Source organism: Spinacia oleracea, chromosome 3, assembly GCF_020520425.1.
Source record: "Spinacia oleracea cultivar Varoflay chromosome 3, BTI_SOV_V1, whole genome shotgun sequence".
NCBI classification, from domain to species: Eukaryota; Viridiplantae; Streptophyta; class Magnoliopsida; order Caryophyllales; family Amaranthaceae; genus Spinacia; species Spinacia oleracea.
Window position 1 is genome coordinate 132,328,238 of NC_079489.1, and position 72,089 is coordinate 132,400,326.

Below are 72,089 nucleotides of genomic sequence, written 5' to 3' on the forward strand. Positions count from 1 at the left end.
AATGAGCACATATCGAAAAATAATAAAGGGCACGTACCCTTGCCAGAAGGAACACTCACACTCCTAGGCACTTAGCCAAGACTCAAAAGATCGCTTTGCCTCAATTGAATAGGGGGCTAGCGCAAGCGTCCATGACCTCTAAAATACTCGACTTGACCCTCCCTAAAGCGAACTAACTCACCTAAAGACTTTCTTTCACCACTAGACACAGTCATAATCGCCAACAAGTAGTAAAGGCAGTAAGTTTGCAATAAAGAGAATTGTTCTACGGCATTTCCCCATCGTTCCTTCGAACTCAGGGCACCCGTTCATGGTAATTCAAATGCTTGCGAATCCCCTTTGAAAAAAAAACAGACATTGTCAATAGGACTTGGCACTTAACCAAGGCTCACCCTACTCAGACATATGACACGGGCATCTAAAATCGAAATTTGAAAGCATCATTAATGGGAAGACATAACAGCAACTGGGGGCTAAAAAGTGAAATGAAAGAGCTAGGGAAAGAACTAAATATACCTTGGCCTTTTGTACAGACATACACCAAGTAAATCTAAGTCAATTTGAAAACGGTTTATATTCCCGCAATTCTGGAAAAGATGGCCCTTAAAAGCCTAAAGCGTATGCCAAACGGGCACAAGTATATCTTGACGCCCGCACCCTGGCTTCCAGCAAATCCTTAGACAGCATTCCAAAAATCGTAACAGTATTTTGATTCATTCATGTAATCCTGTATGAACCCTTCTATAAGTCAACTTACTTAGGACACCTCGGATTGTACACAGTAGGACTCGGACTTCAAATAATTTTCAAAGACTTCTTCGAACATGATAAAGTGTCGTTGGTTTAAGCTAAGTATGCGTTTATCTCAATATTGCAAGTGAGTCAAGAGATTTCTGAATATGATTATGGGTAAAGAAAGGCACCTAGCTTTTAGTCAAGGCACACTTCAACATGTGACTACCTTGACCATGGCAATGTGGCACAATACGACATTTACAAGAGAAGTAGCAAATCACTACTCGAACATACCCCGCACTAAACGAGTCTGGTTCAAACTATTCATGATCCGTGTCACCATGAATGCATAAAAACGTATGCAAAGCATTATAGCACCAAGCCAATCCCGTAGCTACAATTGGGGGCTTGAGAAAAACACTCTAAAAATGCTCGAAATGACGATTTAATCGCAAATTCTCGACGCTAATGCTATACATATGTCATAGGGGCTCAATCCTAAGCTTTAATCGTGCAAAACGAACCTTAGAATGGCTACAACCCCTCCCAAATTCTAAAGCACTACTTAGAATATATAAAGTCACCCCACTATCAAGGGTAACTGAAAATCGCGAGTCACCGAAACTCCGATCAAACCACTGCACATAACGCTCGCCCTATAAAGCGCCCGTTACACAGTCTACATCGTTCCAAAGCAAAAGCGAAAGAAAAAAAAATCAAGGATAAGAACTGTCAAAATATACTCAGAAATCATTTTTAACGCCCAGAGCTGGGCGCCGATATCTTTAAACGCCCCAGCCTGTGCGCTTAATCTTTCTGCTAGCCAAGTTTTGCCCAAAAAAAAGGGGGGGAAGAAACACCTATGAATCTTCGCATCGAACGAAGTAATAAGCCGTGCAAACCCATGCAGAAAATGCCACACTTGTTCGAACACCTGAACGAGGCATGATGAAATACTCCAATGCAAAAAATAATGATATCCCAACACCTGGAGAAATGTTCTAATACAGGTTGTTAGGCCACACAAGCTTACGTCGCACCATAAGTTCAACCATCCCATGGTACAAGTCTAAAAGAGAGAGAGTAAGGCATATTGCACTAACACGGGCACGACCAAGAGCACGTGTAAAAGAGGCAAAGACTACTTATCGCCCAAATTCAAAATGTAAGCCACACGACTTCTACATTAAGGATTAAAGGTAGCAAAATATTACCTACCACGAAAGGGATAGCTCGCACCTACACGAGCGGAACCCCAAGGCATCTTTCTCGAAAGAACCTACAAAATCGTACGCCAAAAGGAAGCATCCCAACATGCATACTTGGGGGCTCTAAGCTACGAAACAACCATGGAAAAATAAAAAATCTCGAAGAAAATGTTTGAACAGTTGAAAGGGCACGACGTTTGAGTCCACTTCATGAATGGACCTGACCCCTATCAAGCTTCTAAGCAAACTATTCAAAACCAGTCATTGCTCAAAAAAAAAATGATTCAAGCAAACTGATTAATGGACCGCACACAACGGCCATTCTATGAACGCTCGTTCGCACATACATATCATCATTCACGAACACGTTCAAAAAATATAAGAGCGATCAAATTCTTACACCTCAAGGTATGTTCCTCGGGCCATATAGACTCGCCCGACTATTGCAATAACTGTACACCTTAAGAGCAACAGTTCCTTAAAATAATCGCCCCAAAGCGACAAGCACCGTAGTCCACCAATCGGCTACGGCTTCTCAAGAAAATCATCACGTTCTAAAAACAAAGAAAAAAACAAAAGAAAAGAGAATACATAGAACTTCCAAGTGAAATAAACGAATGAACAAGAGGCCAACTGTGTCATCAAAAGAGCAGCCTGAACAACACTTTCAACGCCCCACCTGGGCGTGAATTATTTTAACGCCCAGGCCTGGGCGCCGAAAATGAACCCAGGCTTAAAAGGCCCTAACTTCTATTGGGCCCTGCCACATCCATTCGGCTCGAAAATTGCCAATTTCCTTACTGAAAGTTGCACCTCACGACTTTGTCGAGAGTAGCACACCACTACGAAGATCGCTCGCACTTACGAGCATGACCCCAAACATGATTACAAGATGCAAAAAACAACCGACGAGCCCCAACGCTTGGGGGCTCGCAAAAAAATGGACTCCAACAAGGAGCGCGCAATCAAAATCACATTTCCAAACTGCGCCACACACCATATCATGTTTAGATATCTCAAAAAAAAAATATTGTTAAACAAAAATATACACAGTGTGGGCCCACTTATAGGACACATCTAATCAGGAAATATTACGACCCACCAACAGGTTGTAATCACAAAAGCCCTTCTACATAGACAAAAAAGAAATTCAAAATGGGCCCGCCCACCCTCAGCGGACGGGGTCTGCGTCACTAAGCCGCGCAGGTCCTCAGTTTTCGAAAAATAAAGTCTTCAAATTTAAAATAGGCTCGCCATCTTCAGCCGGCGGGGTCTACGGCGCAAACCACGTAGGTCCTTATTTAAAAAAAAAAAACAAAATAAAATTTCAAAACAGATTCGTCCACTTCTATCGGACAGGGAGTCCACCCTCAGCGGACAAGTTCGCCATCTTCAGCCGACGGGGTCTACGTCACAAACCGCGTAGGTCCTTATTTTCAAAAAACATCAAAACAGATTCGTCCACTTCTATCGGACGGGGGGTCCACCCTCAGCGGACAGGCTCGCCCACCTTCTGCGGGCGGGGTCTGCGTCACTAACAACGCAGGTCCTTAGTCGCTGCAGCGTTAACTTTTATCGGTTTTCCCTTTTTCCGAAAATCAAAGGATCGGTTTTCCCTTTTTCCGAAAATCAAAGGATCGGTTTTCCCTTTTTCCGAAAATCAAAGGATCGGTTTTCCCTTTTTCCGAAAATCAAAGGATCGGTTTTCCCTTTTTCCGAAAATTAAAGGATCGGTTTTACCTTTTTCCGAAAATCAAAGGATAGGTTTTCCCTTTTTCCGAAAATTAAAGGATCGGTTTTCCCTTTTTTCCGAAAATTAAAGGATTGGTTTTCCCTTTTTCCAAAAATTAAAGGATTGGTTTTCCCTTTTATCCAAAAATTAAAGGATTGGTTTTCCGTTTTTCCAAAAAAGAGCGATGGGTTGGATTTTCCTTCGTTTTACGTCCTATAAAAACAAGGGGGTTTTCTCGTTTAGCTAGCCCTGAAAATGAGAATCTTTAAAAACGTTTTACCTCGTGATTGGGCTTGGCCAGGCCCAATTACACTTTACAGCTTTAATTTCGAAAACATCTGTAGTTACTCCCAATGACAAAGTGAGGGAGTTTCTACGCACCTTTAGATCCTTCCAATGACAAAGTGAGGAAGTTTCTATACTATCAGTTGACAAATCCCAATGACACGTGAGGGATATGTCGACACTTCAAGTGATGACCCTTAAGTCAAATGTTATCACTCGGGGGCTCGTGAGACCCTCGCAAAACAGGTCACATACACCATGGCTTGTGTGACGCACTCCGTCTAATACTTTGACCATCGTCTTACTCCAAGACTCAGTCAAAGTGGGGGCAAACTGTAGACACCTACTTTTGTCCCCGTTCCCGCAAGGGAAAGGTTCGATGATGAAAGCATAAAAACTCCACTTGACAACGCATCTCCTATAAAATAAACGAATCTCAATTCCCCTTTTCATTTCACCCGAAACCAGCTATTTATGGAAACCTGCTAAAAATAGTAACTGCCGTAAAAAGTAGCTTCTAAAAGTGGCAAAATCATAAAAGATAGAAACCTGTCAGAATTAGGTGTTGCATTCCAACATAAATCCTAAATGAGATAGAAAACTGCGAGAATCCTATTCCTAATATGATTCGGAAATAAGAGTTACGTATTAATTGAAATCCTAACGAGCCTAGAGTTCGTAACGGGCCCAGACGCATTCCGTCACAAAATTAATACGCGCTAAAAGACTCGAATTAATCTCAAACTCTACGGATTTCAGGAATCCGAATCTGACAAAGAATTCGGCCCAGACATCACTTTCAACGCCCAGAGCTGGGCGCCGAAATCTTTGACGCCCAGAGCTGGGCGCCGAAATTACCTGGGACGTGTTTTTTCCTAATTCCTTGCGGATTAGAACTCTCCAATTCTATCTTTCCACGAACTCTTCCCTATAAATAGGCCCCTAGTTTCGACGTGAAACAACACACAACAACACATAATATATTCTGAGTATTGATTCTAAACCCCTTAGCCTAAGCCTCTCGCTGCGAAACTGTTCACGCGTTCTGTCAAAGTGGTTAGTTTTCTGAGAACCGTGACGCACCTCTCAAGGGTGCGTCGTAATGTGTCCCTTTTCGATGATTTAACTGCTTTCCTCGCCCTTTTGTGAACTGTTAAACTAACCTAATATGATTGTTCTATCACGCCTAACAAATATAATATTTTTGGGAAATCGGATTATCATGCTAGGTCCCTTAATGTTATTTAAATCAGATAATCACGATCGAATTAGTATTATATGTTGGATATTGCTAAAATCAACTCAGATTAGTTTAATAGTTAACGCATGTCCCTTCAATTATTTATGCTGAGCTAGTAAGGATATCCTGCCTCTGGAGTTATCGACGAGCGAATTACTCCTCTCGGTAGTTACAGTCCCCCGAACCCTCAATCTCTACCTTGCGGGTGTATATTGAGAGATCCCCACACCAGGGATCACAAGGGAACCTACGGCCGTCGTGGTCAAACATAATTGCACTCCCTTTATGTCACGATAACCGGGTTTTGTCAGTTTTTCTCATTGTCGTTAAAAACTGAATGGCGACTCCTATATTGCTAGTCAATTGGGTGTATACTCACAGGAAATCCAATTACACTTGATTGAATAAAAAGAATCGTCACACCCACGAGGGACAAGGTCACGCATAAGCCTCGCGCTTTTTCGACCCCCTCACAGCAACCACCATGAGCATCATGGAGTACCGAATCTCCATCAAGCTGACAATTGGCATCAGTCTTTGGTCTCCAAACATAATGTCATTGTTATGAAATAGGTAGCAGTTTAGCAGGCAAAAGCACAAGGCCCTAATACTACGTTTCTGCTAAGTTACATTGACAGTAGAGACCCTAAAATAACTAATGAGCACAAACACGTCAATAGTATCCCCGAACAGCATCTCATTGACCTTACTCTCAGACAAACCCAGGAACTCTCCCATCATCTTTTCCCCCTCATCGGCAGTACTATGGGTTGTAGAAAGTGCGGTGATAGGATGGCGTAAGATAGCAGCAAATTCCTCAGGCAGAGGAACAGTTTCATTATTACGGAAAAAAATACTTGGGCATCCGATTCCCAGAAACCCAGGGCAGCATATATGAAACTAAAATTAATTTTATTTGTTGTAACCCTAGCAAAGCATCTAAAGCATATTCTTTTAGCAACATCTTATCAGTAGGGCAAAGCGAACGAAGCCATTTGCTTACAACTAGTTTCAAAGACACGGGGGAAATAAGGGTCAACATGGCAGAAACACAAAAAAGGGAAAAGAGCAGACAATTGGATTCAAAAACTTAAGCAGTTAGACAATCCATGCAAGGGTAAAAGAATCATGAACGTCGCAATCCCTATTTATGGCCACGCCAAAGCAAGTGTTCAAGTTTAATTGAAACGGATATACGAATTCGTAATTCCACAGATAAAGAAACCAATTGTGGAAATTTCCAGTGCTCAAAATCAAGCGCTGGAATATTTCAGCGCTGCCAAATTAAGCGCTGGAAAATTCCAGCGCTGGCATCTCAGCTCCGCATAAACTCCATCAGCCACACAGATTTCGATTTTCAAGCTTAATTAGGTTCCTAATCTCGTGTAAACTATGTTATAGGACCACCTATTCTAGGACAGCCGGGATAGATCTATTTTCATAAAAAAAAAAAATTGTACTCGAGCTCGTTTCCAAATAAGAACTTTACTTTGACTAAGATTCTGATAAGCATTGTTGACCCTAAAACTTAAATCGCGTCATTTCTTGTTATGTGTTTTCCATTTTCTTTTCTATTTAGGTGAGTCGGTATACCTGAAAAGGCAATACCTCCTAACTAAGGCAAAATACTAAAAAATACTGAAAAATGGCCCATTTTCGCAAAAATCGATGCACACACAGACAAACAAAATAAACTGAAGTATGAAATGCAACAAATACAAGTCTGTAACATGATACGAAAAATGATACGTGTCCAAGTCAGAAATACATGTACACGGCCTACTGAGGCTCATCCACATCACCATGAGCACCGCCACTCGTGCCAGCACCCTGTAAACCCTGCGGACCACCAAACAAGGTCTCGAACTGCGAAGAGCCCCAACGTTGTGTCTGCGCCGCATGCACCCACTCGGCACGCAAAGGTGGCTGAAACGGCTGAGGTTGCCAACCGGTCTGAAACGAATGGAACGAAGGGTCGTGCCAACCCATCTAAGACTGAGGCACCCCGAACGGCCCACCATAGCCCATCCTAGGCCCATTCGGTGGTCGCATGGGCCTCTGACCCAAACTAACGTCTGAAAAACGCGGCCTAGCATGCGATCCGGAGGCACCACGATCACCCTCGAAAGAATGACGATGCCTCCGTGGAGTCCGCATCGGCTCTGGAAAACGGACCTGCGAAGCACCAGTCTGCAAAATCAAGATACAAGTCAGCATATACATAACCAGACTGACAAAATAAAGAAAAGTTACCAGGAACAATACCTGAGTCGAGTTCGGGTTGCTACAAGAAAGAGCCGCCCGAGCAGAGGACAACGCGGCACCAAGAAAGTCTGGGTTGATTACGCGCACCACCTGGTTAACCATCCTAGCAGGCACCTGAACAATAAAAAGCGTTAGCAGTTCTACCTGAAAATAGACAATAAGTGTGGCGACTAAACGAATGAATAACATACCAGGCGAACATCCGTATGAACCAACAGATGGCGCCCCTCCTCATCAGGAATCACAGTCACTTCCACTATGATCCTGGATCCGCCTGCCGTAGTATAGCGGATCGTGCAATCAGGCGGCACCCAACCGCCAAGATCAGTGGGCGCAGGCTGCAACACAGACAAATGATAAGTCAAAACACGGCCGAACAATAAGAGAAAGAACTTACGTGCATATCAATAAAGTCACATGAATACAGGTACCTCGACGACATGCGAAAGCAAAATTCGGAGCTGCACAAACTCAGGATAGTTGTGGTCAAGTAGCACGAAGTAGCCCGCAGGCATACCCTGCCGCTGTAGGGCAATATAGTTAAACATAATAACATGTGCGGAAACAATCCCCAAAGCCAGGAAACATGTATAGAGCACAGATTAAACATACGTACGTTTGAAACGTGTATTCCTCAGTAATCTGTCAACGAACACGAACTTAGAACTCCACTTGTCGTTCCTCTACTTGGTTCACCGACACGATCAGATCCGTCTTGATAATCGTAGCTTAGACAATCAATCAAGAGTGTTTGCTTTTGGGAAAAACTCACTTTGGAGGCACAGAGAGAATTAGGGTTCTCTGAGTCTCTAGGGTTTGAGTATTATTAAATTGTATTAGGAAAACTTGGGTTAGTAGGTTATTAGAATAACCTTACTAACCGGCCAAGCCAACAAGGCTACGATCGGCCAGCAAGCCCATGCGACACACACACACAATGTAAGGTCGTATCGTATAATACGTTTTCCAAAACTAATTTTCAAAAAGCTATTAAATGAATTTCCAATTCATTTAATCCGGTGATCTGTTACATGTCATTCGTGTGACCTTGTAGGTTCAGTGAAGAGTAAGTTGTGAGCTTAATATTGATTAGAACTCACTGATCAGAAGCATTGCTCCAGCTAGCTGTTCCGATCACTTGATCTCACTGAATTAATTGTTCGCAATTAATCTGAACCTTGGCATTAGACTTAATGCACCTTGGGCGAAGGACATATTTCCTTCAGCCGCAACACCGCCCAACGGCTAACAAGGATACCCGTGGGGCGCAGCATGCTAGAAGACGACGATCGGGCCACCCAGATAAGCTCCGAAGTCTGCCGGAGTACCCGCTCCCCCAAGAACCAGGCAGGACTCCTAGGACCCTGGTATATGATCAGACACTGAGACTGAAATCGGGCCTCCCTCAACTCATCAGTCTCCTTTAGTCCGGCCCAGCAGGACCAACCCACCTGTTTGCAAAACCAAAAAACGACAAGTCGAGTAACTCGCATAAATGGAGATAAAAGTAAGTAAGGGAAAACTGAGAATACTTACCAAGTCAGGGCGCCCAGCTGCAATCGTGTCCCTAAAAATCTTTATAGCAGGGCGTCTCTTCAGCTTCCCAGTCGTACCCTACCACAAAGCCGGAGGGAAACCCCCGGCCACTCTGCTGGACCTCGGGGCAAAGAACGGTAGGCGCTCAAAAGCCCACAGCTGCAAGAAAACAGTAAAGTGATAAGTAAAGCACACGACTTGTTTAGCCTTCCTAAACGATAATATCAAACGCATACCTCAAGGACTCGCGAAACGGCACACAGAGAAATGGGCCTCATGGGCCTGTCTGGTCCGTCCAAGACCCGCACAGCCACACCCATATGGCTAATCAGGTTTGCAAAGGTTGCCCTGCCCCAACAGTGAGAACCTAACTAAGACAAGTCGCTGACCAACGGAATCAGCCAAGGGTCCACCCTCTTAGAACGGTTCGACAAGATCGTCGAACTCAAGAATAACAAGTAAAACACGTGAGCATACATCCTCCCAGAAGCACCAGAAGGGCGGCCCTCCGCCAAAAAGTCCACCAACAAGGAGTAAGGCATCCCCTTCCCTTTGTACTTAGCCACCTCTACGGCCAAGTCATCCCCAATGCACTCTCTAACCGTCCTCTGCGACGGCATGACTTTCTCCCTAGCAATGAAACCGATCTACCTGTCAAGGACAGAGCTGTAAGAGTAGTGTACTCCTCAGGGGTGATGGTCATCTCCCCCCAAGGAAGTAAAAAGTGTTAGTGGTATCCCACCACCACTCCAGAAGCAGGCGTACGAATCGCCTAGACACGTTAGGGCCCACGACCTCCCTAAAGACGCATACCTTCGGGTATAAAGGACATATCCTATCAAATATAGGAGGAAAATCCATTCTTGCCATCTATCAACACTCACTTTGATCATAGTACGCCCAATAACTGCTTTTATAGCCTCCTTTTACGGTACGACGTTTAGCTAGCATCAAAGCGAACTAATTCTCAAACGAGCAGATATAATCGCTCATGTTCTGAGGAATGGTTTCTAATCACCATTAATGAGAACTACCTATGACATGACTTTAATCTCTTAAAGTGTTCTCATGGTCAATCCGATACAAGATCCAATAAGTATCTATGCAAAAGAATCTGACATCCAGTCACTCTAGTTCAAGAAACAGAACTAAGTAATCTACTTGCAATCTAATCTTCATTAGTCATTGGTCGTCCACCTGTCAATGACCTGGATTAGGGATCCTTTGTGACTTCAATATTCAAGTTCACTTATGGGTGTTTCTTTGTCGAAGAATCCATCTTGACATCCCATCCGAATGATTTGAATCACATGGACTTATCATTTAATACTAAACCAAAATTAATTGAATATGAAATAATAAATTTCATAAATATGAAATGGTGAAACCAATTGTTTTAAACATAGATCTAACAGATGTTCTAAAACAATACTTAAAAAATCAAAGCCAATCTCCAACATGCTTGAATCCCATGGTTGCTACATGTGCTTTGTGTTTCACTTGTGGCAACGGTTTAGTCAATGGATCTGCGACGTTGTCGTCAGTTCCAACCTTGCAAATCTCGATTTCTTTTCTTTCAACGATCTCTCGAAGTGTATGAAATCGCCGCAGTACGTGCTTGGACTTCTGGTGGCTCCTAGGCTCCTTTGCCTGGGCAATGGCTCCGTTATTGTCACAATACAAAGCCACTGGTCCTTTAATGGAGGGGACAACCCTAGTTCTCCGATGAACTTCCGAATCCATACAGCTTCCTTTGCTGCTTCTGAGGCAGCAATGTACTCGACTTCAATTGTAGAATCCACAATAGTGCTTTGCTTAGCACTTTTCCAGCTTACTGCTCCGCCGTTGAGGCAGAACACAAACCCAGACTGTGATCTGAAATCATCTATGTCGGTTTGAAAGCTTGCGTCTGTATAGCCCTTAACAATCAACTCATCTGTACCACCATAAACCAGAAACTGATCCTTAGTCCTTTTCAGGTACTTTAGGATATTCTTGGCAGCAGTCCAATGTGCCTCACCTGGTTCTGACTAGTACCTGCTCGTTGCACTGAGTGCGAAGAAAACATCCAGCCTTGTACAAATCATAGCATACATGATGGATCCAATAGCCGAAGAATATGGAATTCCACTCATCTTTCTACACTCATCAGATGTTCCAGGACACTGATTCTTGCTTAGATATGTGCCATGTGACATGGGTAGATGGCCTCTCTTGGCTTCCATCATATTGAACCTGGCTAGCACTTTGTCAATGTAAGTGCTCTAGCTTAGTCCAATCATCCTCTTAGATCTATCCCTATAGATCTTGATGCCCAATATGTACTGTGCCTCTCCTAAGTCCTTCATTGAGAAACACTTTCCAAGCAAAGTCTTTACAGACTCCAACATAGGAATGTCGTTTCCAATAAGTAGTATGTCATCAACATACAAGACCAGGAATGCAATTTTGCTCCCACTGACCTTCTTGTATACACAAGATTCGTCCTGATTCTTGATGAAGCCAAACTTATAGACTGCTTCATCAAATCGTTTATTCCAACTCCTTGATGCCTGCTTTAGTCCGTTGATGGACTTCTTAAGCTTGCATACCTTTTCTTGGTTCTTTTGATCGACAAAACCCTCCGGCTGCGTCATAAACACAGTCTCTTCAAGAACACCATTCAAGAAGGCAGTTTTGACATCCATTTGCCATATTTTATAGTCATTAAAGGCGGAAATCGCAAGGATTATCCGAATAGACTTGAGCATCACGACTGGAGAAAAGGTTTCATCGTAGTCAACGCCGTGAACTTTCCTGTAACCTTTTGCTACCAATCTAGCCTTGTATATGTATACAATTCCATCTTTGTCTTTCTTCAATTTGAAGACCCATTTGCATCCGATAGGTGTAAACCCATCCGGCAAATCAACCAAATCCCAGACTTGATTTTCAGACATGGAGTCTATTTCAGATTTCATGCCCTCTAACCATTTAGTGGAGCTTGGGCTCGTCTTAGTTTGCTTGTAAGTCATAGGTTCATCACTATCCAATATGAGAACGTCTAAGTTTTCGGTCAAGAGGACGCCTATCAATCTGTCCGGCTGAAATATAGTTCTACTTGACTTACGAGGGGCAACAACGTTTTGAGGAACTACTCCCACTGGCTCTTCTAATGACCTTGGAGGTTCATCAACCTGAACTGCTTCTAAAGAGTTCTTAGTTCGTTGTTCGTCTCTAATCTCTTCGAGGTCTATTATTCTCCCACTTGTCAATTTGGAAATATGATTTCTTTCCAAAAAGACATCGTCACGAGCAATGAATACCTTGTTGTCTGACTTGTTGTAGAAATAATACCCCTTTGTTTCTTTTGGATACCCAACGAAGAAACATTTTTCAGATTTTGGTTCGAGCTTGTCCGAAATTAATCGCTTGACATATGCCTCGCAACCCCAAATCTTTAGAAAAGACAACTTTGGAAGTTTCCCAGTCCATAATTCGTATGGAGTCTTTTCAACAGCTTTTGACGAAGCACGATTTAGTGTGAGTGCTGCAGTTTGCAACGCATGTCCCCAAAATTGTAAAGGAAGTTCGGCTTGACCCATCATTGACCTGACCATATCAAGTAAGGTCCTGGTTCTCTGTTCCGACACTCCAATCCATTGAGGTGTCCCCGGAGCAGTCAATTCAGAAAGAATACCGCATTCTTTTAGATGGTCATCAAACTCGTGGCTAAGATATTCACCTCCTCGATCCGATCTTAGAGCTTTGATTTTCTTGCCATGTTGATTCTCTACTTCATTTTGAAATTCTCGGAATTTCTCAAACGATTCAGACTTGTATTTCATTAAGTAAATATAGCTATATCTACTTAAATCGTCCGTAAACGTTATGAAGTAGCTGAAATCACCTTTAGCTTTTGTACTCATAGGCCCACATACGTCCGTATGTATTAGCCCTAGTAGTTCGCTTGCTCTTTCTCCCACCTTTGAGAAAGGTTGCTTTGTCATTTTTCCAAGTAAACAAGATTCGCATTGATCAATCTTCTCTAAGTCGAATGATTCTAGAATTCCTTTCCGTTGAAGTAATTCCATGTGCTTTATGTTTATATGGCCTAATCGACAATGCCACAGAAATGTGAGATCCGAATCACCAGTTTTAGCCTTTTTGGTATTTATGTTATAAATGTGTTTGCTCGTATCTAGCACATAAAGACCGTTTTCTTGTTGTGCTGAACCATAAAACATTCCATTCAAAGCAAAAGCACAACTATTGTCTTTAAATTGAAAACTAAAACCTTTAGAATCCAAACTTGAAACGGGAATAATGTTTCTTGTGATACTAGGAACATAGTAACAGTTTTCTAGTTCCAGAACAAAACCACTAGGCAAAGAAATAAAATAAGATCCTACGGCTAATGCAGCAATCCGTGCTCCATTTCCCACGTGTAGATCCATCTCGCCTTTATCAAGCCTTCTACTTCTCCTTAGTCCCTTCGAATTAGAACATAAGTGTGAGCCACAACCAGTATCTAATACCCAAGAAGTAGAATTAGCAAGATTACAATGTATAACATACATACTTGAAGGAGAAGCAACGTTCCCGTTCTTCTCATCTTCCTTTCTCTTCAAGCAATCCCTCTTCCAATGCCCCTTCTTCTTGCAGTAGAAGCATTCAGAGTCGGCAGGAGAACGCGTCACCCTCTTCTGTTTACCAGATTGGTGCTGTTGGACTTGGATGAGGGCGCAGCCTTGCCCTTACCCTTCTTGCCCTTATTTTTCCTAATTTCTTGAAGTTCTTTCCCTTACGCACCATAAGCACATCGTGCTTATTCTCTTGCTTGAGCGTCTTTTCAGCGATTTTCAGCATACCCTGAAGCTCAGTAAGAGTTTTCTCCATGCTGTTCATGTTGTAATTCAACTTGAACTGATCATATCCACTATGAAGCGAATAGAGAATGATGTCAATAGCCATTTCATTTGAGACGTCAGAATCTAGAGCTCTCATGTTCTCAAAGAGTCCAATCATTTTAAGAACATGTGGGCTCACTGGTTCTCTTTTCTTGAGCTTAGTCTCAAGGATCAACCTCTGAGTCTCGAATCTTTCGATTCTGGCTTGGTCCTGAAACATGTTCTTCAACTCTGAGACGATTTGGTAAGCATCCGAGTTAATTAACGTTTTCTGAAGTTCAGGACTCATGGATGCAAGCATCACACATTTGACATCCCTGTTGTCCTAGATCCAATGATTAAGGGCAGCTTGAGTTACCTCCGGCCCAGCCTCTTCCGGTAACTCTTCCTCAAGGACATATTCCTTTTCCTCATGCATAAGAACTATTTGCAAGTTCTTTTGCCAGTCGAGGAAATTGTTGCCATTCAACTTCTCTTTGTCGAGAATTGAACGCAGGTTGAAAGTGTTGTTATTGTTTGCGGCCATTTGATTACTACAATCAAAAATAATTTGCAATAAATAACCATTCATAAACTTTAATAACTTTGAAATAAAATCTAACATGCAATCATTAAATCTATTAAACATTTCATTCATGAAAAAAGCAAAACATGGTCCGAAATGAATGAAACGATTCCAAGACCCCAAAAGTCCTAAATCCTTAAGCAGGTTTGGCATGTCTTAAGTAGATTAAGATTCTAGGTAAGAAAAAGCTATTTCTAGTAATCTCAAAATTACTCTTGGTTAATAAACTAATACCATAATTTATCCCATTGCTACAACATATTGCCATTGTTGTTTGAGTTGAAACCACAATCAACGTGCTCCTTTGGGACGCATTACCACCTAAGTCAACTAAAATAGCACCTCATTTTGGCGTAAACCTACTACCTTAGATCCTTAGATTTTTGTAAGTGCTTGATTTGGAAGGCAATTTTTTTAAACTCAATATTTCTATGGACCTAGTTGTTTCTATGTTGGTTAGGTTATTTAGTGAACTTAATCTAATCAAGTCATACGAAACAACCTATTCATGAAAAGTATACATACATACATTCAAGCATAATATATATCAAAATGCATAAATAAATGGTGAACTAGTATGACCCAAAACATCTTGTCTTGAAGCATCCAATCTTCATCACCATCTTGTTAGCTTGGCATCGTCTTGAATCTTCGTTCAAACGCTAACTTAATGTTCTAAACTTAGAAATACTTGAAAATAATAAAATTACATCAAAATTTCCATTGTACGCAGACCATATTTAAAACTTTACATTCAAAGATAGAGCGGTTCACAGACCGTATTTAACTATCCTAATTGGCCATACTAGTCACTTGGAGTACCTGCATTACATAAATATCCATTCTATGCATTCACCCATTCGTATGCTAAAACGAATGGCCCATATAATTATGCAAGTATTTACGTGAATTAATTAAAATTCACGTTCACATAAATGCGTCCTAAAAGATTAATCAATTTCCAAATTATTAATCCTTAGATTGAATTAAATATCCCGTTAGCCCAAATTAATGCAAACATGTTAAGCCCAACGAAATAAATAATTTTCAAGGAAAAAAGTCCAAGTGCATGGTTGGGCTAGGCTTGCACCCAGCCCATTGATGCGCCTGTGTGGCCTACGAGGCACACGAGCAAGCTCGCATACCCCGCAGCCTGTGCGAGCGCGTGCCCACAGCTCGTCGCTGCCCCGCGCTCTCGTCGTGCTCATCGCAGCGTTGCACGTCGCAGGCTTCGTGCCTTGCTTCGTCGCAGCACTCGCAAGCCAAAGCACTGCCTTGCTTGCCCTTTCCTCGGCGCGCGCGGCACGCAGCTCGCTTGCTGCTGCCCGCGTCGCTGCGGCTCGGCACAGGTATGGCAGCCTGCGTGGCTCGTCGAGCCACACATCCACCCCACCCTTGTGTTCGTGCCTTTGGTTCGTGCCTACGGACCAACTTAATTAAAAAAAATAAAAAATTCACGAACTTTGCATTAATGTTATTTTTCATAAAAAGTTACGATTTTTATTTTCGAAAAACAACGGTTTTTACGATTTAATAAACTTAACGAAAATCCAATTTCGCAAAATATTAAATCAAGGCTAACATTATTCAAATTTTAAGAACGAATAAATCAACTAAAAATTTGAACTTTTAAATAATAAAATCCAAAACCTTAAATCGTTCTTTAACATTTAAATTTCAGATTTTAATAATTAGGTTTAAGTGCGATTAAAATTAACGAAACCATTCAAAATTTTAATCCAATAATTTTTAAAATTAGCCACTGACCCATGAAATTATATTCCCTTTCCCAATTAACCGAATTATTAGACCTAAATTATTTAAAAAATCAATTAAGGATCTAAATTTTACGAATTGGGGAAAAGCAAAATTAGGGTTTATACTTATCGGAAAAATCTGAAATTTTGCCACAGATCAAGAATATACCCAGTGACATTGTGTCAAAATTTCAAGCAATTCCGAGTAGTTTAGGTCGACCTTTTAATTGAATTACTTTCCGACACTTTTAATTTTTATTAAAAAAATTAACAAATACGCCCATAAAACGACACTTCGAGGCCTGTTTTTGCAATTCTGTTCTCATGAGTTGATCTTAGAAAATCGTTTTCAATCAGATTAGGATTTGAAAAGTCGAAAAACCGAATCTTTTTGAAATCAGACCTTATTACGCAATTCATCCAATAATCCATAATAAATCCGAAAATTCAACAAAAATTCCAAAAAATTCGACAACAGCAAAAACAAATAAATCATGCTAAAACATGCTTTGAATACATAAGGCTCATGATACCACTGTAGGGGAATACAGTTAAACATAATAACATGTGCGGAAACAATCCCCAAAGCCAGGAAACATGTATAAAGCACAGATTCAGCATACTTACGTTTGAAGCGTGTTTTCCTCAGTAATCTGTCAACGAACACGAACTTAGAACTCCACTTGTCGTTCCTCTACTTGGTTCACCGACACGATCAGATCTGTCTTGATAATCGTAGCTTAGACAATCAATCAAGAGTGTTTGCTTTTGGGAAGAACTCACTTTGGAGGCACAGAGAGAATTAGGGTTCTCTGAGTCTCTAGGGTTTGAGTATGATTGAATTGTATTAGGAAAACTTGGGTTAGTAGGTTATTAGAATAACCTTACTAACCGGCCAAGCCAACAAGGCTACGACCGGCCAGCAAGCCCACGTGACACACACACACACGTGCACGCAGCCAGCTGGGCTGTGGGCCGCGCGCTGCTGCTGCTGTGTTGTTGCCTTGGCCCGCGCGCGCACACGCAACTGCTCGGCCATGGGCCAGCGCTGCTGTGCTTGTGTTGCTTGCGTACCGAGCGCCCATGGGCCTTGAGTGCCTCGCGCATTCGGCTCGTGGGCTCCTCTTCGTATTCGCGACTTAATATCGTTCCGGATATTATTTATCGTTTACGATGAATCACCGTCGTACGATACGATTTATTCGTTTCGCTCAGCATACGAATATTCGCGATATGATATACGATACCGATGCAAGGTCGTATCGTATAATACGTTTTCCAAAACTAATTCCCGAAAAGCTATTAAATGAATTTCCGATTCATTTAATCCGGTGATTTGTTACGTGTCATTGGTGTGACCTTGTAGGTTCAGTCAAGAATAAGTTGTGAGCTTAATATTCCTTAGAACTCACTTATCGGAAGCATTGCTCCAGCTAGCTGTTCCGATCACTTGATCTCACTGAATTAATTGTTCGCAATTAATCTGAACCTTGGTATTAGACTTAATGCACCTTGGGTGAAGGACATATTTCCTTCCGCCGCAACACCGCTCGACGGCTAACAAGGATACCCGTGGGGCGCAGCATGCTAGAAGACGACGATCGGGCCACCCGGATAAGCTCCGAAGTCTGCCGGAGTACCCGCTCCCCCAAGAACCATGCAGGACTCCTAGGACCCTGGTACAGGATCAGACACCTAGACTGGAGTCGGGCCTCCGTCAACTCATCAGTCTCCTTTAGTCCGGCCCAGCAGGACCAACCCACCTGTTTCCAAAACCAAAAAATGACAGGTCAAGTAACTCGCATAAAACGAGATAAAAGTAAGTAAGGGAAAACTGAGAATACTTACCAAGTCAGGGCGCCCAGCTGCAATCATGTCCCCAAAGTTCTTTATAGCAGGGCGTCTCTTCAACTTCCCAGTCGTACCCTACCACAAAGCCGGAGGGAAACCCCCCGCCACTCTGCCGGACCTCGGGGCAAAGAACGGTAGGCACTCAAAAGCCCACAGCTGCAAGAAAACAGTAAAGTGATAAGTAAAGCACACGACTTGTTTAGCCTTCCTAAACGATAATATCAAACGCATACCTCAAGGAGTCGCGGCACGGCACATAGAGAAATGGGCCTCATGGGCCTATCTGGACCGTCCAAGACCCGCACGGCCACACCCATATGGCTAATCAGGTTTGCAAAGGCTACCCCGCCCCAGCAGTCAGAACCTAACTCAGACAAGTCGCTGACCAACGGAATCAGCTAAGGGTCCACCCTCTTAGAACGGTTCGACAAGATCGTCGAACTCAAGAACAACAAGTATAACACGCGAGCATACATCCTCCCAGAAGCACCAGAAGGGTGGCCCTCCGCCAAAAAGTCCACCAACAAGGAGTAAGGCATCCCCTTCCCTTTGTACTTGGCCACCTCTACGGCCAAGTCATCCCGAATGCACTCCCTAACCGTCCTCTGCGACGGCATGACTTTCTCCCTAGCAATGTAAACCGATCTACCCGTCAAGGACAGACCCGTATGAGTAGTGTAGTCCTTAGGGGTGATGGTCATCTCCCCCCAAGGGAAGTGAAAAGTGTTGGTGGTATCCCACCACCACTCCAGAAGCAGGCGTACGAACCGCCTAGACACGTTAGGGCCTACGACCTCCCTAAAGATGCATACCCTCGGGTACAAAGGACACGTCTCCACCGCTGCACGAGTCCGACCGTCCAGCTTCCCCAGGCGCTCGACGAAGACCGACCCGCTGTAAGGTCGACAAGCTGTATCTGCCCCAGCCTTACCGTCATGAAATCGGGACACCACGTGATGCTCCAAGTCGTGGTGCAAGTCAATCCCATCATTCTCTATGGGGGCCAACCAAAGAGGCCCATCCTCAGGGTCGGAACCCCTCTAGACTCCAAAGGAGGAGACGAAGAGGCATCTCTCATCCTCCGAGAGCGCCGCGGTAGGTACCCTCTCGCCTCATCGGACGAGAAGAAGCAACCCATGGATGCATGACGTCCGACATACTACATTTCGCAAAATACGAAAAGGCATATGGCGATCATATCTCAAAACCAATAATGCCAAAATAGTTACATCCTAAAATCCCAAATACGACAAACTAGTGGCATCCAACATTTCGTTCTCTAAAGTAACATGTTACTAAGTTCGCAATTAGTGACAAAGGTTCATGCATACGAAATCAACCACGGACTAAATCAAACATCAAAATGATGCATTTTCTATCACTCATAGGCTGTGTAATTGCAAGCAAAGCGTCGAAAAACACCTTCATTGGATTCCAATGTCAATTCGTAGGCACCCTTGGGGGCTAATTTTGAACAAGCACAAAATCACCCAAAATCAACATACTTCCAAAAATTAACATGCTTAAGCACTTATACATGTTATAAACATCACATACAAGCAAACAAATGCAAGAAATTGGGGCAAACATCAAGAACCCCAATTCAATTTGGGCATGAAAAATCATACGAATTTCTACCCAAAGCTAAGCCAAAAGGCAATTAAACTCGAAATTACATACATATATGCGATTTAGATCGACTTGGGAGCAATTTTGGTGAAATAATCGTGCAAAAACAAGCCGAAACGATGAATTTCGAGTAGAGAAGTGGAGAAAATCACGAGCAGCAACGGTTGGAAAATGGCGAAATGCCTCTGAACTACTCGCATTTAAAGAGGACATGTGCTGGAAATTTCCAGCGCTCAAAGTCAAGCGCTAGAAAATTTCAGCGCTCAAAGCCGAGCTCTGGAAAATTCCAACGCACGTTTATTCCCCTCCGACAAAATGTTGGGCCATTCAGCCCATTTCTTATCAAATAACCGCCTATACTTTTTCCGTTTTGTTTCCCGCGGAAAAGTAACAGTATTTCAAAATTTTATATTGAGTGGCCCAATGTCAGGAAACTGCGTCCGGAATCATTGTAACCCATCTAGGTACGGTTGTTTTACTCAAAACATAATAAAACTTGTTTTCAAAAGAAAAAAATTCGTATTTTGAAAAATAAGATATTCTGAAAAGTTTTGTTTTCCGTATTCCGGTTACAATTTTAAGGTTTATTCATTCCTTGATAAAAAAATGTCAAAGTTTTGTGTTCCGTATTCCGGTTCCCATTTTAAGGTTTATTCATTCCTTGCTAAAAAATGTCAAAGTTTTGTGTTCCGTATCCCGGTTCCCATTTTAGGGTCTATTCATTCCTTGCTAAAAATGTCCAAGTTTTATCTTCCGCATCTCGGTTCCCGTTTTAAGGTTTATTCATTCCTTGCTAAAAAATCTCAAACTTTTTTGTTCCGTATTCTGGTTCCCGTTTTAAGGTTTATTCATTCCTTGCTAAAAAATGTCAAAGTTTTGTGTTTCGTATCCCGGTTCCCGTTTTAAGGTTTATTCATTCCTTGCTGAAAAATATCAAAGTAATGTGTTTCGTATCCCCGTTCCCGTTTTAAGGTTTATTCATTCCTTGCTAAAAAATGTCAAAGTCTTGTGTTCCGTATCCCGGTTCCCGTTTAAGGTTTATTCATTCCTTGCTAAAAAAATGTCAAAGTCTTGTGTTCCGTATGCCGGTTCCCGTTTAAGGTTTATTCATTCCTTGCTAAAAAATGTCAAAGTTTTGTGTTCCATATTACGGTTCCTGTTTAAGGTTTATTCATTCCTTGCTAAAAATTGTCATTATCCCATATTCTGTTCTCAAAAAGTCAAAGTTAAGTGTCCGTTTTCGAAAAGCTCTATTCTGCCAAGTTGAACGTCTTCAATGACTCTGTGAGAAGACCGTTCAGGTCAGTAAATTCTCAATGACTCGTGAGGGAACTATTGACATTTCCAATGATGACCCTTCAGTCAAATGTTATCACTCGGGGGCTCTCTAGACCCTCATTCAGACTTAGTTTTAACCAAGCTAGGTCCCAGACGCATTCCGTCTACCAATACTTTATCAGTTGTCTTGCTCAAACTCAATCAAAGTGGGGGCTAAATGTAGGCGCCTATATTTGTCCCTAGGCTCAACACGGTGTGTTCTGATGAAACCAAACACCACTTGATTAAGATTTCCTAAGTATACGAAGAACGATCCATGATTGACTGATAATCCCTTAAACCATATTTCCATATTTAGAAACTACTATTTATAGTAACTGCTATGCTTGAACGCTGCCCAGAAAAGAAACCATGTAAGATAAAATATCTAAGTGTTTGAACCGCCTTACGATTCATCATTAGGTAAGAACTAAGAGTTGCAGTCCAACTCGTGTTCCTAAAGGATAGAAAACGTGAGTAAGATTCGGTAAAAAATCGATAAGACTAGAAAAGTAAAGTAAAACACCAGCATTGGAAAATTCCAGCGCTGGCAGCCTGAGCGTCACTTTATTCTAGCGCTCAAACCATAAATTCTGCTTTATTCCAGCGCTGCAATTTGCTCCTTACACAATCACGCAAAAGATAAAATTGATCCAGTTGTCACCAGAACAGATCTGGCGCACAAAATGCAAGAGCTAGAAATAACCAACGCTCCTGATCCAAGCGCTGGAATTTTCTAGCGCTCAACATATCTCAGTTGGAAAATTCTCATTCCGAACTTCATCTTATTCTGGCCTATTTTACTATGAATAGGGCCTTTGAAAATCGGAAAATAACACACAATTCCAACCCTAAACCCTTAAGCTTGAGTATTGACCAAAGCTTTTCTCTGTCCCGTATTCGTGCATCTGTCGTATTTAACACACTGTTAAGCAGACCCTGCCCGCACAATCGCCTGATCGCTGAATATTGTCGAAGTGATGCTGAAACCTAAACATAGTCCTTAAGCCTAAAATACTCAAAACTCTGGAAGAATCATGTCCCATAGTTAGTCAGTCATCGGAAAGTTCTAAAGCAAAACGGAAAGCTAGCAAAGTCATGTGGTAGGTGTTCCTGAGAACCGCAGTAAAGCCTACGCTTTGTTGTAACGTGAATATATATTTTTATTGCTTTCCCCACCATATAAATCTGCTAACTTTAATTTGTTATAATGCTCACGCCTAAATCAGATAACTCTTGGACAAACCGGTTTATTGTTAAGCCCTTTTAATCAATCTAAATCAGCGTTTTGACATCTGTTTAGTAAATATATGTGCATTAAAATCAATCAAGAGTAGTAATTAGCCTAACGCATTTCCCATCATCGTCACAATTGAACTAATAAGGACCACGCCGCGTGGGCTAATGCTGGGCACTCCCCGTATTAGTATACGTCCCCCGAATTCTCAATCTCTGTTGTGCTGGATGTACGTTGAGGGATCTCCACACCAAGGATCACAAGGGAACCTATGGTCGTTGTGAATCACATATCTTTGTACTCCAAACATATCACGACAACCGAGTTTTGTCAGTTTTCTAAAACTGAATGGCGACTCCTAAAGTCTAGTAGAAAGAGGCTAAAGCCCACAATTAGTCCCTATTTACTTAATATGTTTGCCACATCCAGAGAGGAAAAGTCGTGTGGGTCGTACACCTTCCTAAGAGGCGCCCCGTCGTATTTTTCGACCCCCTCACAGTCGGCCATACGTGTCATGAATTCAAAATTAAATTAAGAGAAAGTAGAGAAAACGATCTTGACTTTAAGCTTTACCAACTGGATCTAAAAACCTATTCATTATCTTAAAATGAAACGGGTCTGGAAGCATCTTGTTTAGGTGGCCAATTTTCTCTCAATTGGATATGTTTTCCAAAAACACACTTGGCAATACAACATACCTCAGCTCCCTAAATCAAGGCTCTAAACCTCTTAAAGCGGCCCACGGCCCATTGGTAATAAAAGCCTAGCTCCATTTACTACACAAACACTATAAATAAGTCGCCTTAATGCACATACAAAGTTACGTTCATTTATTGCCTTCAGACACTTTAACCTAGAGAGCTTTTGAAGGGTTGGGATGCGGTCATGGAGTCCAATAATAGGGATCAATGTGGTGGACTGGTGGTGCTGGTGGTGCTGGTGCGAGCTGCGGAAGGGAGAGGAAGAGGAGATAGAGTAAATGAGTAAAATGAGCAAGCATGGATGGCACGTGGGGAACCAAGAAGTTATAGAATATTTGACATTTGTCCAAACCCTCAAGGCTACAGCTGTCCCACGGCTGTTCCTATGACGGCGAAAACGGCGGAGCTCTTCTGTGCTCTGGCCGAGTTTGGGACCACGTGGACCCTTCAGGATTTTTGGAACTGGGCCCACCTTTTTTTCCTTTGCCAATCCGAAAATTATATCCTTAACTCGATCAACGCGCGGATGGTGTAGGGGCCTGCACGTAGATCCACGTGCACCTGCACCAAAACGCAAAAACATTAAAAGAAAACACTAAAAACAAAAAAAAAGCGAAAAAGAACATAAGAAACTAAACAGAAAGAACATAATAGAGTAAACGAAAAGAACATTAACCAAAACCTGAAAAGAACACTAAGGTTAAAAAACTAAAGAAACGGTACAAAAATGAAAATAACATATTCTCTCTCCTGATAAACTATAAAAAAGAACAACTATTTTTCAAAAAGAACATCATGTGAAAAATACAACAGAAAAACAAAAAAAAACATATTATCCATAATATTATTAAATATTAAAAAACAGTAAAAAAAAAGTTAAAAAAGTTAAAAAAAAGTTAAAAAGAACACAAAATAATTATAAAAAAAAAAAAAAGAACAACAACTTTTTTATAAAATACAAAGAACAAAATCAAAAGAAAATAACAAATACTCAAAATTAAAATAAAAATGAACAACATTTTCTTTTTCCTTATCAAACAAAAGAACAGAATGAAAGGGACGAAAAGAACAACAAATGTATGTTCTTTTATTAGGTGTATTTGTTCTTTTCAAACCACTTAGTGCTCTAATTAAAAAGACGAAAACAACGATATTTTGATGCACTTAAAACTAGATCTACTATTTAAATGTATTTTTGTTCTTATCCCACGCATCAGATCTATGTTCTTTTATTAAGTGTTATTTGTTCTATTCAAACGATTTTATGTTCTAATTAAAAAAACTAAACAAAGATTTTTTGATGCACTTAAAACTAAATCTATATTTTTTTAAAATGTATTTTTGTTCTTTTACCATGAATCAGACTATGTACTTTTTTAAGTGTTATTTATGTTAGGTTATGATACATATGACAATTCATAAATCATGCGGAAAAACCATTTAGCCAGGAAAACATATTATTTACACATAATCATTTAGCATAGTTTAGATGCATACTCTTTGTTGCGTGCCTTCCCTAGCTGCGCCCGAACCGAACAAGAACAAGTCTTTAGGACTCCAAGTGTCGTCCCTCCGTAGATAGTCCACAGTACGTCCGGATCCGCCTTAAGATTGACCAGCTAGAATCGCCCTTAAGGTACTAAAGATTTCGGCACTTTTGAGCAAGGAATGTGTCTGAATTTTTCTCTCAAAAACTCACTTTTGAATACTTGAAAACTTGTTATAAATTGTGAACCCAGGCCACATATTTATAGGGGTATGGAAAGAGAATTGGAATCGAATTAGGATACGAATTAATTAAATTAGAATCACAATAAAACTCTTATTTAATTAATTTATCAAATAGAATTAGGAATTTAATCATTAAACGAATCCTGTACGTTTTAGGTTTCGTATGTGAACACAAACACCCACGCACGCACAGCAGCCCACGAGGGGCGCCATGCGCGCGCGCGCACAGCCCGAGCATCGCAGCCCACGACTGCCGCAGCCTTGGGCGCGCGCTGGGCCTGCCTTGCGGTGGGCCTGGCGCAGCCTTGGGCTGGCGTGTTGTGGCGCGCGTTTCCTTTGCTGGACGTGGGCCTGGCTTCGTGCTGGGCCTTCGTCTAGCAAGCTCGTCCGATGCTAATTCGTACGACGCGCTTCCGATTAATTTTCCGATTCCGGAATTTATTTCCGATACGAACAATATTTAACATTTCCGTTTCGAACAAATATTTAATATTTTCGTTTCCGGAATTATTTTCCGATTCCGATAATATTTCCGATTCAGACAATATTTCCGTTTCCGGCAATATTTCCGATTCCGGCAATATTTCCATTTCCGATAATATTTTTCGATACGTACCATGTTTCCGTTTCCGGCAACATCTACGACTTGGATAATATTAATATTTCCGATACGATCCATATTTCCGTTTCCGGCAATATCATCGTTTCCGGAGTATTCATTTCTTGCCTGTGACGATCTCAGCTCCCACTGAAACCAAGATCCGTCGATTCCGAATATCCATAGATGGAGTATTTAATGCCATTAAATACTTGATCCGTTTACGTACTATTTGTGTGACCCTACGGGTTCAGTCAAGAGTAAGCTGTGGATTAATATCATTAATTCCACTTGAACTGAAGCGGCCTCTAGCTAGGCATTCAGCTCACTTGATCTCACTGAATTATTAACTTGTTAATTAATACTGAACCGCATTTATTAGACTTAACATAGAATGCATACTTGGACCAAGGGCATTATTTCCTTCAGTCTCCCACTTGTCTTAGGGACAAGTGTGCATTTCCTAATTCCTTTGCCGCTCGATGCTTGCTCTTGAACATAAGGTAAGAGTTGTCATCCTTATTATGTCCAGAGGTGTTCCTCGGTTTCAGAGTTCAACTGATCAAATAAACAGATAATCATAGCCTATGATTTATCCGAGCACGGCCATGCATTTCACAGTTTCTAGCTCTTCGAGTGGCCTTGTACAACTTTTAAGCATCTCATCCCGATTTATGGGAGGACAATCCCAATCTTGCGATCTTGAGATTAGACTTCGTTTGATAGGTGATTACCTGAGCGTTGCCTTTATAGCCTCCTTTTACGGTGCGACGGTTGGTCAACGTCAAAGTAACCAGTTCTCAAACAAGTAATCTCAAATCACTCAGGTATTGAGGATTTAGTGTCTAATAATTTTAATGAAATTTACTTATGACAGATTTTCATCTCTTACAGTAAAGTTTCATAGGTCTTGTCCGATACTAGTCTTCCCAAAGTAAGTATCTATGCAAATGATTATGACATTGCCATGTCCACATAGTTCAAGAAACAGAACTACTAGTCATCTTGCATTCTAATCGTCTAACGTTTTCTATGCGTCCAATTTTATAGAAAACTCCGACCAGGGACCTTTTTCAACCTTTGACATTCAAGTTCACTTGATAGACATTTCTTAGTCACAGGACTGGTCCTGACAGTCTATCTTGAATATTTCGTCAAATTTGAAGGGACTCATCATTTAATACTAAACCAAGATTAAATGGAATATGAAAATACATTTCATATATGATAAATGTTCAACCCCAATGTTTTACAACCATGGGCCTCTAACCCATCTTTAAAACATTTCATGGAATTCAAAGCTATGCTTTATTTCCAGTGCTACAACGTGAGTGTTGCTTCTCACTTGTTGCATAGGTTTAGTTATCATGCTTTGCCAATCTTAATATCCTTTTCATCGAATGTTCTTCGAGATATGATGATAAGATCTTTTCGAGTTTGTTTATTATGTGATCTAGTCTTTCTTACTTCGATGGTGGTTTTACTCATTTTGCAATGAAGAACCATCAAGTTAGCAGACGTTTTTCTTGCTTCAAGAGTGGTTCTACGCATTTTTCAATGAAGAACCATCAAGCCAGCAGATAGGTGATCTACCCAAGTTCAGTGAAGAACTTTAAACAACCCTGTTTTATTGCTTCTTAGGCAATAATTACTTTTACTTCAACTGTATAGGTTGCTAGTGATGCTTTGTTTGGATTTACCTATCCAGGCAGTTCATAGATATGTGGAAGATTCTCCAACTATATCTTAGAACATAGAAATTATTATTTTAATTTCCCACGCAACAACTCATGGTCTCCAACCCATGTTGCCATTTTCAAAACACGATGCTCTATAGCTCGTCCTTATCAATGGTTAACTCCAAAGGGTCTTGCTTGATCCTTTGCCAGTGTTTATGCGTGTAGCATCAATATTTAGCATATCTTTATTTCCTTGAATCGAGAACTATTCCTATGTACCTTTTCAAGTACCATAAGTATTCTTGATCTCAATCTAGTTGATCTTTACTTAGATCAATAGAGATTGGTATATTTTCGTCATGGCTAAAGTCATACGATACGTTTTTGGCGATCCTCATATTATATCATACATGATAAATTCTTTTGCAGAATAATTCCCAATTGAATTCTATTCATGTAACTTTAGCTTATCTAGTTTCAGTAGATACTAAATTCAGCTAAATTCTTTGACATATAATATAGGTTAAGAATCTCACTTAGATCCTTTAATGTTTTAACTTAGTAAATGCTTATACATAGTTCAAACATTCTTTTACTTAGATTTATTCATATGGGTCGAATATCTCCAATGGAGTCTTTCGTGTTTGATTTAGTAAATGTCATTACTTAATCCAAAACAATATTATAAGATCTTTGTAAATAGATCTTAGTACCCAGTATGAACCAAGTTTCGCCTTGGTCCGTCATTGATGAATAATCTCAAATCTAAGTATTTAGCATTTGAATGTTATTTCACAATAGAGAGATATGTGTGTGATACACATAGGACCAATTAAGTTTTATGTACTCCCACTAAACTTCTTATATATCTATAAGAATCATGTAAATTTTATGAAACTAAAATGCTTATTAGCTTCACTTAAAATACAGTTCCAATTCCCAATTGCTTGCTTAAATCTGTACTTAGATTTTATAACCTAGCTTTCCTTTTCAAGCATTTATTTGGATCCACAAATCCTATGACATACCATGTACATAGTTTATTCCAACATTTGATTGAGGAATACGTTTTGTCATCCAATTGCTATATGTACCAATATGCAATCATTGCTTGAATATAGACTTGAGCATTACGATTATGCATGAGGTTTCAACACAATCCATGTCATGAATTTGCTTGTAACCTTTAGCAACTAATCTAGCTTTGTGTGTGAACACAATTTCATGTTTGATGGTTTTTATCCTTGAAACAAACTTGCAACCAATAGGTGTGAAACTATTCTTGCAAATCAACAAAATTTTAATTTTGTCATCAAAACATTGAGTATGTTTTATGGCCTCTAACCATTAAACATTTGAGTCTATATATGGCCTCTAACCATTTTAGGGAATTTGGGTTTCGTCATAGCTTTCTTACAGGTCACAAACTCATTAATTTACATGATAATAGTTTGACTGCAAGTTGTAGGTTTCTTCACTATCTAATAGAAGAATATCATAGTTTCATTGACCAGAACTCTATGTTTCTCTACTATCTAATAGAAGAATCTCATAGTTTCAGTGACTTGAATTCTATGCCTACTTGGGTATAGAACATCAAACAATAGAATATCAATAGCCACTTGAAAGTCCTTTGAATATTCTGTTCTCCTTGAAGCACTTGTAATTAAAGTCTTCTAAGAGATGTCTATTCATTAAAAGCCACTTCTAAAGTCCTTAAAGAATACGTGTTCGGATTTTCTAAAGAACTTCGAAAAGCCTCCGGAATGTCCGTCTATGTTTGTTGTTCGCCTCGAAGACTTTCAAGGTCTATTTTCTCCCACTTGTCATTTTGGAAACGAATCTCCAAAAGGACATTATTTCGAGCAAACAAACATTATGTTCTCAAAAATTCGTGGTAGAAACAATACCCTTGTGTTTCATTTGAATAAATCACAATGAAACATATATCTAGACTTGGGCCTTAGTTTGTTGAATAACAAACACTAAGCTCCCACTGAGTTTAGCAACTCTTTAGATATATATAATTGAAAAGATATCCTGAAATTACTTTTCAATAGCTTTGACGAATTTGGTTTAGTTTGGTGGTAGTTGAGCATTTTGTTTTAGAAATTATAGGAAAAGTCTTTATGATTCATCATTGATCGAATCAAGTACTAATTGACTTCGATTATTCCAACTACGATATGCCATATCTTATGGACCTAGATTGTGAAATTACAACACACAATCATTGATGGTCATATTTGGTCTCAAGTAACCTAGATCTTTATGATTTCTTGCCAAGTGGATTTTATACTTCTGAATCTTTGAACTAGCCAAATAGATTAAACTTATATCACATTTGAGTAAATAAACCTATATTCACTCAAATCCATAATAAAGTCATAAAATCTTTCTTTATCTTTGAACTCTATCGTCTAGGCGTTCTAACAATAGTTCATATTCTTTGTTACTTTCAACAAGTAAGACTAGCTTGTCTTAAGTTGATCTAGAAATCAACCAACTTTCAAAAAGTCCATCAAAATAGAGCTTATGAATGTTAACTTGTTGATATGGTCTAAGAAACAATGCCAAAGATTAAGGGAACTCAAATCAAGGGTTTGATTTGAACCTAGTAAAGTTCTTTAAAGAGTTGTTTGTTTTAATCAAGCATATTGACTCAACCTGTAATTGACCATTTCATTCAAATAAACAAACAAACATTGGTTTTTGTTTTTCTTGAATGTGAGTCTTTCTGTGTTTGAAAACAGAAATTTAGGTATGTTGATTATGGAACAAAATAGCCATTAAGTTCCAGCCTTTGAAAGGACTTAAAACAAACTAGATGACCCTACAACTAATGTAGCATTGCCATGCTTCATTTCCCACTTGTAGGTCATTAGTGTATCCTAGCTTCCATTGTTTGAGTTATTACCGAAGTAAGAACCTCAAGCGGTATATGATACCAAGGAAGTTTGATTGCTAGGTCACTTCTCTTTAAACATAAACTTATAGGTAGAACAGGAATCGTAAATTCCTTTCATTTGTTCCTTTGTTTTCCTATTTCTTGTACCCTTTCTTATAGTCTTAAGAATTGAATTCTTTAGTGTTGACTTTTATACTTTGTTAGACATGTCCAATGTCACCAACAAGGTTCTTTACCATTTTAATTTATGTTGAATATTTTGTTCCAACTAGATGATCTTACAGAAGCTTCTAAAGTTCTCTAAGTATCGATCTATTCGACTGTCTAGGAACTAGACTCATTCGAGAATTAAATGGACAAAGATATTAGGTTGTTAACCATTGGTAAAGCTGAGCGTATTAAACTCAATGCTTTATGATCTCAAAACTACAGTGTATTTTGAATTCACAAGCACCAATTGGTTTGCCATTCGACTTTGATGTTCGAAAACAACCATAAAAGTCGCTAAAAGAAACGTACATTTAAATTGCTCATTTTCTCTCATTTCCGTGAATCGTTCTTGGATTCATTACCAATCGAGGAAATTTACTGTTACCTTTCTAAAAGGATTTACCGCAGTGCAAGATTTTTAATTATAAACAATAATTAAAACATACATTGAAGCATGCAAAGTCTAAACATTTATCATGAATAATAACTTGAAAATTAAAGCAATCATGCAATTCAAACAAGTTATTAGCATTTTATTCGAATTTATTGTTCCGGCAGGTGTGAATAAAATGATTCCAAGATCCTAAAATCATTGAAGAACTAAGCACAGTTTGTCGACTTAATCCTAAAACATCTTAGGTAAGCAAAAGCCTTTTGCTAATAGTCTAGAAACTATTCTTGGTTGATAGGTACGTCTAAGAACTTATTAGGTAAACCTATCGATTTTGCCACGACATAAAAGGACTCCTTAGTTATATCGTTGAGTTTCACCAAAACTAACATGTACTCACAATTATTTGTGTACCTTGCCCCTTTAGGACCAATAAGTAACACCTCGCTGAGCGAAAACTATTACTAGATTGATGTAAAGGATATCCAAGCAAGTGTATATTTTGGCATGGCACCTTTTAACTCAATTTTTAAGTTTGGAACTTAAGGCTCTTACTATGTTGGTTAGATTTTAAGTGAACTAAAATCCTTAATCATGCAACATAATCAAGCCACAATCTCATGCATAATTAAGACATATTTAAAGCAATAAATAACTTAAAGCATGCACAAGATAAATGTGATCTAGTATGACCCGACTTCATCTTGAAGCTTTGACTTCAAAGTCCGTCTTGAAAATCTCCGTGGGAGGCACCATTTTCTTCAAATAGGATAAGCTATAATTAAAACTAATTACAACTATTTGATGGTACGCAGACCATATTTGAATTAAAAAACAACTTTGGTACTTTAGACCAATTACATTCAAATTAATGGTACGCAGACCATATTTTCTATCCTATTTGGGCCATACTAGTCACTTCATAACCTGCAAAACAGTACATATACAATATATACCATTCACCCATTCATTATCATGAATGGCCCACATAGCTGGTTAGTAAAACACATTATGCATCACGTAAACATTTGCAGCAATTAATCAAGGGCACCAATAATCTACCAATTATTCATTCCTTATTAATTCTAATCAAGTTGTTTTAACCTTAAGGATTCGTAGACCTAATCAAGAGTTTATGACTAAAAAGCGCTCCCACTTAAACCAATAAATTCATATGCTTTACTAATTTTAAACATAAAAATGTATTTCAAGTCTAACCGGAAACATACAAATTTAATTAAAATTTAAAGCCCATATAAATTTATAATTGAATCCAAAATTTTTAATTTGATTTCAGTCGTATTTAAATTAATTCATGATTTTAATTTTAGTAAAATAATTAGAATAAATAAAATTTATTATAATTACAATATTCAAAATTAAAATCCAAGAAAATAATTTAAATTATTAATTTTAAAATTAATTAAAATTACATAAACTGAAAATTTCAAATTAAACATTCAAAACGATCTAATCGTAATGCAAACACCCTACGCATCGCACGCCCATGGGCCACACGCACACAGCCATCGCTGGCCATGTGCGCGCAGCCCATGCGCTCGTCGCATAGCTGCTGCATCTTCCCATCGCAAGCCATCGCACAAGTTGGTGCTCGCTGCGCGCGCGCCAGCGCTCGATGCACGCGAGCCATCGCTCGCCGTGCGCGCTCGCCAGCGCTTGCTGCGCGCGCTCCAGCGCTTGATGCACGCGAGCCATCGCTCGCTGTGCGCGAGCAATTGCGCGCGATCAACGCTGGGCGCAGCGCTCGTGGCACGCGAGCTTGCGCTCGCTGCGCGCGAGGCTGCGCGCGCTTGCGCGAGGCAGTGCGCGTTGTGGCGCAGCTCGCTTGCTGCCCACACGCGACTGCCATGCCTTGCCTTCGCCCATGCCCATTCATCCATAGCTCGTGGCCCACGACACAAGGCAGGGTTGCTGCCTTGTGCTCGTGCACCATGCCCCTGCTCATTGCATTCGTGCCGCACGGGCGACGAGCTCCCTTGCTCGTCGTCGCATGCCCGCACTATACAACACCCCTTAAGGGTAACACGAAGCGTCCATTGCTTTGTGCGTGCAAGTTATGTGAACGAATCGCATAAAAATTTAAAATTTATATTTAAAATTAATGACAAATTATTAAATAATATTAATTTCATAATTTTAGGGCGAAAAAATCGAAAATTTATTATTCAATTGATTTCCGATTATCATGGATTCAAGCCTAGGTCATAAAAATTTAAAATTTATCATAAATTTACAATTTTTATGGTGGTTTTTAATCATAGGTTTCTAATTAAATTATAATTAATTATGAAAATCAAATTAATTCTAAATTATTCTAATTTTCAACAAATTAATCATAATTACAAATTAGATTGCATAATTAACAAGGCTAGGCATTCAAACTTGTTAAACATATACAGTAGGTCAATCAAAAATTCAAGATTTATCAACAAGAATCGCAAATATTTAATTTAACATCTTAAATTTACGAAATTTTGCATTCGAAAAACTAAAACCTTCGAAAAGTCATAGTTAGGCTTCGAATTTGAGAATTCTGGGTTCGGCAGAAAAGTACTATTTTTGTCAAAATTTTAGAATGCCTTTTACATGCGGAATTGACACAAAAATCACTCGATTTGGATGAGTAACGAAGAAACTGCCGAAAAACTGCGTACGTATAATTAAATAAACGCAATTTGCAATTAATTAACAATTACGAAAATTAATCACCCCTTTTAATTCTTGCAAATTTGTAATATTTAACCATGTTCATGCAATTTAGATTATGAAAATAATAAGAGGCTCGTGATACCACTGTTAGGTTATGATACATATGACAATTCATAAATCATGCGGAAAAACCATTTAGCCAGGAAAACATATTATTTACACATAATCATTTAGCATAGTTTAGATGCATACTCTTTGTTGCGTGCCTTCCCTAGCTGCGCCCGAACCGAACAAGAACAAGTCTTTAGGACTCCAAGTGTCGTCCCTCCGTAGATAGTCCACAGTACGTCCGGATCCGCCTTAAGATTGACCAACTAGAATCGCCCTTAAGGTACTAAAGATTTCGGCACTTTTGAGCAAGGAATGTATCTGAATTTTTCTCTCAAAAACTCACTTTTGAATACTTGAAAACTTGTTATAAATTGTGAACCCATGCCACATATTTATAGGGGTATGGAAAGAGAATTGGAATCGAATTAGGATACGAATTAATTAAATTAGAATCACAATAAAACTCTTATTTTATTAATTTATCAAATAGAATTAGGAATTTAATCATTAAACGAATCCTGTACGTTTTAGGTTTCGTATGTGAACACAAACACCCACGCACGCACAGCAGCCCACGAGGGGCGCCATGCGCGCGCGCGCACAGCCCGAGCATCGCAGCCCACGACTGCCGCAGCCTTGGGCGCGCGCTGGGCCTGCCTTGCGGTGGGCCTGGCGCAGCCTTGGGCTGGCGTGTTGTGGCGCGCGTTTCCCTTGCTGGACGTGGGCCTGGCTTCGTGCTGGGCCTTCGTCTAGCAAGCTCGTCCGATGCTAATTCGTACGACGCGCTTCCGATTAATTTTCCGATTCCGGAATAAATTTCCGATACGAACAATATTTAACATTTCCGATTCCGGAATTAATTTCCGTTTCGAACAAATATTTAATATTTCCGTTTCCGGAATTATTTTCCGATTCCGATAATATTTCCGATTCAGACAATATTTCCGTTTCCGGCAATATTTCCGATTCCGGCAATATTTCCATTTTCGATAATATTTTCCGATACGTACCATGTTTCCGTTTCCGGCAACATCTACGACTTGGATAATATTAATATTTCCGATACGATCCATATTTCCGTTTCCGGCAATATCATCGTTTCCGGAGTATTCATTTCTTGCCTGTGACGATCTCAGCTCCCACTGAAACCAAGATCCGTCGATTCCGAATATCCATAGATGGAGTATTTAATGCCATTAAATACTTGATCCGTTTACGTACTATTTGTGTGACCCTACGGGTTCAGTCAAGAGTAAGCTGTGGATTAATATCATTAATTCCACTTGAACTGAAGCGGCCTCTAGCTAGGCATTCAGCTCACTTGATCTCACTGAATTATTAACTTGTTAATTAATACTGAACCGCATTTATTAGACTTAACATAGAATGCATACTTGGACCAAGGGCATTATTTCCTTCAATTTATTCTTTTCAAACCATTATATGTTATTTTTTTAACAATCTATGTACGCTGATATAAAAGAACAAACTATGTTGATTTAAAAGAACAAACTATGTTGATGACACAGTAAAAGTAAATTTGTAAAAAGAACATAACAATTTGAAAAGAACATTAGAGGAAAGATCAAGGAAATGTACCTTAATCACTTGATCAACTTTTATCAGGAGCATCAATATCTTTTAATAAATCTTCAAAAACTAATCTCAATCCTCGGAAAATATCACGCTCTCCAGAGATTCTCTTGCGTCGAAAACTAACCAAATTGAACTAGTATTTTTCTTAATTCACTCATTTTCAACAAACGAGAAACATTCAAAAGGAATTTTAGAGAGAGAATAAGGAGAAAATGGTTTTTTTTACTCTTTCACTCACCATCTCACTCTTTCTCTCTCAAAAAATCTCTCTTATGTTGAGAAAATATAAATCCTCTCCTCTTTCTCTCTCTAAAATGTATTTCTAAAATGACTAATGGTTATGACTCATAAGTACATGCAATTATTATATATATATAGTTGCTGAAAAATAGAAAATGAACAAATAGGAAGGAGAATCAAAGAATTGAAGAAAAGAGAAGGAGAAATGAAAAATTGTTAAAGAGTGGATAATGAGAACCGTGCACGTGTTTTTATTTTGTTCTTTTAACAAAGTATTATAAAAAAACAAATGAAAAGACTAAAAGGACATATATAGAGACTAAAAGAACAAGTCAAGTACTTTGTCCCACAATAACATATGATTCGGAATCATCATTTTCATCATTCTATTATGAATTATCAATCACATTATTCATAATATCTGAAAAAATAATAGGTTAACATGTATAAAAACAAGAAAAAGAACGCAATCAAAAGAACAAAGGATAAATAAAAAGTAACAAGAAAAATAACACAATAAAATAAAAAGAACAAGTTATGAAACGCAAATGAAATTGCAAATAATTAAAAAGAAGAACACATGCAATAAAATAAAAGAACAAATTATGAAACGCAAGTGGTCTATTTTTCTACTATAATGAAACTGTTCTTTTAATATGAGCATAATGAAACTGTTCTTTTAATACGAGCATATGTTCTTTTAATGCGTAAAACTGTTCTTTTCTGGGAAAAAAATCCTAACTACATAATCAAAAACTTCAAAATCAACGATTTCAATGAAATCAGCGTGTTATTACATAATTTGATTCATTAAAATCATCAAATTCATCAAAACACGATTATTAAGAAATCATCAAAATAGTAAAAATCATCAAAAACACAATTATTACAAAATCAAAATCATCAAAACATACCATTTATTATTATAAAATTGAAAAATTACCTCCCAAAATCTGATTATCAGCTGTAGAATTCAGATTTGAAGAAGAAGAATCAATTTAATTTGATGTTGAAGCAGAAAAATCAACGAATTTTTGGAAAATTTTATTACTTTCTCTCTCTAAAACCAATTTAAGAAAACGTAGTTCACATTTTCTCTCTCCTCTTCATAGTTTGAATTCAAAACATAAAACCCAAAATAATATATATTGCAAAAATAACAGCTAATCAAATAAAAACGCGATAAAAATAGCTGAAAAGAACAGAACCTTAAATATTCCTTTGTTCAGGGGAATTGTTCTTTTGTTCAAGGGCACTGTTCTATTTTCTGGGAATTTAATGAAAACGCGTGTTTTATGTTTAATGTTGGTCGTTTTGATCCCGGTGCACCTAGAGTTACGTGCACACGCCTGCACCATCAAAATTGCGTAACTCAATCAGTGTTACTGTTAATTGTTCTTGGAGCCTATAAATCACCCCAAACAATGCAGCAATTTCCGAACCCAAAAACTCAACTTCGACAATATTATCTCAAAAACTCCCCCCTGTTCCTGGAAAATACATTAACATACCAATGTATGAGAAACATCTCCATCAAAACCTCGACATAAATGGCGGATCGTGGGTCGATTCCATGCGGGCTTCGTCCCCTACCCACGTCAAATCCACCACGTCTCTCACTCCTTCTGCCTTGTCACTAGTAAGTATCATATATTACGTACGGAAACAATTCATTTTCTCAAAATTGTGTTAATTAGTTAAAAATAATACTAATAAAAAGAGTTGATCAATGTTTTAGGAAATGCCATCCGCTCTGGACATGTTCAAGCACATAATCAACTCATCTAAGGGAAAACAAATTGTCATGTTTTTGGATTACGATGGCACTCTTTCTCCAATTGTCGACGACCCCGACCGTGCTTTTATGTCCGACGCTGTATGTTTTACTCATTATCATTCAAGTTTGTTCATTGATGTATGTTCGATTTTGATTTTGATTTGTTTGTATGGAAATAGATGAGAGATACAGTAAGAAGATTGGCTAAACATTTCCCAACCGCGATTGTGAGTGGGAGGAGCCTAGACAAAGTCTACAACTTTGTCCAATTGCCCAAGCTGTATTATGCTGGAAGCCACGGTATGGACATCAAAAGCCCTGCTAATAAATGCTTCAAATTTCCCAAGGTTTGTTTTCTTATTTCGTATATATATATATATATGCAACTATTAATTCCTAATAAAATACTCCGTACATATTTTAGTATTAACGTAGTTTTGTTGTACTGTATGTCTTTTTAGAAAAGTCAAGAAGTCGTATTTCAACCAGCTAGTGAATTCATCCCTATGATTGAACAGGTCGGTTAAGTTGCCCCTTTTGTGTTACTTTCTACGTACTAATGTTTCCATTAATGTTGACATTTTACGTACGGAAATGGATAATGATGTTTTAGGTTTATAAAACGCTTTCGGAGAAAACAAAAAACATACTCGGAGCTAGTGTGGAGCACAACAAGTTTTGTTTGTCTGTGCATTATCGTCTTGTTGATGAAAATGTATATCCAATCTTTATCCATGATTTATTATTTATCATAATTAATCAAAAATATACGGGGAACTCGCATTTTGATGAATTAAATAATGCAGAAATGGAATGAATTAGCTCAGGAAGTAAGGTCAGTCCTCGAGGAATACCCAGAACTCCAACTAGCTCAGGGTCGCAAGGTAAATATATTGGTAAAAGAATAAAAGATAGAATGGACATTTTATATAACGTACTACCTCCGTTTCAGAAAGTTCTGTACAGTTACTATTTGCACGAACTCCAATGCAATATTTAACTACTAATATATCTAATTTTGTATGTGGAAAAATTATAAAACTTGATATTCTGAAAATAAATACCGAGATCAATCTAACAAGATCTTACATGTAACGTTTTGATGTATATAATAGTGAGAATTTACGGTCAAACTTTTCATATTTTGGACACATATTTCAAAGTGTAAAGAACTTTCAGAAACGGAGAAATATACGTCTTTTTTATGTAAAGAAAATATAGAACAAAATTTTTATTATTTTAAATCATTTTTCGTCAAAATGGAGATGGTTTTATGTCCTCTAACATATGACTGGATAACAGGTGTTTGAAATCCGACCAGCTATTAAATGGGACAAGGGAAAGGCATTAGAATTTATTTTGGAATCACTTGGTAAGTTGTTTGATAAATTATTATAGAAAGGGAAATATATTATTGTATCGTGTGTTTTTATTACTGTATTCGTGTTATTCTAGATGATAAAATATCGTATGTGGTAGATTTGTGTTATATCTTAATTAGCTATATGATATAACATAAAAGTCTATATGAATTAGAAAGTCTACAAAGCTTAGGATATATGGTTTGTATTATAAATAGAGACGTATGTCCACGAACACAAATCACGTACTAGACACAACCCAATATTTTTCCCATCAATAATACTTTATCATGATATCAAGAGCATCTTAGGGTTCGACTCTCCTTATGTCATGAGACAAATAAAGTTTGGTTTTCCTTGTACCGTGAGACAAGCTAGGTTCATATTGTTGTTTTTTTATTCTTGTTCCTTGAAACGACAGGACACGTAAACTTGGTTTTTCCTGTACAAAATGGAAGATTCGTTGTAACGATAGGAAGCATATTGGTTTTCCTAGTACGAAACGACAAGACTCCTTAAAACTACAGGACAAGCAAAGTATATTACGTTTTTTTCCTTGTACGAAACGACAAGATTCCTTAACAAGACAGGACATGCATATGACGTTTTTTTTCCTTGTACGAAACGACATGACTCCTTGAAATGACTCCTTGAAACGACAGGACATGTATTTTGGGTTTCCTTGTACAACACGACATGACATGCATACATATTTTTTTAAAATTTCCCATCGCAACGTTTAAAAATTGTCGTTCCGATAGCGGTAGGGTATTGAGGATAACACTAGATGAAGATTATCGTACGTATGTGGTAAAGTTGTTACTCCCTCCGTCCCGGAATACACGCATCGGTTTGACTTTTTGCACTATTCACATAATTCACTTTGACCCTATTTTATTTCTAATATATGAAAACAAAAGTTAGCATATAATATATTGTTCGCTTCATCTTAACATATATTTTAAAAATATTAATATTTCATAAGTTTTTATAATATGTAGTTAAAGATATTGGTGGTCAAAGTTGTGCATTGGCAAGCATGTCGACTCGAACCGGTGCGAGTATTCTGGGACAGAGGGAGTATATCAACTATATGATATAAGATAGAAGTTTATATGACTAAGAAAACCTACGAAGTTTAGGATATTTAGTTTGCATTAAAAATAGAGGCGTATGCCACGAACACATGCATACCTCACAAGACAACACAATATTTTTCCATCAATAATATTTTATCATTATTACTCCGTATTTTTGTAAATTTCACTATCACATTTTTTAAAATTATTCTTTTAATTGGTTTTTTTATGATTGGTGAGAAAGAAGCTGACATTTGTTAGTTCGTTATTTATCATAATCATATTGAGAATGTGTGATGATAACACTACAAGAATTTGTATCTTTAAATGACAACCTAATAACGACGCGTTAAATATCCTGTCGCAAAAGGCTTTTACGACGGGGCTAACAACCAAACAAAGACGGGAACAAACGTCGCAAATGTCTTTTACGACGGGTTAGCGACGACCCCCTTTTATGACGGGTTCGTGACAGGAAATCCCGTCGTTAATCAACGATTATTGGCCTTTAGCGACGGGATTTCCCGTCGTTAATGGAACAATTTCTTGTAGTGTAAAGGTCGCAAGTTGCGACAAATAAAATATGTCGCAACTCTTTTAATAATTCTATAAGGGTGCAACATAGACCGCAACTCATCAAATTATTTTTACTATCAACACCATATTTTTACTATGAAAATATTAAAAAGGTAATACATAAAAAAATTAATAATTTATGTAATGCTTATTGTAAATATATATTTCCTTTGATTTTGTAAATTATATATTGAAAAATAGAAATTACAATCTAATAATAATTGGGACACGGATTATTCGCAATTATTTTGTCTCTAGGTGCGACCTTTATCACTTTGCAGTCGGAAATGAGATATTTGTTTGTCATCTAACATGTTACAATTTTACTTGTTAATTAAATTGCTACAGGATTGGCTAATCGCAAAGATGTTTTCCCAGTTTATATTGGTGATGATCGTACGGATGAGGATGCATTTAAGGTATCCTATATATATATATGTTTCTTAATTACTCCTAAATCAACTTTTCACATGCTACTAATTAATTTTGTTATTTTTAGGTTTTGAGATACAGAGAACAAGGTTGTGGCATACTTGTATCCAAGATTGCCAAGGAAACAAACGCGTCTTACTATTTACAGGAACCACCCGAGGTAATTTTAATTACTCAAAAGTGCAATTATCATTCATTTGTAATTTCATTTGTATCTTTTATTCCCTCTCTATTTAAATAGGAGATATACTGAACACATATATTTAGGAAAAATAGTTGATTGAAATAAAATAATAAAACAAGTAAAGTTGGGGTATTTTAATCAAATAAATAAGTAGGGACCATTAAATTTTAGAGGGATGTGGGGTGGGGGGTTTATGAAATTAATTGTTTAATGTGGTAGTGGATCATAGGATAAATTAGATTTATTATTTATTTAGATGGCGGAGTTCAAAAGTTATTATAAATAGTAAGTTTGTCCCTTATTTAAACACCGGAAATGATATACGTGTGTCTCCTATTTAAATACGGAGGGAGTATATGTACTAACAAAATGTATTGCACTCAAAAGGTATACAAGAAATTTATTATACGCCATGATACCTTTTACTCAGAATTTTGTAACTTTTACCAAATTATTTTGTAACTTTTATTTTATAAAAAAGAGTTGATAGATAAACATTTTAAAAACTTAAATAATTAATTTTATACATTCTTCGTGATTTTGAATAAAATAATTTTTATTAAGATACACTAAAAAAGTTGATAAATTTAAAAACACAAATTCTTATTTACATGGGGTGTACGATAAATATTGTACACCAAAGTTAAAGTTGACGTAAAATGCTTAAAAGTTACCTTTATATATGTAAAAGTTATCTACTTTTTAGTGATAAAAATTTTCATTTTAATAAAAAATATTTTCTTCAAAATCACTAATAATGTATAAAACTAATCATTTAACACTTTAAACGTTTATCTATCAACTTTTTTTTAATAATATAAAAGTTGGAGAAAAATGGGTAAAAGTTAGACAGAAATGCGTAAAAGTTATGTTGGTGTACAATAAATTTATTGTACACCTTGTGCATGCAAGACCTTTTGATTTAAAAAATGCTTTAAATAAAGGAATTTTTGTCATAAATGACTTTTTAAAGTCCAAAAATTGTGACAAAGGACCTTATAAAAAAATTGTTGTGAGATGAGACCTAAAATTGATTTTTTGTTGTGAATTGGGACCTTTTATCCAATTTCCGGTGGTTGACTCCAATTTTCCGGCGTTGACTTGTGCGTGCTTGGCACGTGCTTATTAAAAAATGATTTGTCACCTTCGGTTCCACCTTTAACTACCCTAAAAATCAAAATAAATAAATAAAAGTAACCCTCTACTTTGGACGGTTTGGACGAATAAGAAGAAAAAAACATTTTTTAATAAGCACGTGCCCGACATATATGAACGAGTCAACGCCAGAAAATTGGAGTCGATCGCCGGAAAATTGGAGTCAGCTATCGGAAATTGGTAGAGGTCCCAATTCACAACAAAAAGTTAAATTTTAGGTCCCATTTCACAACAAATTTTTTATAAGATCCTTTGTCACAATTTTTGTACTTTAAAAGGTCATTTATGACAAAAAAATCCTTAAAAAAAACTTAAATAAATCATTTATTAGATATGAAATATAGTTATAATATTTGTAAATAGTAAAATCAAATTTAGAGTTAAATATAAGCACGTACAAATGAGATATAAAAACATGGGTGAAAACAAAATTAAAACAGCTTAGAATTACAGATGTAGAAACAAAAAAACTATAATAAAGAAGCCCATTTTGCTACGGGTAGGAACCGATCACTAAGTTTGCCCACTGAATTCACAACAGATACCACTGATCAACGGAGCACAGATACACAGTTGATGAGTTTTAAATTCAAGAAAAAGGAAAAGAAAACAATAAACGCAGGACAGCAAGAAAAGACCTGCGGTAGCAATTGAACCTCGGATAATACGGCAACCCTTCGTCACTAGGGCATGGAAAATTTTATGATTTTGTATACTATTTTTACTATTTCCACCGTAGTTAATTAAAAGATTTTTTTAAATCGGCCGTATTTAATTAAAATATACACATATTTTTTTCCCAAATTCTTATATTAGACTGTCTTCACCATCAACTGATGGTGAGACCAATTCACACTTGCGAATTTAGGTATGTTACTTTTATAGTTTAGACATGTTACTTTTTTTTATAATTTTAGAAGAGGTACTTTTTTTAGTTTATGTATGTTACTTCTATAGTTTATACATGTTACTTTTTTTATACGGAGTAGTTTTAGGTGAGATACCTTCTTAGTTTAGGTATGTTACTTCTATAGTTTAGACATGTTACTTTTTTTTATATAATTTTAGAGAAAGTACTTTTTTTAGTTTAGGTATGTTACTTCTATAGTTTATACATGTTAATTTTTTTTATACAGAGTAGTTTTAGGAGAGATACCTTCTTAGTTTAGGTATGTTACTTCTATAGTTTAGACATGTTACTTTTTTTTTTTTAATAATTTTAGATGAGGTATTTTTTTTAGTTTAGGTATGTTACTTCTATAGTTAGATATGTTACTTTTTTTTTTTAATAATTTTAGAGGAGGTATTTTTTTAGATTAGGTATGTTAATTCTCTAGTTTAGACATGTTACTTTTTCTTTTTATAATTTTAGATGAGGTACTTTCTTAGTTTAGGTATGTTACTTTTATAGTTTAGATCTGTTACTTTTTTTTTTTTTATAGTTTTAGGGGAGGTACGCTATTGGTTTCGCGCTCGTCACACCATCAAGTTGATGGTGTGACTGGTCTCACAGGAGACGCGCTGTACTTTATTTGGCATGTCATTGTCCCCACTTTCATTTATGTTAATATTTCCCACTTTTTTTTGGTCCACATACTTACTCACATCAGTTTTTACTACAATAAAGAATCACCTACTACCTGACCCACTTTTATTTTATTTTAATAAAATCAATTTACTCTCCAAAAACTACGTGTCGGTCAAAATGTATCTTTTAATTAAGGACAAATTGTTTTTACCACCTATAAAAAATCTAAAAATTGTTTTTACCACCTAAAAAATTTAAACTTGTATTTTACCACCTAAAAATAAATTAAAACTTGTTTTTTTACCACTTGAAAACAAAAAAGGAGATGAAACATTTATGCACGGCTACCTAATTCAATTTTCCTTCAATTTTAATTGTTACACTCCCTGTGCAATTTTCTTTAAATCTTTCACATTTTTCTCTTTACTTTCATTAAATTTTGTCAATTTTGTGAATTAATGGTGGTGAAAATTATGTAAGTTCATGGAAAATAAGGAACTTGGGGAAGAGAAGAGAGTTATGTACATGAAATCGTGAAAAAATAAAACATATGAGAAATATTACCGTTATTGTTGCCCCCGACATAACATTTTCATATACTTTTCCATATTTTAGGTGGTAAAAAACAAGTTATATTTTTTTTAGGTGGTAAAATACAATTTTTAATTTTTTAGGTGGTAAAAAATAATTTATCATTTGATTAAATAAAGAGGGAGTATATACAAAATTTTAGTTTTTAACTTTTGGGGGTGGGTAGGTGGGGTGGGGGGGGGGGGGGGGGGGGGGAGGAGGGGAGGCATTGCACCCACCAGCCCCCTGTCTTAGCCGGTGCGCATAAGGTGTGCAATAAAGTTATTGTACACTAGTATAACTTTTATCCAATTTTTTTTATATGTTTTACATTTTTGTAGATTTTAATATACTTTTATTAACTTTTATATTATAACAAAAAAAGGTTGAGATAAACATTTTAAAGGATTAAATAATTAATTTTATACATTATTTATGATTTGAAGATAATTTTTTTTTACTAAAATGACACTAAAAATAGATAACTTTTACATACATAAGCTTAACATTTAAGTATTTTGACTTAATGTTTACTCCGATGTGATATTTATACATTAGTTATAAATAAGAATTCTTGATGTACTGATACTAATAATCGCGGTTGTATTATACGCGCAGGTAATGAGCTTTCTACAACGCTTGGTGAAATGGAGGCGTGAGTCATTAAAGAGGTGGTTTTAAGTTTATGAACATTATAATTCATGCGGAAAAACCATAAAGCCAGGAATCCAAATAAATTTCCACATAGTCAATTATCATAATTCAGTATACATAATATGTGATGCGTGCCTTCCCTAGCTGCTCACGAACCGAACAAGAACAAGTAAAGAGCTCCAAATGTTGCCCCTCCGTAGATAGTCCACAGCACGTTCGGATCCGCTTTAGGTTCAACCAACTATGCTATTCTCTAAGGTTTTATGCACTCGGGAACTCAGAATATGTGATAACTATGTTGAATTTAATGTATTATCAAAGCTTAATAAATATGTGATTATGAACCTCATATTTTTAGGGTGGAAATAGAGAAGTTTATTCCTACTACGAATCGATTAACTAAACCCATTAGGATTCTACTTAAATATAAGCACACAGTATTTTAGGAATAATCAAACACTAATTAGACAGTGATTACTTAAGAGTATCCCTTGAGCGGAGGGGCTCCTAATGTACTATTCTTCTTACCTTTTAAAAAAAAAACTCTAATTAAGTATTAGATTTATTCTAGAATTCTAATTATGTAGGACTTAAGAAAACTTTAGCTTGTGGCCCAAGCTACTTTCCGTGCAAGTAGGCTTGGCGCCCAAGCTACTTGCCGTGCAAGTAAGCTTGGCGCCCAAGCCTTCTTGTCGCACAAGCAAGGCAAGGCTGGCTGGGCTTCGCTGCAACATGCGTGGCTTGAAGCCCACGCCGCTGTCTTGTGCTTGCCACCCACGCAACGCCTGCAGGCCATGTTGTGGCTGCTGGCCCATTTTTGCAGCTCCACGCGTTGGGCGTGCTTAGTGCTAGGCCTTGCATCTTGCAGGCTTCCTCATCGAGAAGTCGTTCGTCGTGCTTCCGATTTAACAGAATTTATTTCCGATTGGAACAATATATACGTTTCCGATAATATTTCCTATTCTGGCCGTATTTCCGATTTCGACAATATTTCCGAATCCGGTAATATTTCTATCTCCGTTTATATTTTAGGATACAAACCATATTTCCGTTTCCGGCAATATCTTCGACTTGGATAATATTTATATTTCCGGCAATATCTTCAATTCCGGAAAATATTCTTTCTTTGCCTTTTGATGATTTTAGCTCCCACTGGAACCAAGATCCATCATTTCTGGATGACCATAAATAAAGTACTTAATGAGTATTATACTCACTTAAATACTTGATCCTTTCACGCACTATTTGTGTGACCCTGCGGGTTCAGTGAAGAGTAAGTTGTGGATTTAACATTATTAATTCCACTTGAATTAAGCGGTCTCTAGCTAGGCATTCAGATCACTTGATCTCACTGAATTATTAACTTGTTAATTAATATTGAACCCCATTTATTAGACTTAGCCTTAAATGCACTAAATGCAAACTTGTGTAGGGGAATACAGTTAAAAACATATTAACGCAGCGGAATAATCCCTAAAGCCAGGAACCATGTATAATGTACATATCAAGTAGACTTACGTTTGTAGAGTGTTTTCTCTAGTTCAACGAATCACGAACACGAACAAGAACTCCAAATGTCGTTCCTCTTCTTGGTTCACCGATACGTTCAGATCCGTCTTGAGATTCGTAGCTTAGATGTCACTCAAGAATTTTATTTTTTAGGGAAGAACAGTTTGAACGGAGGCAAAAAGAGAATAGGGTTTCTCTTCTTGATTTAGCTTAAAAATGATGTACGTAAATTAGTTGTGTGTGTATGTGGAAAATAATAATAATGGGTAAGGTGTTATAACCCTAAGGGTTATAACATGACTGGCCAAGGCACAAGGCCTCAACCGGCCAGCTCTTGCACAAAGCCCACGAGCAGCATGCACAGCAACGCAGCCATGGGCCTTGGGCCTCGTTGCGCTTGCTGCCACTGCTGTTGTCCCGTGCGCGCCCAGCCGCAAGCCTACGGGCCTTACTCTCGCGCTGGATATCTGCTGCGCTTGTTGGGCCTTGTGCGCTTGCGCGCTTGTCTCGACGGGCCGACATCCATGCCTTACTCGTATCCGCGTCCAATGCCTTACGGCTATTATTTATCGTATAATACTTGACGAATCACCGTCGTATGATACGATTATTCGTTTCGCGTAGCTTACGGATATTCGCAATACGATATACGATTATGATCCAACGTCATATTGTATATTTATGTTTTTCTGAACTAATTCCCGAAAAGCTATTAAATGAATTTCCGATTCATTTAATCCGATGATCTGTTACATGCCAATGGTGTGACCTTATAGGTTCACTCAAGAGTAAGCTGTGAGCATAATATGGATTAGAACTCACTGATCGGAAGCATTGCTCCAACTAGCTGTTCCGATCACTTGATCTCACTGAATTAATTGTTTGTAATTAATCTGAACCTTGTTATTTGACTAATTCACTTTGGGTGGAGGACATATTTCCTTTAGTCTCCCACTTGTCATTTAGACAAGTGTGCATTCCAATTCCTTTGTCTCTTGGTGTTACTTACTGAACATAAGGTAAGATCCAAGCCATCCTTAGCTTATTAGGTCCAAAAGTGTTTCTCAAATTACTGAGTTCAACTGTTAAACTTTTACAGAAAGTTAAGCCTTAACCATTCTGAGCACGGCCATGCATTTTCACAGTATCTAACTCTTCGAGAGGCCTTGTACAACAACAACAACATATCCTATCAAAGATAGAAGGACAATCCCTTCTTGTAACTTATGAACAACTTACTTTGATTCATAGTACGCGCAATAACTACTTTATAGTCTACTTTTGCGGTGCAATGTTTAGCGAGCATTAAAGCAAACCAATTCTCAAACAAGCAACCATAACTACTCAGGTTCTGAGGAATAGGTTCCAATCACCATCAATGAGAACTACTTATTGAAGGAAATATGTCCTTCACCCAAGGTGCATTAAGTCTAATACCAAGTTTCAGATTAATTGCGAACAATTAATTCAGTGAGATCAAGTGATGATGGAGCAATGCTTCCGATCAGTGAGTTCTAATGAATATTAAGCTCACAACTTACTCTTGACTAAACCTACAAGGTCACACCAATGGCACGTAACAGATCACCGAATTAAATGAATTGTAAATTCATTTAATAGCTTTTCGGGAAATTAGTTCGAAAAAACATAATTATACGATCAAACATTGGATCGTGAAATCGTATATCGTATTGCGTATATTCGTAAGCTAGGCGAGACGAATAATCGTATCGTACGACATTGGATCGTCAAGTACGAAACGATAAATAAATTGTCGAAGGATAATTTAATCGTAATATGAAAGCAACCCACGAGCCGGAGCGCACAAGCGCAAGGCCCATGGGCGCAGCGTGCATGGAAATGCAGCACTGGCCCATGGGCGTCGCTGCTGTGTGGCGCGCGCGGACAAGGCATGAGGCGAGCAGCAACTCGCGGCCCGCATTGTTGTGCGCGCATAAACCCTTCGTGGGCTTGCAGGCCGGCCAATGGCCTCAGGCCTTGGTCGGTTGGCTTGCTTATTATCTAGGTTATTCTAATAAACCTAAACTTATGTTTTTCCTAGCACACAATTCAGATTACACATCAAACCCTAAGGATGAGAGAGAAACCCTAATTCTCTCTTATCCTCCATGGATGTGCTCTTCCCAAAAGCACAAACTCTTGATCGATTGTCTAAGCTACGATAATCAAGACAGATCTGATCGTGTCGGTGAACCAAGTAGAGGAACGACAAGTGGAGTTCTAAGTTCGTGTTCGTTGACAATTTGTGGAAAACACGCTTCAAACATAAGTCTGCATAATCTGTGTTTTATACATGTTTCCTAGCTTTGGGGATTGTTTCCGCACATGTTATTATGTTTCACTGTATTCCCCTATAGTGGTATCATGAGCCTTATGTATTCAAAGCATGAATTAGCATGATTATTATTGTTTTTGCAATTGTCCAAAAATTTGGGATTTTTTGTTGATTTTTCGGAATTTTTACGAATTATTGGATGAATTGCGTAATAATCAGGTCCGAAATAAAAAATGTTCATTTTTTCGAGTTTCAAAACCCTAATTTGATTGAAAACGATTTTCTAAGATCAACTCATGCGGACGGAATTGCAAAAACAGGCCTCGAAGTGTCGCTTTTTGGGCGTTTTTGTTAATTTTTCATTAAAAATTAAAAGTGTCGGACAGTAATTCAATTAAAAGGTCGACCTAAACTACTCGGAATTGCTTGAAATTTTGACACAATGTCACTGGGTATATTCTTGATCTGTGGTAAAATTTCAGATTTTTCCGATAAGTATAAACCCTAATTTTACCTTTCCTCAATTCGTAAAATTTGAAACCCTAATCGAATTTTAATTAATTTTGGTTTAATAATTCGGTTAATTGGGAAAGGGGATATAATTTCATGGGTCAGTGGCTAATTTTAAAAATTATTGGATTAAAATTTTCAATGGTTTCGTTAATTTTAATCGCACTTAAACCAAATTATTAAAAATCTGAAATTTAATTGTTTATGAACGATTTAAAGCTTTGGATTTTATTAATTAAAAGTTCAAACTTTAAATGTTGATTCGTTTGTTCTTAAAAGTTTGAATATTGTTAGCCCTTGATTTAATAATTTTACGAAATTGGATTGTCGTTAAAGTTTATTGAATCATTAAAAATCGTTGTTTTTCGAAAATAAAAATCGTAACTTTTTGAAAAATAAAATTAATGCAAGTTCGTGAAATTAAATTTAATTTTAATTAAGTTGGTCCGTATCACGAACCAAAGGCATGAACATGAGCATGGTGGACGTATGGCTCGTCGAGCCATGCGGGGCCATTGTGCTTGACCGAGCCGCATGCGACACGGGCAGCAGCAGGTACGCTGCGCGCCTCGTGCGCGCTGGGCGAGGAAGGGGCAGGCGGCATTGCTTGCGGGGCTGCGACGAAGAAAGGCGCGAGCCATGCGACGTCCAGCACACACACGCCGCACAACACGCACGCAGGGGCAGCATAGCTGCGGGGACGCGATGCGCGCGAGGGGTCTAGGGTGTGCGAGCCTTGCTCGTGCGCCTCTTGGGCCTCACGCAAGGCATGGGGCTGGGCGCAAGCCTAGCCCGACTACGTAATCGGACTTTTTTCGTTGAAAATTGTTTATTTCGTTGGGCTTCGTATATTTGCATTAATTTGGGCTAACGGGATATTTAATTTTAATATTTTATTTACTTGGGCCGGGCCGCGAGTTTTAATTTAATATTTCATAATTAATTATCCGGAATAATTATTGGTTTGAGTGGGAGCCACTAAATGAAATTAAAATGAAATAATTATTTTAATTATTTTCGTAGGTCGCATTATTTTAATTAAATTCAATTTTAATTAGAATAAAGTTTAAGGATTAATAATTTGGAAATTGATTAATCTTTTAGGACGCGTTTATGTGAACGTGAATTTTAATTAATTCACGTAAATACTTGCATATTAATATGGGCCATTCGTTTTAGCATACGAATGGGTGAATGCATAGAATATATATTTTATGTAATGCAGGTACTCCAAGTGACTAGTATGGCCAATTTAGGATAGTTAAATACGGTTTGCGTACCGTTCTATCTTTGAATGTAAAGTTTCAAATATGGTCTGCGTACCATGGAAATTTTGATGTAATTTATTATTTTCAAGTATTTCTAAGTTTAGAACTTTAAGTTAGCATTTGAACTAAGATTCAAGACGATGCCAAGCTAACAAGGAGGTGATGAAGATTGGATGCTTCAAGACAAGATGTTTTGGGCCATACTAGATCACCATTTCATTATGTAATTTAATATATATATATATATATATATATATATATATATATATATATATATATATATATATATATATATATATATATATATATATATATATATATTATGCGTGAATGTATGAATGTATGTATTCTTTGCATGAACAGGTTGTTTCCTATGAATCGATTAGTTCTAAGTTCACTAAATAATCGAACCAACATAGAAACAACTAGGTCCAAGTAATATTGAGTTTAAAAATTGCCTTCCAAATCAACACTTATAAAAATCTAGGTATCTAAGATAGTAGGTTTACGCTAAAGCGAGGTGCTATTTTAGTTGACTTAGGTGGCAAGGTGTCCTAAAGGACCACGTTGATTGTGGTTTCAACTCAAACAACAATGGCATTATGTTGTGGCAATGGGATAAATTATGGCATTAATATATTAACCAAGAGTAATTTGGAGATTACTAGCAATAGGTTTTGCTTACCTAAAATCTTAAACTACTTAAGACATGCTAAAGCTGCTTAAGGATTTAGGACTTTTGGGGTCTTGGAATCGTTTCATTCTTTTTGGACCATGTTTTTTCTTTTTGCATGAATGAAATGTTTAATAGATTTGATGATTGCGTGAATTCTTTTATTTCAAGTTATTAAAGTATGATTAATGTTTTCTTTGCTAGTTCATTTTGTAGAATAGTCAATCTTCAACCTTATTGCATTTGGACAATAGAACTGCAATATTTCCTCGATCGATTGGTAACTATTTTGAGAGCGATTCTCAAAGAAAAGGAGAGTGAGAGTATATCTTGAATGAAATTTTCTTATATTGATCTTCATGGTTGTTTTCAAACTAAAAATTTGAATGGTAGACCAATTGGACCTCATATATTCAGAATACTGGGTAGTTTTGAAATAATGAAGTATTGAGTTAAAGACTCATGTATAACCAATGGTTAACAACCAATTTTCTTTTGATTCGATAATGAACTAGACTCATTGGATGTGGTCATTCAAAGTGAATAAAAGAAAGGGACTTTGTACGCATAACAAAGTAAGAAGATCAAGCAAAGAGTAAAATCTTTAGGACTATAAGAAAACGTGTTGGAAAGGATAGGAAAGGGGAACAAAAGAAATGAATTCAATATTCAATTTCTACCTAAAAGTTTGTGTTAAAGAGAAACGACTTAGAAAATAAACTCCTATGGTATTAGATTACCGCTTGAGGTTCTAAACCCTTGTTAAGAACTCAAATTCCGGGAGCTAAGTCCGGTTATTGACCTACAAGTAGGAAATGAAGCAAAGTTGTGCTACATTAATTGTAGGGTCATCGTGTTTGTTAAAGTCCTTCTGAAGGCTGGAACTTAATGGTATTATGTTCCATTAATCATCATTACCAGTTTCTGTTTGGACAACGGAAAGACTCACATTCAAAGTAAACAAAAACATTCGTTGAGTGTTTATTTGAATGAAATGGTCACTTAAGGGTTGAGTCATATGATTGATTAATAAACAAACGAATCTCTTCACACTCAAACTTCAGAAGGTTTAAATCAAACATTTTGATTTGTGTTCCACATATCTTTGGCAATGTCATACGACCATATCAACAAGACAACATTCTAAGATTCCATGGCATGGATTTCTGAAAGTTGTTTAATTTGAGACACGTGGGTCTTGCTTGTTGAACATGACATAGAAATGGACTATTGTTAGAAGTTTCTACACAATGAAGTTCATGGGCCAAAGATGGATTTTATGACTTACCTATTTCACAAGAGTTTGAGGAAATATGGCTATATTTACTCAAAGTGAAATATGTGAATTGCTTCAATGCAATTCAAAAAAGGGTATAAAATCAACTTGGCAAGAATTTTGGAACATCTAGGCTGGGTCAAGGTGATGTTTGCATGAGCCAAGAAAGATTATCTAGATGGTTTATATGGCATTATAACAATCTTAGCTCCATAAGAATATGGTATGTCCAAATGGAGAAATCGGAATCTATTTCGATTAACGATAATCACGACTATTTTCCTATATAGTTTCTAAATGATACTCTCAAGTGACTTTCACACTAAACAAAGTTGTCAAAACTAAGGATAAGATGTCATAAGGATTGAACTTCGGTTCAGTACATCTTTTCAGTACATATATATCTAGGGTTGTCAAACCCAGTGGGGGTTAGTGTTTACATCAAACAAACTCAATAGTAGATATATGTTTCTTTATGAGCGGCTCATAGAAACAAAAGGTATTGATTCTACCACAAATCTGAGAACATATGGTTGTTTCTTAAGATAATGTCTTTTAGGAAACCATCATATTTCCAAAAAGGCAAATGGGAGAAAAATGACCTCGAATGGACTTCGAGTCAAGCAACAAACAAATGTAGGATACTTAGGAGTCTTTGGAAAAGCTCCGTACTTAGAAGCCCTTGGAAGTGCTTCAGGAAGACTTTAGAAGTGCTTCAAGAGAATCCTAATACTCAAAGGACTTGAGTAATGTCTTTATAAACACTAACGTTTGATGTTCAATACCTAGGTAAATCGTATAAGGAATAGAATTCAACCAAGATAGATACATAGATATCTTGAGGAATGAAAACTATGAAGACTTTGGGGAGTGCTTCAAAAACATACGACTTACAGGTTAGCTACGACGAATTAAAAATTCCCAAGTATGGTTTTGAGGCCATCAAAAACATAAGTATGGTTCGAGGCCATACAAAATGGTTTGAGGCCATTTCATCCAAAGTACCTTCATCTTATAGAATCAAATCTATGATTTGGTTGATTTGCATAAAGGGTTCACTCCCATTGGTTGCAAACATGTTTTCTAAACATACAACGTTGATTTGCATAAAGGGTTTACTCCCATTGGTTGCAAACATGTTTTCAAAACATACATAGATGATATTGTATAAACATACAAAAGAGAAGCTAGATTGGTGGTTAAAGAATGTAAACAACTCACGGCGTTGATAATGTTGAAATCTTTTTCACCAAGTCAGAATGCTTGAACTATTTTTGATAAATCTAGCAATCATTGCATATAGCAATATGGCAATTGGAAAACGAAACACCTTACTCAATTGGACTTGTAGAAAGGAATTGTGTACATCACACAATGTAAAAGTTTTGGATGCTAGATATAAGAGCAAGCTTAAGGAATCTATTCGTAGATTAAAGCATGCAAGTGGGAATTGGACCATATTTGTCTAAAAGGCTATTGAGCAATCATAGCTTTATGAAAATATGGATCATCTGTAGATGAGGAGTTTAGTGGGAGCTAGGTCAAGTTTATTGGTTCTATATATGATATACATATCTCTCTAATGAAAAATGACATTCAAATGGTTAGATTTGAAAGTATTTGTCAATATTAGAACCATGGCGAAACTTAGAACATACTGGGTAAAAGATCTATTGGATAGGATCTAAAGCGTTGTTTGGATTTTGTAAAAGTGATTACTAAATCAAACACAATGGAGAGACTCAAAAGAGACTCTCAACCCATATGAGTAAGTCTAATTTATGAATGCTTTAACTAAGTATAAAGCTAGGCTGTTATCACTAGAGTTAAGCATGAAGGACCTTGAAGAGGTGCCTTCACCTTATATCACATGGCAATGCCAAGATTTTAGCAAGATTCAGTATCTCTTGAAACAGAATAAAGCTAAAATTCACATGGATGGATTTTAAAATGCGAATGGTTTTGCATTACAATCAATCATGTATGATGTGATATATAGATCGCCAAGATAACTCGTGAACATTGGATCGTGACGAGTTTATACCAATCTCTATTGATCTGGATCAAAGATCATTGGAACAGTATCAAGAACATCCAATACATTTGGAGATGTAGGATGAGCACTTGATAAGAGGAAGTGAAGATAACTAAAGTTTTGATGCTACATGCATTTGCCTAAGAAAAAGTTGAATCTTGTTGGTAGGCAAACCACAAACACACACGGGCAATTAGGCGTCGTGATTAAAAGGTGGTTACATAGGTTCTAAACCATATGTGATGCATGGGAAACTGAATCAATGATTAGTTTCCAAGTTCTCAGTTGAAAGATGTATCTCCCACATCTATGTGAACTGGTTGGAGTATTCCAAAAGGGAAGCATCATTTGAAATTCTACATAATTGAAATGAATTCATTATTGCCTAAGAAGCAATAAAAGGGAATTGTTTTTAGTGGGAGTTCTTCAATGAACTCAGGTTGATCACGAGTCTGCTACCTGGATGATTTTCTATTTTAGATATGATTATCATTCTAAACCGCAACGAAAGACTAGATCATTCTAGAAACATATTCAAAGATCTTTTCATCTTACATCGAAAGGTTTTCGATAGAAAAGATGCTAAGGATAGCAAAGTATGATAAACTAAACCTCTGCATTGAATGATACACAACATTCATATGCAGATATGGAATCAAGTTTGAGTTACATGAATGTTTTAAGTATTGGGTGAAAGGCCTATATCTGTAAAACATTAAATGCTTGATTTTGGGTTAGAGGCCCACAAATTGGTAAGCATTTGTTTTAAACATTTATCATTTATGAAATTATATTTCATAGTTCATTTAATCTTTGTTTAGTATTAAATGATAAGTCCATGTGATTCAAATCATTCAAATGGGATGTCAAGATGGATTCTTCGACAAAGAAACACCCATAAGTGAACTTGAATATTGAAGTCACAAAGGATCCCTAATGCAGGTCATTGAAAGGTGGACGACCAATGACTAATGAAGATTAGATTGCAAGTAGATTACTTAGTTCTGTTTCTTGAACTAGAGTGACAGGATGTCAGAATCTTTTGCATAGATACTTATTGGATCTTGTATCGGATTGACCATGAGAACACTTTAAGAGATTAAAGTTATGTCATAGGTAGTTCTCATTAATGGTGATTAGAAACCGTTCCTCAGAACATGAGCGATTATGTCTGCTCGTTTGAGAATTAGTTCGCTTTGATACTAGCTAAACGTCGCACCGTAAAAGGAGGCTATAAAAGAAGTTATTGGGCGTACTATGAATCAAAGTGAGTGTTCATATATTGCAAGAATGGATTGTCCTCCTATATTTGGTAGGATATGGTGTTGTTGTGTAACAAGGCCTCTCGGAGAGTTAGATACTGTAAAATGCATGGCCGTGCTCAGAATGGTTAGGCTTAACCTTCTGCAAAAGTTTGACAGTTGAACTCTGTAATCCGAGAAACACTTCTGGACCTAATAAGGATGGCTTGGATCTTACCTTATGTTCAGTAAGTAACACTAAGTGACAAAGGAATGTGGATGCACACTTGTCTGAATGACAAGTGGGAGATTGAAAGAAATATGTCCTTCACCCAAGGTGCATTAAGTCTAATACCACGGTTCAGATTAATTGCGAACAATTAATTCAGTGAGATCAAGTGATCGGAACAGCTAGCTGGAACAATGCTTCCGATCCGTGAGTTCTAATGAATATTAAGCTCACAACTTACTCTTGACTGAACCTACAAGGTCACACCAATGGCACGTAACAGATCACCGGATTAAATGAATGGAAATTCATTTAATAGCTTTTCGGGAAATTAGTTCGGAAAAACATAATTATACGATCAAACATTGGATCGTGAAATCGTATATCGTATTGCGTATATTCGTAATCTAGGCGAGACGAATAATCGTATCGTACGACATTGGATCGTCAAGTACGAAACGATAAATAAATTGTCGAAGGATAATGTAATTGTAATACGAAAGCAACCCACGAGCCGGAGCGCACAAGCGCAAGGCCCATGGGCGCAGCGTGCATGGAAATGCAGCGCTGGCCCATGGGCGTCGCTGCTGTGTGGCGCGCGCGGACAAGGCATGAAGCGAGCAGCAACTCGCGGCCCGCATTGTTGTGCGCGCATAAACCCTTCGTGGGCTTGCTGGCCGGCCAATGGCCTTAGGCCTTGGTCTGTTGGCTTGCTTATTATCTAGGTTATTCTAATAAACCTAAACTTATGTTTTTCCTAGCACACAATTCAGATTACACATTAAACCCTAAGGATGAGAGAGAAACCCTAATTCTCTCTTAGCCTCCATGGATGTGTTCTTCCCAAAAGCACAAACTCTTGATCGATTGTCTAAGCTACGATAATCAAGACGGATCTGATCGTGTCGGTGAACCAAGTAGAGGAACGAGAAGTGGAGTTCTAAGTTCGTGTTCATTGACAATTTGTGGAAAACACGCTTCAAACGTAAGTCTGCTTAATCTGTGCTTTATACATGTTTCTTGGCTTTGGGGATTGTTTCTGCACATGTTATTATGTTTAACTGTATTCCCCTAAACTTATGACATGACTTTAATCTCTTCAAGTGTTCTCATGGTCAATCCGATACAAGATCCAATAAGTATCTATGCAAATGATTTCTGACATCCAGTCCATCTAGTTCAACAAACAATAAATCAACTTGCAATCTAATCTTCATTAGTCATTAGTCGTCCAACCTTTCAGTGACATGGATTAGGGATGCTTTTTGAAGGAAATAATGCCCTTGGTCCAAGTATGCATTCAATGTTAAGTCTAATAAATGCGGTTCAGTATTAATTAACAAGTTAATAATTCAGTGAGATCAAGTGAGCTGAATGCCTAGCTAGAGGCCGCTTCAGTTCAAGTGGAATTAATGATATTAATCCACAGCTTACTCTTGACTGAACCCGTAGGGTCACACAAATAGTACGTAAACGGATCAAGTATTTAATGGCATTAAATACTCCATCTATGGATATTCGGAATCGACGGATCTTAGTTTCAGTGGGAGCTGAGATAGTCACAGGCAAGAAATGAATACTCCGGAAACGATGATATTGCCGGAAACGGAACTATGGATCGTATCAGAAATATAAATATTATCCAAGTCGTAGATGTTGCCGGAAACGGAAACATGGTACGTATCGGAAAATATTATCGGAAATGAAAATATTGCCGGAATCGGAAATATTGCCGGAAACGGAAATATTGTCAGAATCGGAAATATTATCGAAATCGGAAAATAATTCCGGAAACGGAAATATTAAATATTTGTTCGAAACGGAAATTGATTCCGGAATCGGAAATGTTGAATATTGTTCGTATCAGAAATGAATTCCGGAATCGGAAAATTAATCGGAAGCGCATCGTACGAATTAGCATCGGACGAGGCCTGCCAGACGAAGGCCCAGCACGAAGCCGGGCCATCGCCCAGCAAGCCAGCGCGCCACAAACGCACCAGCCAAGGCTGCGCCAGGCCCACCGCAAGGCAGGCCCAGCGCGCGCCAAGGCTACGGCAGCGTGTGGGCTTGCGGCAGTGGGCTGCGAGCACGCGGGCTGCGCGCGCGCGCATGGCGCCCCTCGCGGGCTGCTGTGCGTGCGTGTGTGTTTGTGTGCTGCTCGAATCCTAAAGCTACCGGGATTTGTCATATGATTAAATCTAATCCTAAAAGATTTAGTTTATTTAATTAGAGTCCTAGTAGGATTATAATTAAATAAATTAGTATCCTAATAGGATTCCAAATCCTTTTCCATAACTCTATAAATAGGTGCCTAGGGTCACATATTTACATAGAGTATTCAAGTATTCAAAGTGAGTTTTTGAGAGAAAAATTCAGTCATACAATTGCCTATAAAGTGCCGAAAATTCAGAGTACCTTAAGGGCGATTCTAGTTGGTCAATCTTAAGGCGGATCAGGACGTGCTGTGGACTATCTACGGAGGGACGACACTTGGAGTCCTAAAGACTTGTTCTTGTTCGGTTCGGGCGCAGCTAGGGAAGGCACGCAACAAAGAGTATGCATCTAAACTATGCTAAATGATTATGTGTAAATAATATGTTTTCCTGGCTTTATGGTTTTTCCGCATGATTTATGAATTGTCATATGTATCATAACCTAACAGTGGTATCACGAGCCTCTTATTATTTTCATAATCTAAATTGCATGAACATGGTTAAATATTACAAATTTGCAAGAATTAAAAGGGGTGATTAATTTTCGTAATTGTTAATTAATTGCAAATTGCGTTTATTTAATTATACGTACGCAGTTTTTCGGCAGTTTCTTCGTTACTCATCCAAATCGAGTGATTTTTGTGTCAATTCCGCATGTAAAAGGCATTCTAAAATTTGTGTCGCTGCCCCGTGCTGCTTGCTGTGCTCGACGCTGCGCGCAAGGCCAGGAAGCCCTTTCTCGTAGCTCGCAAGGCAAGGCGTGCCTGCCTTGCTCGCGCCCCTCCTCGCCCAACGCGCGCGGCACGCATCACGCTTGCTGCTGCCCGCGTCGCTGTGGCTGGGCACAAGTGTGGTAGCCCGCATGGCTCGACGAGCCACACGTCCACCCCACCCTCGTGTTCGTGCCTTTGGTTCGTGCCTACGGACCAACTAATTAAAAAAAAAAAAATTCACGAATATTTGCATTAAGTTATTTTTCACAAAATGTACGAATTTTTTTTTCAAAAAATAACGACTTTACGATTTAATTAATTTTTAACAATAATCCAATTTCGTTAAAATTATCAAATCTAGGCTAACATTATTTAACTTTTAAGAACGAACAATTTGAACTTAAAATTTGAACTTTTAAATAATCGAATCTAAAACTTTAAATCGTTCTAAACATTTAAATTTCAGATTTTTACGAATTTGGTTTAAGTGTTGATTAAAATTCATGAATCTAATCAAAATTTTAATCCAATAATTTTTAAAAACTTCCACTTTACATGAAATTATATTCCCTTTCTCAATTAACCAAATTACGAGATCCAAATTATTTTAAAAATCAATTAGCGATCTAAAATTTACGAATTTAGGGAAAGCAAAATTAGGGTTTATACTTAATAAAAATGGCTGAAATTTTTACCATAATGAAATATTACCCAAAAGAAATGTTACAAAATTTCAATGAATTCCGAGTAGTTTAGGTCGACCCATTAATTGAAAAACTTTCTGAATTTATTAATTTTAACACGAAAATTAACAAAAACGCCCAAAATCACATACTTGGAGGCCTGTTTTTGCAAATCCGTTCCCATGAATTGATCTTAGAAAATCATTTTCAATCATATTAGGGTGAGAAAAATCAAAATTTCAACAATTTTTGAATTCAGAACTGCTTCCTGCGATAAATCCAATAATCCAAAAACATTCGAAAAAATTCCGAAAAATATAAGAAAATCCGACAACAGCAAAAACAATAATTCATGCTAAAAAATGCTTTGAATACATAAGGCTCATGATACCAGTGTAGGGGAATACAGTTAAACATACATAACATGTGCGGAACATCCCCAAAGCCAGGAAACATGTATAAATCACAGTTTAAGCAAACTTACATTCGAAGCGTGTTTTCCCGAGTATTGTATCAATGAACACGAACAAAGAATTCCACTTGTCGTTCCTCTATTTGGTTCACCGACACGTTCAGATCCGTCTTGATTATTGTAGCTTAGACAACGCACAAGATTTTTGATTTCGGGATGAACAGTTTTTGCAGAGAGAAAAACTGAAGAACGTAATTTAGGTATTAGGTTTAGGTTAACTTGGAAAACTGATTGTGTGTGAGTGTGTGGAAAAATATAATAACCTAATTATATTATTAATGTAACCGGCCAAGACCAAAAGGACTTGACCGGCCACATCCCACACGAGCACAAGCCTCGCGCCCAACAAACATAGTGCAGGCCAAAGCCCACAGCGCGCGCAGCCGAGCAGCATGGGCCGTGGGCCTTGCGTGCTCGTTGCTGTGTTGCTGTGCGGTTATGCGCGCTGCCTTCCCCACCGGCTGGCTTGCTTGCTGCGTTGCGAGCTCGCTGGCTCGTTGGGCCTTGTGCGCATGCGCGCTTGGCTCGACGGGCCGACAGCTCCGATGCGGCTCGTATTCGCGACGAACTCCTTACGACTATTATTTATCGTATCGTATACGACGAATCACCGTCGTACGATACGATTATTCGTTTCGCCCAATTTACGAATTTTCGGAATACGATATACGATTCCAACGTCATATCGTATGTTTATATTTTTCCGAACTGATTCCCGAAAAGCTATTAAATGAATTTCCGATTCATTCAATTCGCTGATCTGTTACATGTCATTGGTATGACCTTATAGGTTTAGTCAAGAGTAAGTTGTGAGCTTAATATAGATTAGAACTCACTGATCGGAAGCATTGCTCCAGCTAGCTGTTCCGATCACTTGATCTTACTGAATTAATTGTTCGCAATTAATCTGAACCTTGGTATTAGACTTAATGCACCTTGGGTGAAGGACATATTTCCTTCAAGTGCTTCAAGGAAAATGCGTATTTTGGTCTTTCGAATTGGTTGTACGATGGACTGGGTTCTGAATTTCAAGTTCTAATAAGTAATTCAAATGCGAGAAAAAGTGTGTGTGCGCTGGAAAATCCCAGCGCACATAGTGGCAGCGCTGGAATTTTCCAGCACATGCCTAGACAGCCTGGGAATTTGGTGCGCTGGCCATTATGATTATTTTTCTTTTCCTCGTCGCGTGCGCAAGAATTTCCTTGCGCTCAGTTTCTGTGCGCTGAAATTTACTAGCGTAGGTCAGGGCTGCGCTACTTTATTCTGGCGCTCGGCCCCTGACTGCGGAATTTTGTTTTTGATTCGTAGCTTTAATATTACTTCGACGTTTAGAGAATTTCGGAGTCTGATAAGCATTGTTGACCTTAAACTAAGTGTCTAATTGATTAGTTTCACATAGCATATAATAATTTACACCAAACTAACTACGAGCATGATTTCAGGTATAATGCAGATTTCGTTTATGCTAACCTCTAAGGTTCAAAAGGCTTGGGTGTCAAAGTGTACCAAACCTATCGACCAACCCCCAACAGGCCCTTGTCAGAGTAGCCACGTTCATGACGAATTTTATCAAGGCCTATCCGGTACATGCTAGGGTGGCACATACCGTGAATGGACCTAGAAGATAAGAGGTTTAGTTTTGGTGGATGTGCTACATTGCGAATGCATCGAGTGGATAACATCCGAAGCACGTGCACCCCCGGACCGATTAGGTGTCCTTAGTCTGGGCTACCGGGATGAAACATGCCAACGTAGCCGGGATTCGTTTATGCGGTTCTCTCGTAGATCATTCGTCACATTGAATATTCAGGTCGTCCCAACTTAATATGGAAATAATTGTGGCGTAGCGTTCGATTTCTGCTATACAGCTTCCTCATCGACGCACTACTTGCACAGATTATTTCAGTATTTTCCCCAGCGGAGTTGAAGGAAATATGTCCTTCACCCAAGGTGCATTAAGTCTAATACCAAGGTTCAGATTAATTGCGAACAATTAATTCAGTGAGATCAAGTGATCGGAACAGCTAGCTGGAGCAATGCTTCTGATCAGTGAGTTCTAATGGATATTGAACTCACAACTTACTCTTGACTGAACCTACAAGGTCACACCAATGACACGTAATAGATACCGGATTAAATGAATCGAAAATTCATTTAATAGCTTTTCGGGATTTAAGTTGGAAACGTATTATACGATACGACCTTGCATCGGAATCGTATATCGTATCACGAATATTCGTAAGCTAGGCGAAACGAATAAATCGTATCGTACGACGGTTATTCGTCGTATACGAAACGATAAAAAATATATCGGAAATATATTAAACGCGAATACGAAGAGCGGCCCACGAGCCGAGTGCACGAAGCACTCGAGGCCCGTGGGCGCGCGCTAGGCGAGCAGCAAGGGCCAAGGCAACACGGCAGCGCTGGCCCATGGCCGAGCGGAGCTGAGCGTGTGCGCGCGGGCCTATGCAGCGACCCAGCCACAACAGTGAGGCCCATGGCCCAGCGCGCTGTGCTTGTCTCATGCGTGGCTTGCTAACCGGCCTTGCCTCCGGGCTTGGTCGGTTAGTAAGGTTATGTAAATAACGTTATGACCTAATTTCCAACTAACTGCAATCACAATTCAGATTACTGAAAACCCTAGACACACAGAGAACCCTAATTCTCCCTGTGCCTCCAAAGTGAGTTCTTCCCAAAAGCAAAGTATCTTGATTAATTGTCTAAGCTACGATTATCAAGACGGATCTGATCGTGTCGGTGAACCAAGTAGAGGAACGACAATTGGAGTTCTTTGTTCGTGTTCGTTGACGGATTATTGTGGAAAACACGCTTCGAATGTAAGTATGCTTAATCTGTGCCTTATACATGTTTCCTGGCTTTGGGGATTGTTCCGCACATGTTATTATGTTTAACTGTATTCCCCTACAGTGGTATCATGAGCCTTATGTATTCAAAGCATGAATTAGCATGATTATTAATGTTTTTGCATTATCGAAATTCTTGGAATTTTTGTTGAATTTTCGGAATTTTTTCGAATTATTGGATTAATTGCGAAATTGGCAGTTCCGAAATAAAAAATATTCGGTTTTTCGATTTTTAAAACCCTAATCTGATGGAAAGCAGGCCTCGAAGCATCAGTTTTTCTAAGATCAACTCATGGGAATAAAATTGCGAAAACAGGCCTCGAAGCATCAGTTTTTGGGCGTTTTTGTTAATTTTTCATTAAAAATTAAATGTGTCGGACAGTAATTCAATTAAAAGGTCAACCTAAACTACTCGGAATTGCTTGAAATTTTGACACAATGTTTCTGGGTACAAGTTTGATCTATGGTAAAATTTCAGATTTTTCCGATAAGTATAAACCCTAATTTTGCCTTTCCCCAATTCGTAATATTTACAACCCTAATTGAATTTTAATTAATTTTGGATTAATAATTCGGTTAATTGGGGAAGGGGGTATAATTTCATGGGTCAGTGGCTAATTTTAAAAATTATTGGATTAAAATTTTGAATGGTTTCGTTAATTTTAATCGCACTTAAACCAAATTTTTAATAATCTGAAATTTAATTGTTTATGAACGATATAAAGTTTCGGATTTTATTAATTAAAAGTTCTAACTTTAAAGTTGATTCGATCGTTCTTAAAAGTTTGAATATTGTTAGCCCTTGATTTATTAACTTTACGAAATTTGATTGTCGTTAAAGTTTATTAAATCGTTAAAAATCGTTGTTTTTCAAAAATTAAATCGTAACCTTTTTGAAAAATAAAATTAATGCAAGTTCGTGAATTAAATTAAATTTTAATTAAGTTGGTCCGTTTTACGAACCAAAAACACGAACATGGGCATGATGGAAGTATGGCTCGTCGAGCCATACGAGGCCATTGTGCTCGCCGCGCCATGCGACACTGGCAGCAGCACAAGGCTGCGTGCCTCGTGCGCTAGGCGAGGAGAGGGCAGGCATGTTGCTTGCGGGGCTGCGACGAAGCAAGCACAAGGCTTGCGACGTCTAGCACACTCGACGCACAACACACACGCAGCGCAGGGGCAGCTAGGCTGCGGGTACGCGATGCATGCGCGCGAGCGATGGCGCGCGAGCGATGGGTCAGGGTGCGCGAGCAGTGCTCGTGTGCTCCTGGGCCTCTCGCACGATGGGCTGGGGCGCGCGGGCAGTGCTCGTGTGCTCTAAGGCCTCTTGCACGACGGGCTTGGCGCAAGCCTAGGCCGTTTAATTGAACTTTTTTTTGAATCGTTTAATTAGTTGGGCTTCGTATATTTGCATTAATTTGGGCTAACGGGATATTTAATTTAATATTTAATTTGCTTGGGCCGGGCCGCAAGTTTTAATTTAATATTTCATAATTAATTATCCGGAATAATAATTGGTTTGAGTGGGAGCCACTAAATGAAATTAAAATGAAATAATTATTTTAATTGTTTCGTAGGTCGCATTATTTTAATTAAATTCAATTTTAATTAGAATAAAGTCTAAGGATTAATAATTTGGAAATTGATTAATCTTTTAGGACGCGTTTATGTGAACGTGAATTTTAATTAATTCACGTAAATACTTGCATATTAACATGGGCCATTCGTTTTAGCATACGAATGGGTGAATGCGTAGAATATATATTTTATGCAATGCAGGTACTCCAAGTGACTAGTATGGCCAAATTTAGGATAGTTAAATACGGTCTGCGCACCGTTCTATCTTTGAATGTAAAGTTTTAAATATGGTCTGCGTACCATGGAAATTTTGATGTAATTTATTATTTTCAAGTATTTCTAAGTTTAGAACTTTAAGTTAGCATTTGAACGAAGATTCAAGACGATGCCAAGCTAACAAGGAGGTGATGAAGATTGGATGCTTCAAGACAAGAAGTTTTGGGCCATACTAGATCACCAATTATTTATGCAATTTAATATATATATTATGCGTGAATGTATGAATGTATGTATGCTTTGCATGAACATGTTGTTTCCTATGAATCTATTAGTTTTAAGTTCACTAAATAATCGAACCAACATAGAAACAACTAGGTCCAAGTAATATTGAGTTTTAAAATTGCCTTCCAAATCAACACTTACAAAAATCTAGGGATCTAAGATAGTAGGTTTACGCTAAAGCGAGGTGCTATTTTAGTTGACTTAGGTGGTAAGGCGTCCTAAAGGAGCACGTTGATTGTGGTTACAACTCAAACAACAATGGCATTAAGTTGTGGCAATGGGATAAATTATGGCATTAATTTATTAACCAAGAGTAATTTGGAGATTACTAGCAATAGGTTTTGCTTACCTAAAATCTTAAACTACTTAAGACATGCTAAAGCTGCTTAAGGATTTAGGACTTTTGGGGTCTTGGAATCGTTTCATTCATTTAGGACCATGTTTTTTCTTTTTGCATGAATGAAATGTTTTTTAATAGCTTTAATGATAGCATGTTTGCTTTTATTTCAAAGTTATTGAATTGTATGAATGGTTATTTATTGCAAATTCTTTTCGATTGTAGTAATCAAAATGGCCGCAATCAAAACACAACTCAAAGTAACTGAAATTCTGGATGTAAAATTGAACCTATCAAACTTTCTTGATTGGGAGAGGAAGCTTCGGCAAGTCCTCAGGTGGAACAACATTGAATATGTAGTTGACCATCCCATCCCTAGCTATTACTCAAAGGATATGACTCCGGAAAAGCACTATACGTGGAAAAGCCACGTATCGCTAGTGATGGATCTTATTCTTGGCTCTATCCCCAATGATTGGAGTGCAAGGTTCGTTGCATACGAGCCATGGGCACTCCTAAGGCATCTTAGGGATATATGTCGTGGTAGATTCCAACATAGTGGTCAACATGTCGACCAAAATGTTTTTGAATTGGTAAATTCATTTGAGGATCTAAAGCTTAACGCTCCACTGGGTTGTTTCTTTGACGTCGAAAGACAAAAAGCAAGGGAAAGGGTCATTGATCTTGAAATGACAGAACGGACACAAATCAGAACTCATACAAAGAAAATGGTTGGGCTTCTCAACCGGCTTGAGTTACTTGGTGATCCATTCCCAGATTCTGCAGCTGCGGGAATACTTTTGAATTCTCTTCACCCTGGTTATAAGAAATTCAAACTACTCTATTTTTCCAAGAAAAGGGAGAATACTCTTAGTGAACTAATTTACCCGCTTCATCAGTACGAATTGGACTTTGTAAGTGATAAGCAAGCATCGCTAAAAGTAAAGAGTAAGAAAATCAAGAAAAAGGTTCAGGGGAAGATCCAAAGCAAGGGTGCATCTCCATCTACTTCAGGAAGGCAAGTGGCGCCATCCAAGAAGAAGATGAAGAAGGATCGTTCTCCATCTACATTGCAATGCTTCAATTGTAATGAAATTGGTCATTACAAGCGAGATTGCCCCAAACTAAAGGAAGAGAAGAATGACGGAAACATTGCTTCTCCTTCAGGTATGTATGTTATACATTGTAATCTAGCTAATTCTACTTCTTGGGTATTAGATACTGGTTGTGGCTCACACTTATGTTCCAATCCACAGGGACTAAGGAGAAGTAGAAAGCTTGATAAAGGCGAGATGGATCTACGCGTGGGAAATGGAGCACGGATTGCTGCATTAGCCGTAGGATCTTATTTTATTTCTTTGCCTAGTGGGTTTGTTTTGGAACTAGAAAACTGTTACTATGTTCCTAGTATCACCAGAAACATCATTTCCGTTTCAAGTTTAGATTCTAAAGGTTTTAGTTTTCAATTTAAAGACAATAGTTGTTCTTTTGCTTTGAATGGAATGTTTTATGGTTCAGCACAACATGAAAACGGTCTTTACGTGCTAGATACGAGCAAACACATTTATAACATAAATACCAAAAGGCTAAAACTGGTGATTCGAATCTCACATTTCTGTGGCATTGTCGATTAGGCCATATAAACATAAAGCGCATGGAATCACTTCAACGGAAAGGGATTCTAGAATCATTCGACTTAGAGAAGATTGATCAATGCGAATCTTGTTTACTTGGCAAAATGACAAAGAAACCTTTCTCAAAGGTGGGAGAAAGAGCAAGAGAACTACTAGGGCTAATACATACGGACGTATGTGGGCCTATGAGTACGAAAGCTAGAGGTGAGTTCAGCTATTTCATAACGTTTACGGACGACTTCAGTAGATATGGCTATATTTACTTAATGAAGCACAAGTCTGAATCGTTTGAGAAATTCCGAGAATTTCAAAATGAAGTAGAGAATCAACATGGAAAGAAAATCAAAGCTCTAAGATCGGATCGAGGAGGTGAATATCTTAGCCACGAGTTTGATGACTATCTAAAAGAATGCGGTATTCTTTCTGAATTGACTGCTCCGGGGACACCTCAATGGAATGGAGTGTCGGAACGGAGAAACAGGACCTTACTTGATATGGTCAGGTCAATGATGGGTCAGGCCGAACTTCCTTTACAGTTCTGGGGACATGCGTTGTAAACTGCAGCACTCACACTAAACCGTGCTCCGTCAAAAGCTGTTGAAAAGACTCCATACGAATTATGGACTGGGAAACTTCCAAATTTGTCTTTTCAGAAGATTTGGGGTTGCGAAGCATATGTCAAGCGATTAATTTCGGACAAGCTACAACCTAAATCTGACAAATGTTTCTTCGTTGGGTATCCAAAGGAAACTATGGGGTATTACTTCTACAAAAAGTCAGACAACAAGGTATTCGTTGCTCGTGACGGTGTCTTTTTGGAAAGAAATCATATTTCCAAATTGACAAGTGGGAGAATAATAGACCTCGAAGAGATTCGAGGCGAACAACGAACTCAGAACTCTTTAGAAGCAGTCCAAGTTGATGAACCTCCAAGGTCTTTAGAAGAGCCAGTGGGAGTAGTTCCTCAAAACGTTGTTGCCCCTCGTAGGTCAAATAGAACTATTTTTCAGCCGGACAGATGGACAGGCGTCCTCTTGACTGAAAACTTAGACGTTCTCATATTGGATAGTGATGAACCTTTGACTTACAAGCAAGCTATGACGAGCCCAAGCTCCACAAAATGGTTAGAGGCCATGCAATCTGAAATAGACTCCATGTCTGAAAATCAAGTCTGGGATTTGGTTGATTTGGCGGATGGGTTCACACCTATCGGATGCAAATGGGTCTTCAAATTGAAGAAAGACAAAGATGGAATTGTATACATATACAAGGCTAGATTGGTAGCAAAAGGTTACAGGCAAGTTCACGGCGTTGACTACGATGAAACCTTTTCTCCAGTCGCGATGCTTAAGTCTATTCGGATAATCCTTGCGATTGCCGCTTTTCATGACTATGAAATATGGCAAATGGATGTCAAAACTGCCTTCTTGAACGGTGTTCTTGAAGAGACTGTGTTCATGACACAGCCGGAGGGTTTTGTCGATCAAAAGAACCAAGGAAAGGTATGCAAGCTTAAGAAGTCCATCTACGGACTATAGCAGGCATCAAGGAGTTGGAATAGACGATTTGATGAAGCAGTCAATAAGTTTGGCTTCATCAAGAATCAGGAACCCGTCACAAGGTTAATACGCACTAAAAGACTCGATTAAGTCTCAAACTTTACGGATTTCAGGAATCCGAATCTGACTAAGAAAACAGCCCAGACCCTATTTTCAACGCCTGGCTCTGGGCGCCGAAATCTTCGGCGCCCAGGCCTGGGCGCTGAAAATACCTGGGTACGTGTTTTTTCCTAATTCTTTGTGGATTAGAACTCTGCAATTCTATCTTTCCACGAACTCTTCCCTATAAATACAGCCCCAAATTCGACGTGAAAAGAACACAACACACAATTCATATTCTGAGTATTGACTCCAACCCTTAGCCTAAGCCTCACGCTGCGATATTGTTCACGCGTTCTGTCGCAATCGATCCATAAATCGAACAGAACGTATCCTATTCCATAATTTGAGATTCGTTAAATAAAAAGGAGAAATAGCAAAGTCAAAGTGGTTAGTTTTCTGAGAACCGTGACGCACCTCTCAAGGGTGCGTCGTAATGTGTCCCTTTTCGATGATTTAACTGCTGTCCTCGCCCTTTTTATGAACTGTTAAACTAACTAAATCTGATTGTTCTATCACGCCTAACAAATATAATATTTTTGGGAAATTGGATTATCATGCTAGGTCCCTTAATACTATTTAAATCAGATAATCACGATCGATATAGTATTATATGTTGCATATTGCTAAAATCAACTCAGATTAGTTTAATAGTTAACGCATGTCCCTTCAATTATTTATGCTGAGCTAGTAAGGATATCCTGCCTCTGGAGTTATCGACGAGCGAGTACTCCTCTCGGTAGTTACAGTCCCCCGAACCCTCAATCTCTACCTTGCGGGTGTATGTTGAGAGATCCCCACACCAGGCATCACAAGGGAACCTACGGCCGTCGTGGTCAAACATAATTGCACTCCCTTTATGTCACGATAACCGGGTTTTGTCAGTTTTTCTCATTGTCGTTAAAAACTGAATGGCGACTCCTATATTACTAGTCAATTGGGTGTATACTCACAGGAAATCCAATTACACTTGATTGAATAAAAAGAATCGTCACACCCACGAGGGACGAGGTCATGCATTAGCCTCGTTCTTTTTCGACCCCCTCACAGTGGCGACTCCACTGGGGATAGTGAAGGAAATACTCGTGCTTGTAGGTAATCAAAATAGCCGAAGGGTGAAACGATCCTACCCCGCGTTTATTTCCCCATCAAGTTGGGACGACCTGAAAATCAGCATATTAATGTGAACGGGAAGAACCGCATAACGAATCTCGGCTCCCTCGGGAGTTGGGACTAAGGATACCTTTTTTCGCCAATAGGGGGGTGCATACGCCGCGCATGTTGCCCACTCGGTACTTGTGCAGGTAGTACACCTATCCCGAACCCAATCGCTCGCTCATTAGGTCCCTCTCGCCTGCATGCCCCCTTGGCTTGCACTTGCGGGTTGGCCTCTTGAGCGAAATTCGTCTGTTGAAGACACTACCTTGACTGGGGCATGTGTTGGATCTACGATAGAAGCGGTACCAAGCCAGGCGCAAATAACTACCCATAGAAGCCTATCATAAACTATATGACATGTTATTATCGCCTCTTGATGAATGTTAGTTATGTGTAGCGAAATATGTGATTGTGTGTGACAAACTATCCTAGAAAACCAACGACCTTAAAAATTTCCCAAACATTCATAGACTAATTTGCCAAAGAGTTATACCGAAATACGCGTTCCGCAAACCCGAACGATCGCCACAAAAATAAGCGACGCTCGGGATGGCCCATAACGAATCCCACAAACACTGCACAACGCGTAAAGGACGTTATAAGGCAAGCGCGCAAAATCAAGTCGCATAAACAAAAATATACGCAAACAGAAACCGAGCACCAGTCAGGGACGCATTATCAGCGCCCCTGGCTGGGCGCCAGAATTTCTCACGCCCCTCGCTGGGCGCTGAAGTTGCTGCTTGGCCTTCTGGTCAGGCGCATCACCCTCGGTGCCCGCGCAAAAGGAAAATACGTAGCACAAAAAAATGTTCGTAAAAAGAATTGCTACGAGGGCGTAAGAAAAGCACTCGATTTCAAAAGCGACTCGTAAAAAAAATTAATAACTCTTTGTGTCGTTGTTAGGCCTCATACGACGACAATGCTCGGCACCAAAACCGAACATGCTAATAACTATGAATGTCACATGGGCGAGTGTTTCGAAAATCCAAAGAATGACCAAAAGAAAAAAAAACTAAAAAGTGTACCAACAAAAGAAAGAGTGAAAAACCAATTTAGAGAGTCGAAGTGCACTAAAACGCGTCATTTTCGATGCTTTTTTGGCTATTTTTCGACGCCTTTGGGCGGCGAGAAAATTTTTCTCGACGCCCGATGCCAGCGTCGAGAATTTGGCCGTAGAGAAATTCTCGACGCCACGCAGCGTCGAGAAACTCGACGGTGTTTGTCGTCTTCATAATATTTTTGGCGCCAATCAGCGTCGCAAATCTCGACGGTGTTTGATGTAGCTACATATATCTCGACGGTCATTTGCGTAGTAATATTTTTGCGTGCTTACCAACAATTTTTTGCGCGAATCATATTTTGACACTATAAAGCGTCGATAATTTAAATAATTTTTTTTTTTAAATCGTTTATTTTTGCCCAAAGCAAAATCAACCTGAAACTAGTTAATTTAAACCAAACCAAACAGATGCTATTAACTGTAAATGACAAGATTATATATTAATCTATATATATATATGCAATAATACGTACTTAGCTCGCTCCAAATCATATCATATCATCAAATTAAGTTTACACATGTACAAACTATCAAATTAGCTAGCTATTTATCTCCAAAACACAAATTTAATACCAAAAGGTATGAACAAAAGCATCTAGACAACGAAACAACAGAAAACGTTAGAGGAGTAAACACAAGAGACACAATAAAAGGGTACACAACACAAGATTGCACACAGCAGCAATCGAACACCACACTCCCTGAAGACTTGCAGCACCTGGACTCCCTGCAGAACAGCCTGCACACACCAGGAGCACAACCCACACCCTGCAACAGCAAGAAGCAGCACCTGTGCAGCTGAAAACAACACCAAACGCCTGCAGAAACATCAGTGCAGCAGCAGGCTAATTAGATAGTCTTTGGTGTATAGATAAGCCTAATTAAAATGCAGGATATCTTAGCAGAATGATATAAGTTTCAAGATCTCAACCCCTTTACAATGGCCAGCTTCTATGCTGCCTAGAGATCTCCTTGATTACCTAAAAGGCACTAGTTTGATTTGTAGTTGCGCTTTTATAGAGCTATGTACTATATGCTTGCACAACTTTTGAAAGAAGTGATATATTACATGAGTTCAAATATTCTGTTGTTAAATGGTCTTCAGGTACAAAAATTTATCAGTACTACTGTTTCATTATGCACCAGTTGATGACTTTCTTCTTTTCACTTTTCTATTAGATGTTTGAAATTAATAAACATAATTCATTTTCTATTTCTAATGTGTCCTTTATGTAATCTTGGAAATTGTCTGGCATACTTGTGTGGAGTATTACACTGTGATCTTGTGATGGATTTGCAACCACGAAAAGACCAAGTGTAATCCAGCTTCAGCCGTGAGAAATCGCCATCTATGTGAGGTAAATTGCTGGTATTAATTTCCAGCTGTACTATTCCACAACTTTATTTTTTGTGTCCTTAAAAAACAAAGTTTTAATTTGTGTAATTGTGTGCAGACTCTTGCTGACACTTGTTTTCCTGTTACCGGAGGTCTATCAGCCAGTTGCCTTCATGGTATTTTTATTCTCAGTCAACACACAAAGTTAGCAGCTCACTGTAATTTCTTCTAATTAGTTAGCTAAAATTGGGATTTTTTTTCTCGCAGTTCTTATTCCTTAAACCAAACAGCATGATTATTGATTCCTCAACTCTCTATATTCTTCTCTCAGTTTCTTCTTCTTGAGTTTTTAGAATTAGCAAAGGGCGGGCCACTGTTACCTGATTCGCTAGTATGAGACTGGATATAGGTACGCAATTCGCTACCTAATTTGCTAAATTAG

At 38.3% G+C, this 72,089-nt stretch overlaps 1 protein-coding gene and 1 long non-coding RNA gene across 7 annotated transcripts in view; one reads left to right on the forward strand and one right to left on the reverse strand.

Annotated features, from left to right (window-relative positions):
- The first annotated feature begins 18,731 nt into the window (after positions 1-18,731).
- LOC110794598 (probable trehalose-phosphate phosphatase H) lies at positions 18,732-44,665 on the forward strand. Its single transcript, XM_056839660.1, has 11 exons — positions 18,732-19,158; positions 36,512-36,720; positions 36,820-36,957; positions 37,038-37,205; positions 37,320-37,376; positions 37,472-37,573; positions 37,665-37,742; positions 38,161-38,230; positions 40,223-40,293; positions 40,374-40,466; positions 44,362-44,665. Exons 1-11 carry the CDS (start codon positions 18,732-18,734, stop codon positions 44,422-44,424), a joined length of 1,476 nt encoding a protein of 491 aa, XP_056695638.1. The 3' UTR covers positions 44,425-44,665.
- A 26,100-nt stretch (positions 44,666-70,765) lies between these two features.
- LOC110794593 (uncharacterized) overlaps positions 70,766-72,089 on the reverse strand; it is a 6,328-nt gene continuing 5,004 nt past the window's right edge. For all 6 annotated transcript variants that reach the window (XR_008931082.1, XR_008931083.1, XR_008931080.1 and 3 more), the window contains one exon: positions 70,766-71,129. This is a non-coding gene — a long non-coding RNA (uncharacterized lncRNA). The remainder of the gene's footprint in view (positions 71,130-72,089) is intronic.

Coding starts and splice junctions, on each gene's coding strand:
- LOC110794598 (XM_056839660.1), top strand. CDS start 18,732: ATGAGTAGTGTAGTCCTTAGGGGTGATGGTCATCTCCCCCCAAGGGAA. Junction 38,231..40,222: donor ATTTATTTTGGAATCACTTG/GTAAGTTGTTTG, acceptor AAATTGCTACAG/GATTGGCTAATCGCAAAGAT. Junction 40,294..40,373: donor CGGATGAGGATGCATTTAAG/GTATCCTATATA, acceptor TGTTATTTTTAG/GTTTTGAGATACAGAGAACA.